The sequence below is a fragment of the Accipiter gentilis genome, chromosome 4 (assembly GCF_929443795.1).
Source record: "Accipiter gentilis chromosome 4, bAccGen1.1, whole genome shotgun sequence".
Lineage (NCBI taxonomy): Eukaryota > Metazoa > Chordata > Aves > Accipitriformes > Accipitridae > Astur > Astur gentilis.
Genome location: NC_064883.1, coordinates 4,083,902 through 4,155,990, shown reverse-complemented (window position 1 = coordinate 4,155,990; position 72,089 = coordinate 4,083,902). Strand labels below are relative to the sequence as shown.

Here is a 72,089-nt window from a genome sequence, read left to right as displayed (position 1 = left end):
GAGGTTGTTGCAAGAGTGAAGTGTACCGATGCCATCTCTGAAGGTTTGTTTCATGACCCCATTTCTATGACTGATTATTTCTAACAGTCACTCTCTGCAAAGATTCTCACTCAGAGAACCTATTATGAATGAGAGGGGTTTGGGGGGTTCAAACTGAAATTTATCTCTTTATTCTTACAGCTAGCAAAAAATAAGGTTTAATGCCTGAACTGCTACTGAATTGTTACATTTTACATAGATCAAGCAAGATAAAACCCATTTGATATGCTCCCTTTTTTCAGGTTATTACCATATTTTACTTCAGCTCTATGTGTTTTTTTACTATATCTGAAAATATGCCCAATGTTTTACCAAACTAGTACAGGCTTAGCATTAGCCCATAAATTCTGACACTTCTGAGAGGATGAGTATTGGGGCCTCTTCCCTGTCAATTATTATTTCTATAATAGATGTATGAAAAAAGAAAAATGACATGATAATTAGGGCAGCCCTGAAAAAAACAAATCCTCACAGTCATGTACAGTTAAAATAGAACATTGAATTTTAATTCTGAGCTTTGAGTGTATGTTATGAAATGTATGAAATATATTTCAGTATATATTATAAAATATATTGTTTAAACAATTAATTGTCTTTAACCTGCTTCTTTTAAAATTAAATGTTTTATGCAATAATTTACTGAACATATAGAATGAAGCTGGCAGCCACCAATGTTAGGGATGAATATACCTCTCTTCCATACAGCTTAGCCTAGAATACTATCAGGCAACTTGCCTTATATCAGCATTAAAAAATTCACAATAATGTCACCACTGGAAAGTAGTGATCTCGAAAGCTCAATACTGGAAGCCCTGCAATTTCTTCCCTCACCCCCCTTTTTTTTTTTGTGCTAGAAATGCAAGGTCAGTGAATTTAAATGGTGTAAATGTGCAAACTGTAACATGTTTATGCTTTTGTATGCAGCTATTATAACAGTATGCACAGAGAGGCATCCATCCTCAGCTGCCTTCTCAGCAGCATTTCCAAGGAAGGCTTGCGCTATAGTACGCCACGATTAGTCTTTGGAAGAGAGATCCAAATATTCAGTGACAAGAAATTTTCAAAACCTTCTTCCTTCTCTGCTATAAACCTAAAATAGTTGTTCAGGACTACTCCTTATGTATTTGGCATCCCAGTATCTGTTCTACTTACTGTACTATTTATAAGTAGCAATCATGTCTTTCAGAACCCCACCCGCAACAAGTTATTGTGGAGAAAAGAGTGAGGGAAGGTGCAAAGGTGATCCCAGGCCACCTGCATCTGCCTAATTAAGTCAGAACATGCCTTTGCCTGTGAAAAGACATATCAAATAGGACAGTGACCCAGCTGAAAATGGAGAGTTGTCCCTCGGTCACGAGTACATGGTATAATGTTGACTAAGGTTGTTTGTTGCTAGACCGCAAGCTTCTGCCTGTTCCTTCCACCCCTGGGCCGAGGCCAGTTCGTGGATGCCGTTGGTAGCAAGAGAGATCAATTGCCTACGTGCCAGTGCAGCTCTCCATAGCATCGGTCTCCTGCCAGATGATTCAGTTTGGACCACTGTGGATAGAGACAAGGAGTCTACTAAACAGCAGCTGTTTGGGTTTTTTTCTTCTGCAGTCCTCATTCCAATCATGCATGATTATTATTTGGATCCACAGTTTCAAAATACAACTCTACATGTCCAGTTCCAAAAATAGGTCAAAGCACCTCTCCCAACATCAGTAATAAAAATTCACAGGGTAAGCATAGAAGAAAGCCGGGCATAAATGCATATCCTGCAGCCCACCCTGCCTTAACTGTGAGGAGGAAAGTGAGAGCAGAGCAGGGTGCCTCAAAAATTAACAAAGCTCATGGCTGAGAACAAGATCCAAACCTACTACAGAGATTTCAGCCAGCACCTCCCTTTACAAAGAGGGTACACTGAATGTCTGCTGGTCTCCCCAGGGGCACTAGGACATCGAAGTGAAGGACATTTCTCAAATTCCAAACCGTTTAGGGTATACTACGTTAAAGCTGACCCCTTTAACCCCATCAGGAAGCTTATTGGAAACCAACACTGGTTTTGGAGCATTGGTGTAATGCATTCTCAATCGCTGTTCTATGCAAGAAAGAGGCTAAGCATTGCTTCAGCTACACTGGCAACCTTTGTCCCTGGTGGTGATGGGTGGCACTGATGACTGATAATAAATGGCTATTCTAATTGCTATAAGATTAAGAATCTTTTTGAATAACAATTCTATACCCCAGTCTGCTTCTTAATACCTAATCTTTTGATTGGAAGATGATTAGCTAGTACTCCCAGGCATTATATTTAACATTCATTTACTCCCAGACTGGTATAACATAATCATAATGAAAATAGATTTATTGGTTTGTTTCTCCTTCTAGCCCAATTAGGTAAAGCTCAGAATTTTATAGGATATTGAGGACACTGAAGCAGACGCTGAATAATAACAGCTAATCTCTGTCCATTGTGAAATATCCCAGAACAGCTGCAAACGATGGCCAAGCTCTGTTATTATCCTGGATAGCATGAAAATTAAGGATTTCTTCCAAGCACCTCCTCTGCATTACAGACCCATTTTCATTTCCTAGTTAGTCCTCTTCTCTCATATCAAAATCCCATTAATTTCCACAGATGCAGAACAGCTATTCTTCATCCTGTGCTCACTTAGAAGGGAAGACTGTCTGCACTATCCCAACTTACATTTTAACAAAAAAAGACTGAATTTGCCACAGGTTATTCTAAGTGTTCCTTCACTTGTGCTAATTATACTGATATACAGGTTTTGAAATATGGTATACACAAAAACAATATTAATGATCAGCCTACAAGCACTTTGGGGGGTATCTATGAAACCATGTTTATAATTATCAAGAAGTCCACAGAGAGCACAACACATTGTGTGTTAAATATGGGGAGTCTCCACCCCTATAGGAGAAATAGTCAAAATGCAATAATCGTTGTTAAACTGTTGTGCAGTATCACACTCTTTCAGCAGCTTTTGGGGGCTTCATGTTGTGTAAGACATTACAGCACAAGGTATTGCTTCCCAGGTCATACATTTGTCCCAGGCAAGTGTATCACAGAGGTAACATTTCTCAAACATTCCATCTTCTGCCCAACAGTGTGTTTTTCTTGTCCCACCGTTTCCTGGTTTCCCATTCCCAAGAAACTGAAATAAATATAGATTGAGAGAGTAAATTTCGCTAGAATCAGTGCCTGGAAAAGTCTCAAGGATGACACCACACATCTTACAAGCAGTAAAGTAGTAAGACATGGTAACTCAAGTGCTGTTTTTTAAAGAAAGTGTCACATGGTAGCCCTGGTTTTTTGCATTCCTTGCTGTTTTTTGAAGTGTGTTAGACAACTCTAAAAATAGGTATGAGTGTAATTGCTAGGCATTTGTAAAGGAGCCTGTTTGTGAATGCCAAAGAGATTTGAAGGTAGATACATTTTGAAAAAGTTGGGATAGAGTAGTTCCTTTTCCTTCACCCCACATGTTTTTGGGGGGAATGCGAGAGCAGCCCACGTGTCCACACATGGTGCAGTACAGCGCTGCCAGCAGCCTGCAGCAAAAGGGCCTGTACGGTATGCAGCCAGCAGAAATGGTGCTGTTTCATAAAACATATGCCACCTTTTTCAATACAGAACTTTCCTCTAAAACACAAATGCGGTGGTTTTGTTCATGTGTTTCAATTCTTATGAAAGCTACCAGTTGCAGATACTGGTATAGACTCTCATAGCTTTCCTGAAGTCAGTGAAACTAAGATAGTTTTATAGTTCTCTATTTGTTCCAAAGAAGAGGAAGAAAACGTGCAGCCTTGCTACCCTCTTTTGCTCCAACGTGATCCTGATCTTGACAAGTCACCATCATGTTTCAGAAAGACGACCAAAATGCTTCCCTTGTCTCTCTGTGCCTGCTGTCCCTATGGATGTACAGCCCCTGATGACTTAGGGGCAGCAAACAGGACACGCCGGATCCTGGGCATTAGTGAGAGCATAGGGTTGTTCACAACGGCTTTATCTCATGTAGACAGAGACACTTCAGCTTTAAAATAGCTAGCTTGGGCGCTGCTGATGGCATGGGAGCCAGGAGAGCTGTAGTGCAAAGTCTGCCCAGGAATGCTCAGGTAGTTAGCACATGCGTACTTTGTAGTAGTGACAAATTATGTAGTTTGAAGGGTTGCATAATTGAGCAATGGGTAAGCACTGGCTTATGAGAGGGTTACCTGTTGTTCTTCACTACTCCGCTTTTGTTGAGACTGGGAAAATGATTGTGTAAATAGCCCCAAGCTGTGACCACTCATTTGCAATGTGGAGAAGTGGCCCCTTAGAGCCCAGGCTCATGATTCTCCCGCAAGGCCTGCTTGGTCACCTGGGACCCAGACCCACTCTGAACAAGCGGTTCACCACAATTGCGGTTGAGGAGTACATAGCCTCTTACCAGTTTCCCAAGTCATCCAATCATTTGATTCAAAGCCTCTAAATTAAAACTTTCAGTTGCAAGGCTTTTAGCATCACAGCTCCCGATATACTTCATTCTCAGTTCTGAAAATGTAGGGAATAACTGCCACAGAAAAAAAAAAAAGGAAGAGAAAATGCATTTCCAGTCAAGCGTATGCAGTATATGATGTTTCTTACATATATATTGCAACAGTTTTCAAACTCCTCTTTCTTGAAATAATTTTAGGCTTAATCAGTACTTTAGAAGATTTGTTCTTTGAAGATCTGTAATGACCAAAAAATGTTTAGTTTGTTACTGAATTATATCTTACTTAATCAATAACAATTACACTTACTTAGGTGTGAAGCATGCGTTCTCTGACACATATCAAAATACCTTACAAAGGAGCACAGCATGCAATTCATCATTATACCCTGCTATGTCAGATGACTCACATTATTCAATCATCAACAGATTTTTAAAACCAAATTCCATGGAATTTCAATTGTTTAGTGTGCTATCTCTGAACATTATTTTTACCCATTAGTATGTCAGCCAATATTGTAATATGTTTTTCGCCTAATTTGGCAAGGCATTTAGGAACTCCCATCTTTTTGTGCGGTTGTTAAAGACACAGATGCCTTGTACAATCTGAATATGGTTTGTAAAATCTGAAAACCTCCACATGTATTTTTCCTTGTCTTTCAGCCTGGCAACAGCTGAGATATTGAATTTTATTAAACTGTCCAAATAAACCATTACTCTTGTACTGGTGGTGTTGTGTGCCAAATAGTAGCCTGAAGCAGAGCTGCTTGGCTCTGTTAAAACCCTGAACTAATAAGTTCATAATGAAAGCAACAACTCAAACTAAACTGTAAGAAGCATGGAACGGCCTATGCATCTCTAATAAAAACTAATATGTTGTTTCATTACTGTTCTGTGCTAACAGGGGCCACATTTTGACTCACCGTCGAAAGCACACACAGTATTTGCATACACAAGCTCTCCACGAGGAAGTGCTGCCCAACCCCTTCTTGCATGTGAATATAAAGTACAGGAAAAAAGGAATAGGATGAAAATCACTCCTTGATTTTAAGGTGAAGAAAAGATCAAAATCTCACTTCAGTTCTGTCTTGAAGGCTTAAATGGAAGAAAATTGCACAGGTCTGTGCCAGCCCTCTGCATCAGGGTGGATGTTATTCCAAAATGCAGCACAGTTTTGCATGCCCAACAGGGAACAGTGGTACACTGCTTAAAAAATCTGCTTCTTTGTAGGTCAGATACAGATACAGATACATGTCTTGCCTCAGTGAGGACTAATAAGAACTTCAAGTTCAGTTGTTTGGGTTTTTTCAGTATACAATTCCAGATGAATTAAAGGATTTCTTTTCACCCTGTTTTTTACTGAATCATATTATTTCTAAAATCATGATCTTCTTACTCATATATACACAGAGATCTTACCATCCAAATGTTTTCAACCACTCATGTCCCTCAAGTTCATTTTTACACTTATTTTCGTAATGTTTCTGTACGATCTAGAGAATATTTGCCCTAAAATGGAAAACTGAAGTAGAGCTGACACTTCCCTTACCTGCTCTCCCTGACTTTTGAAATTGAACTCTCTTCAGTTTTAGGCAAATAATGCTATTTCAGAAATGTCTCATTGGTATAAACAATGATGTAATTGACACTGACACTGTAGCATCCATATATAAGATCCATTGTTACGGTGCTCATGCTGTGTTTCTGTAAGCACAAACAATGCATCATCACTGGACAATAATTTTGCCAGATCAAGGCTGCGGCTTTGCCCTCTGAGGGTTGTCTGTAAGGAGAGAATACTGTTGAACTAGACAGAAAGATTTACAGTGAACCTCTTTTTAATTATCATGCATAACTCTAGGGAGCTTTTCAAAATGGTCCCTCTTTGAGTAATTTTTAATGTGTTTCTAAAAGATTTAAAGTGATATAGGTCCAAAGGCAGAATAGTATGTATGGCTATTTTTAAACGCTACTGTAAAACCCCAGCTGCACAGCTTTGTCTGTATTCATATTTTATTAATCAGTCCATTTTAATGTCCTCACTTCTCTCTCTCTCTCATTCTTTTCCTCTAAGTCCCTGCCTAGCTGCTTCCCAGAGACCATTTTAAAATTAATTCTAATGATTTGAGGCACTTTTAATATGACTATCATCACAAGACTTCTCTTAGTGAACCAAGTCGTTAGCTGGCAGCACTATTATTTGGGGACCTTGTCTCATTGTTTCCCCCAAGCTGACAAGAGTCAGGCCAAATTCTTGCTCTAATCCTGTTTACTTATTTACAATTTAAATGAATTTAAATGAATATGCCACAGTATAATTGGATCCCTTAAAATATAATAGTAAAATAAAGAGGGTCTAAGCTCTAGCTGTTTTTCAGAGAGGGAGACAACTTAGACAAACCCCGTGACCAGGCTCATTCCCTGCAACCAGAAAAACCCTGCATCCATGAATTTCCTCTGGCCTGTTAGGTATCTGGGGCAATTACTCCCTTCCAATTAATGATCAGTATTGACTAGCAGTTTCAGATATTCCACTGAGCCTGAAAGAGTTCTTGGCAGACCACTGATTTTAACTGGGGACTAATGCTTATTCAAGTTAAACACTGTCTGGATGACAGCCTTTAGCGCTTTTTAGCACAATAGCTGTGCTTATGAGAGGGTTCCCTAGTCAGAATTTGTGCACTTAACTAGTTAACTAGTTAAACAAGAGCAAAAAAGTCTGATTTTATTGACAGCCAGAAGAAAGAAGGTAATTATGCTTCAAACATTTCTGCTTACTTGATCATCTTCTTTACTTTTGTTTTACAGTTGTTCTTGTAAATCACTATGCATCTATCAAGAGTCAATAACTTCAGCTTTGGCAATTTGCCTAAGATCAGTTCCTCATAACAAAATATCCCTTAGTGGGCTTCTTTGCAGAAAGTCATACTTGTCCCACTTCCTAAAAAACAGAGAGACAGAGTTCATGCTTCTCATTTTCCCAGGACCTCTGGTTCTTTCATGGTACTTCTCCATCCAGGTTGCACTGGCAGAGCTTAATTCAATGGGGGGTTCCCATTGGACTGTCTTCTGTGGAATATTCCTGAAAAGGAGACTGTTGAAGAGTAACTATGAGAATCACAAACTATGTTAAATCTCCTTCAGCTTCTCTTCAGAGTTTAATTTATGAGGAGGGAGGGAATGCACATCATCTTAGGGTTTCATTCTTGGTCCTCCCTGATGTCCGGCACCAAAGAACAGTAATAACAAGGGATGTCTGATATCTGATATACGTGAAGAGAAGGAAATCTTCACATGTAGGAGTTACATATATATATATGTATATGTTACTACAGATCATGTCATTTCCCCTGTAATACCTGTTACTACACCATAACGTATTTGTCTGTAACATAACATACCTGTTATTACACCATCACATAATTGTCTTGCAAGACAATTTCATGGAAGATGAAAGTACTTTTTTTCAACAAACTGGCTGCAGGAAAAAAAAAATAGCGATCTCATAGTAATAACAGCTTTTATACAGCACTTCCTATCTCGTGAGCAAGATTTACTTTGAAAGTAAATTGCATATACCTTCCCATTTTATCTAGGCGGAAACTAAGTGCCTAAGCATGAGGGTTCATGTAACCTATATATTTCGTTCTCCCAGTGTGTCTGTAGGTGTTGTTAAAAGCGTCTCTCAGCAAAAGACTTATGCACACAGTTATCTTTAAATCCTTTAAAAGGCTCAGTTAAAGTCAATGGCAGTACTCTTGGTGCATAATATTAAGCAGATGTATAAATACCTGCAGGATCAGGATCTTAGGTTGGCAGCTTCTTTGGACCACATCATACTTCTCTTTCTATTAATGTAAAATATCATGTAAATGTATGGCAAAATATGCGCGTTCAGTAAACATGCATAAATCCCAGTGAATAAGGCTAACAGTTTTCTACATAACAATAATAGACATAATAAAAAAATTAAACCTAAAACCTAATCAATCAAGTTGATTACTTTGAATGACTCAAGACAACGGAACCTGGGGTACCATGAGAGTTCTTCCAGAGCAATCAAGTTTTTTTAAGTCCTCACAATATTGTACATAAAGTGAGAAATATCTTCAATATCCTCTGAACAGTGTCTCAGATGGTTGAAATGAATACCTGTCATGTTATTGTTAGCTGTTGCTGGATTCCTGTTTTAAAATCTCTTTTTCTTCTGTTTCAGGAAGATAATAAATCTACCAAAGTTTCTTATTTTCTGCCCAGACACCCTGCAAACTGCTTCTGGGATAGTGCTGGTTGCTTCTTATACGTCCCATCATAAACAATGATTCTTTATGCAAACTTTTTTTTTCCATCTAGCTATTAAAAATTAGAACAAGAATTATGCAACAGAGGATTTGTTTGTAAAACCTCATTTGCAGTCTGTACTCAATGAGACAAGCCCATTTCTTAAATAAAACTGTATTTTAAGAGAAACCTGTGATAAATCTAAACCGAGAAAAATATCTTGATGAGCTGAGGCTACAATGTGTCCTTTCCTCCTACCCTGCAGCAACAAAAAGTATCTACAGTTCTGTGATGATAAGCATTACATGAAGCTATACCTACTGTGCTCTTGTAGGCTGCCAGGTGCAAACATTGGGGGAATCTATAATACCGTGGTTTATTCATTTTTTAATGAATAATTTGCAGCATCGCACTATTCATTACACTTACTAGTGATTAATACAACACTCATCAGTATATTATTTAGAGGCAGTAAGTTATGGAGATGTGCATCTGTACTGGTATGATACATGTACAAATGTTTTCTGTCTTGATTCTGAGTTGGTTTTCTTTCGTTCCTTTCTGTGACTTTCTGGGTAAGAGGTTAAAAACAAGTTATTACTCGTTATGTTAGTCTACATAGAGGAACAACTAATTTATGCTTATTCAGTAATGGTTTTCCACGTGGAGCCACTTGCACCTTGCAACCACACCAAACACCATGGTGCCTTTGTAAGTAGTTTGGCAGAGAGTGTGTTAAATATCTGAGTTCTCACACAGGGATGCTGAGCACCCTCACATATCACAAAGATGAAACATCTCATAGCTTAGGGCTGGAAGTCTTCCAAAACCTGCTTTGAACAGGGTTTCTCCATGACCAAGCTGTCTGGCTGTCCTGCAGTCCTGTCCCATTGGTGTAGGCAGGAAGGGACTACAGATGGCAGAAACTGTGAGGCCAGGTCTCTCCTACTAAAAGCAAGTACCTCTGAGAAGTTCTTCCCACACATGCAAGGCAAAGCCCTGCAAGCAAATGGCAATATTTTGTGTTGGTGTCTTTTTTAATTTTGGTGGGAGTTGCTTTGGTTTTGAACTCTCCATGGGTTTGTCTCTCCCTGACCAGTGGTACTGGAGACTGCCAGGTGCTTTTGACTCATGGTGTAACTACCTGTATTCCTGGGAGCCCTGGAAAAGTAGGGGCTGTTATTATGTTATGTACAAGCTTTACATTTCTTCACAATTTAAGGCAAGAGAAATCATCATCAGATTGTCTAACCTGATGTCCTGTGTATCAGAGGCTATTAAATGTTGTACATGTATCTCAAGGTTGAGACAATTACTTTCATTAGCCCATAGTATTTTAGTCCTTGAGAAACCAATCTGTTATGTGTCTAAAGCAGTACCTGAGACCCCTGCAATACTTGAGAACTGATTAGGCGTGACATGCTCAGACAACCACAGAAACAATCCACGCAAAAAATCCACCATCCTTGCCAATCTGGACTAGAAAAATCTCTACTGCTCCTGGACTTGGCTTAATTGAGACCCAAGCATGAGACATCTAGGATAATTTTCTGCACTGGTTTACTCTCTTCCTGGCTACAGCAAAATAAATAATACATGCTTCAAGGGAAAGCAAAAACTTCTACTGCAGAATATATGAGGCCAAATATCCTCTGGGAGGAGTGGAGAAGGGATTCTTCCTCACCACTGTAGGCAGCCAACTGGAGCTCTCAAGTATGGGATTTGATTATACTCATTACCTTAATGCCAACCTGCAAATGTCTGAGTGGGCAGGGTGTAATTCAAGACATCTTGTTTCAGCCATAATGAGAGAAGTCGCACAGATGTGTCATTCTAACGGATGTAGGGCTAGAGGGATCACCAGGGAATCTAGCCTGGCATCCCTGTTTGAGGCTGCTCTGTCTATTAGAAGTTCTCCCAGAAGCTGAACTAAAGCCCATATTTAAGAAAGGCAGGGAGTTTTTAGGACAAGATCAAGCAATGGTGAGTGCACCACCTCCCTTTGTAAGCTCTTACAGAGTCTAATTACCTTTACTGCTAGGAAATTGCATCTGATTTCAAGGTTGATTACATCTAACCTTAAACTTCCAGTCACTGGATTTAGTTGTGCTTTTGTCAGCAAAAGTGAAAAAGCTCACCACTATCTGTTATCTTTTCCCTGTATCTTCTCAACCTTTTCTTGAGTAAGTGGAATATGTCCAGCTCTTTAAGCCTCTCATCTCAAGACTTGTGCTTGACTCACAAAATAGTTGGATTTTCTCCAATATTTTCTCTTCTTCTTTAAAGTGCAGACACCAGAACTGTGCTTGATATTTTGGAAACATGCAAGGACTCTGCTGAGTCCTTTCCACAGCACTGCACTGAGATCTCAGGGGTGATTATCTAGGGTGATCTCTTCTTATCATTCCCTGAGACTCTGCTCTCTGAGACAATGTCCATTCCTACAAGCTTTTGGTTCCCAGAGGTATTAATTTGCATTTGACTGTAATAAAATGAATTTAGTGTGCTGCTTGTTGGACAGCGATCATTTAGCCAAATCAAATCATTGCAGAAGTAATATATCTTGTTTGTTTACTGTGCTAAAATACATAGTGTCATATGCAAGCCTTTAAAGCAAAGATTTTATCTCATGGCCTGGACTGCTGAAAATGATAAAATATAGTATCAGGTGAAGACTGTTTCTGATTCTGCTGGGAAAGCTACCCGCATTGAATGAAACCTCCCCATTAAAAGACTATATTTTGAAATTTGTCAGCGAGACAATTCTTAATCCTCGTAATGGGTGACCTGTTAATTCCATGTAATGCAAGACTTGAAATCAAAACGTCACGTGGTATTAAGTCAACTGCCTTGCAGAAATCCAAGTATGTCCTAGCAATACACCTGCTTTTCTCATGCAGACCTGTAATCTTTTATATAAATCTTCTAAATAACCAAAAATTCCACAACAAGTGTGTCTGACAAGACGTAACTTCCACTAACCTGTTTTGACTAGCATTAAATATATTTATTCTCCGGTTCTTTTTCTATTATTTAAGTATCCCAGAAATGCATGCTATTTTATGAGCCGCCCAAAACACCAATTTCAAGTAATGGATGGCACGTAGCAGAAAAATATTCTTCCCTACTTATATTTTTCTCTGAATTGGAGCTAGGTGGAGTATGAGCTGAACTAGTTGAGCTTATTTACAACTGCTGTTTCTCTTTCAGAGTTAATGAATTATTGACAGTCTAAGGATTTTCTGTTATTTAAAACAGAAACTCTCTTTTATAATACAGTGCAACAGAAGCTACTGCTACTTCTTGAAAAAAGTGTTTAAGGCCCAGTCCTCAAACCCCTGTGAGAGTAGCAGTGCTTAGAAATCAAGATGGTTTGCACATTGCTAGCACAGAGCTTAAGCGGCACAAAGGATTTGCACTGGCCCTCTTCAAAGGTGGCTGTTCTCCATTATTAATCTTCTCGGGGCAAAACTTCATCACCTATACATGCAGCAGCAGTATCTATGGGCTGAGAGGAGCATGAAGACTGTTGGCACCATCATGCCTAGAGAGATAGCAGAAGCAGGTATCCAATTTAGGAATACAGCTATAGTGTGAACACTATAGTTTATGTTGCTTTCAGTATTCCCAGGACGCAAAATTTCATGCTTTTTGCTGCTCTTGTGTCTCAGCGCAGACTACTGCTCTGGGCCCTGCGTGTGTCCTCCCTTTGAGCATGGAGTAATCCCAAGGAGAATGTGCTGCTGACACATCTTGGCACTGTCCTCTACAAAAAAATCACACTCTGGCCTGTAAACAGAAGAAATATTCACTCTAAACTCCTAAGCCCACACCGCTAGAGGCAAGACCATTGAAAGATTTAGCTGTTCAATGTACCTACATCTAGAATATGAATTTTATACCATTGTTGGCTATGAAAAGACTTGATCCTCTAGAAAAAGGAGTATTGGTTAATGGATGTTGTGGTTTAACCCCAGCCAGCAGCTAAGTACCACGCAGCCACTCACTCACTGTCTCTTCCCCCCCCAGTGGGATGGGGGAGAGAATTGGAAGGAAAAAGGTAGAACTCGTGGGTTGAGATAAGAACAGTTTAATAGAATAGAAAGGAAGAAACTAATAATGATAATAATAACAGTAAGAAAATGACAATAATAATAAAAGGATTGGAATATACAAAAGTCATGCACAATGTAATTGCTCACCACTCACTGACTGATGCCCAGTTAGTTCCTGAGCAGTGATTCCCCCACAGGCCAGCTCCCCCCCCAGTATATATACTGGGCATGACAGCACATGGTATGGAATACCCCTTCGGTCCGTCTGGGTCAGCTGCCCTGGCTGTGTCCCCTCCCAACTTCTTGTGCCCCTCCGGCCTTCTTGCTGGCTGGGCGTGAGAAGCTGAAAAATCCTTGACTTAGTCTAAACACTACTTAGCAACAACTGAAAACATCAGTGTGTTATCCACATTCTTCTCTGCTGAACCCAAAACATAGCACTGTACCAGCTGCTAGAAAGAAAATTAACTCTATCCCAGCTGAAACCAGGACAATGGATAAGGAGGTCACTCAATTTATCTCAGCACTGGAAAAAGTGGTATTCTTTGCTGATTTTTGTACAAAGTTATTAATATCCAGGAAGCTTAAAGGAATAGATGGTACCAGATGATTCTTTAATTTAGCCATTGAGATATTTTATTAATATTTATAAATTTTTAAGGATCCAATTCCGTAAAGTCTTATTTGTATGAGTAACCCTTACTCACAGTCTTGCTGAATTATGTAGGGGTTTTTTTGCATTAGAAAAAATATTTTGTGTAAATGTTGGTAGTACTGGGCCCTTAAATATTTATAAACACTTATCAAATTATTTTATGATGTAAACTTAAGAACCGTCTGGTATCACCTATTATTTTATGCTCCCTAATTTTCATAACTCTGTGTAGAAGTCAGCAAGTATTAGCAGTTCCTTTCTTATCTGAGGGCAGCCAAATGACCTTCTTATCCTTTAAACTTATACCCTTTTATAACAGAGGACTAATCCTTCCACTTCTACCTATCACATAAAACGGACATGCAATGCCAATAAGCTAATGAGCAAATCCGCTAGTGGGTTTGTTCATGGAGCTAAGAAGTTTCTTCCACCTAGTATAAGAATATATTCTTTCTGCTGCACACAGAGCCAGCTGGGGGGGGGGGGGGGGGGGGGGCATGACATCAGCCATATTTCAGTTCTTAAAAATCTGCAAGATTTTTAACAGCAAGTAGCTGCGCATCCCTTCACAGTAATTTTCCCCAGAAAAAAATACTTTCTTCTCCTTTTCAAAGATATACTAAACACCCATTAATTTCAACTGAAGTTATAGATGCTTAGCTGCTCTCAGGAGTGAGTCTTTGAATACAAACCTGCAAACCAGCTACTCATGTGCAGCTGGTCAAAAAACTTTATATAAGCTGCAATTTATTCAACAGCAAAAATAAGTATTTCTACCTTTTGCGAGGTTCTTTTTTCCTTAACACAAGCAACTACACTTAAATCAATAGGATGAATAACATCATGGCTAATGCGGTAAGTTAAGTTACTCAAGCTAAGACCAGTCTTCCCTTATATTGTAATGATATTTAACTATGCAAATGGTTCATTCCACAAAGTACAACTAGAGGTACAATTTTAAAGGGAAATTACCACATGGAAGACATCCATTTTTATCTAATTGAACAAACTTTTTTTTTTTTTTTTACTGTTGTGCCAAACGAAAAGCAGATCTGCTAATCTTCTTTTTCATTAAAAAAATATTTAACAGCAGCAAGTCACTCCAAGGAAGTTTGCAATGTTTGCCGTATAAATAATAGTATTGTGGGTATGAGCAACCAAGTGCATCCATCCTGGGTGCTATACCCAGTTGTCAGATGCCTATATACTGAACAGTGAAAATATAAACACAAGCTGAATTTGAAGAAATGGCTCCTGCACATTAGATTTTGGGTTCTCAATGATTAATATTTTCCTACTGCCTTAAAATGAATCTGAGTCGGTTTCATTTAAAGGAATAAAACTCACAAAGCCTGAAAATAATTTCCCATTGCAAACAATACAGGGCTGGCAGTCCAGTCATGGCTTCTTCTGGTCACTGACTTTGTGACATGATCCAACACATTGTAAACAGGAATGCAAGCTCATGTACTAAGTTTTTATTTTTTAACTGATTATGCCTTCAAAGCTGGGTTGAGTCAGTCAGCATGAGGAATGCATATGGAGCTGACGACACTGATTTTTATCAAGTTTCTTCATATTTGCTATTTCCTCTTATACTAATAAGAATGTAAAATGATAGGCATACATAAAAGTATTCATGATCCCATTTGCAAATATTCTTAAGAGCAAAAACCAGGTTTTGATATAATGCAAAGGTCTGGTCCCGCATTATCTTGCTAATATGATTCAGACAGATTACTCAGGGAGGTAAGTATTTACTTGGGTAGAGAGTCCCGGGAATCAGGTTTAATGAAGAATGGCATTTAGCAGTCTATTAGTTGCATGTTTTTCCTTTCCCCTCCTCCCCGCTCCCCCCCCCCCCCCAAGACCACCTATCTGTGGCCATAGCAGTGGTCCTTCTGACCCAGCAGTTTCTTTTTAACAACGGCCTATATGGAGATAAAACAGTTTTGTATAGTTAGAGGTAAAAAAAGCGTCGAGGAAATCCCACCCAATTCATTTTCTGTTCCACGTAGCATCTTAGGCAGCTTTCGCCTTAAAGCAAACCAGCTACCAAGCAAAGATGAACCTTTCTAAAACTCTTCTACCCAGGTGCTCTCAGCTGGAGACAGGCAACAGAATCCTCTGCTGCACGAGGTAAATAGAAAGTTTACTTTGCAGAGCCAGAGTAAAAATGTGCACAACAGGGAACGCGCATGTTTGAGCGCGAGAGGCAACCAACTGGTGGTGTTCCTTCAAGCCTGTATCTTGACAGTCCGTGCAACTGCTGCAACACAGCGCATTTCACGGAAGCACCTCTCAGAGAAGAAGGCCACCCCGGCCAGAATCATGGTAAACCCACAGCAGGGTCTGAGTAACCGGTTCTAGGCGAGACCAGTTCAAAGGGTCGGTTAGGTTGGGCGCAGAGTACGTTCACCTACTCCAGCAAAAACTGCGCAGTAGCAAGTTTGCCAAACCAAGTGTTATCGGCGGGCAGTAACAGCTTTTCGTTCAGACTGGCAAAACAAGTAACCTTAGTCCTGTTTTGCCGGGGAACCCGGAAGGCACTGGGGAGAGCAGAAGCGTCCCCCGAACGCACCCCGCGCCCGCCGCGGGCCGGCGGTGCTGCCGGCGGACAGGGCTCGCCCTCGGCCCCCGGCGCGGGCGGCCGCGCACCCCGCGGCAGCGAGAGAGCCTCCCCCGCGCCCCAGCCTCGGCCGGGGCGGCCCCGACCCTGCCCCGAGACCTAGGGGGTGACAGCCAGAATCAGCCCCGGAGCGGGACGGACAGCATCACCCGTCCCGGGGCGGGGGGGGGAGGGGGGGGCAGCTCCCCGCCGTGCCGAGGGAGCGAGAGGGGAGTCTCCTCCCTCCCTCCCCGCCCCGCTCTCTCCTCCCTCCCTCCCTCCCTCCCTCGCTGCCTGCCAGCCTGCAGCCGCAGCGCAGGGGCAGGAGGGAGCGGCGGCGCGGCAGGCACAGCCGCCCGGCCCGTGCCCGGCGGAGGCAGCAGGGCGGGCGGGCAGGCGGGCGGGGGTGGCTGCGCCCGGGCCCCGCCGCCCCGGCCCCGCCGCCGGCAGGCTCCGCCCGTCGCTCCCATGGCGCGGCGGCCCCGCGCCAGGTGAGGCTGCGCCGCCTGTTGCGCCGCTGGGGCGCGGGCCGAGCCGAGCCGAACCGAGCCGAGCAGCGCCGCGCCGCCGGGGGCGACACGCCGCGAAGTTTTGCGGGCAGCCGCCGCTCCGCGATGTGAGTTGCGGGGCCCCGCGGCCGCGCTTTTTTTTTTTTTTTTTTTTTTTTTGGGGGGGGGGGGGCGGTAGCGCCGGCGGGGGGAAAACTCGACGGGGAAGGGAGGGAGGGAGGCGAGCAGCGCTGCTGCTGCCGCCGCCGTGCCGTGCCACCTTGCCCAGCGCTGATCGGCGAGGGCCAGCGGAGATACGCTCTCCGCCGGTCTGTGCTGGCGAGCCCCCGGCGCCCCGTGAGTGCTGGGGGGCGACGGGGTCGGGGCTCCGCCGAGGCAGCGGGGGGTGGGGTGGGGAGGGACTGAAGGGGCGGAGGCTGCGGGGAGGGGGCTGCCACCCCCTCGGGAGCAAGCGAGGGATTTGAGACCCGCGCCCCCCGATCCCGTACCGGAGCAGCATCAGTAAAGGGGGAGGGGAAAAAAAAAAAAAAAAAAGCGCACCCCCGTTTGTCTCCGTTCCCGAGGCGCCCGGCCGCCGCGCTCTCCGGCCGTGTGCGGGGCGGGCTGCCGGAGGTCGCGCTGATCAGCATGCAGGAGGCGGCCGGGGCGCGGAGCGGGGCGCGGGGGAGGCGGAGGCGGAGAGCGGTGGGAAGACGCCGTGTGCGTTGCCGTGGGATTTTTCCACTTTGAGAGCTCGCGGGACCGGTTGGGGACGGAGCAGGCGGCGGTGGGCAGGAGAGGGCAGCTCCCTCTGAACGCGAGCAACAAATGGCAGCGGGCGGCAGCCGGGCTGCAGGGGCAAGCGGCGGAGCCTGCTGCGCCCAGGTGAGCTGCGCCGCCCCGGGCCGCCCCCGCTGCCCGGTAAGGCACCGGGCGGGACCGCGGCGGCTGCCGCCGGGGGCTCCCCGGGAGGCAGGTGCAGCCCCCCGAGGCGGGCGGGGCGGGCGCAGCCTCGGCGGGCGCTTGGCGGGGTGCGCCGTGCCCCCCCGGCCCGGCGGCGGCGGGCGGGGGGGGGCCGTCCCGCGGCGGGAGGCTCCGCGGAGGCCCGGCGCCCCGAGCGGCGCACGGCCGCGACCTTCGCGGCCGCACGGAAACGTCGCGGCCGCTTGCAGCGGGCGGGGGTACCGGGCACTCCGTGTGCGTGTGGTACGCCTGGGCTCCGGAAACTGCAGGCTCTTCTCTCGCCTCTGTGGCGATCCACGCGTCCAGAATTTCCCCTCGCCCGAAATTTGGAAAATGCCTGGGATGTGCCAGCGGGGATTTTTCTGTCCGTCTTGGCTTCTGCCTTCAAAAATTAGGAGGTTCTGGAGCATCTGTTAGGAAATCGCGAAGTGATTCAGGCTGCCGCTTATCACCCAGTCTTTCTGAACGCCCCTAGACAGCAGAAATGGTGTGATGACAGAACAAAAGCAGCCAAATAACTTGAAAAGCGTGAGTAAACCAACTACTTAAAGAGTCAGAATGAAAAACAGGCAAACAACGCTGAGTGCTCCTTTCAAAGAAGTGCGTCCTGAGGTATTTACCTATATATGAGAAATGACAAAATAAGCTAATGCATTTGAGGTGATTGCAATTATTTTAAAAAATAATAACCACGAGAGAACGTTACAGGTTTGGCAAGGAAAGGAAAACGAGTGCTTTTAGAGCCGAAAACGCTGACTAGGATAGCCTTTTCTGAATGCTGAAAACGAACTGGCAACAACTCCTTCTTGTGGTAATCTGTCTAATAACTCGTACATTTGAATCGCAAGGTGTGCATCACGCCCTACTGAAAGCGATAGCTTGAAGGCTTTGATATAGAGCACCACAGTGTTCGTATGCCTTACCCATTGATATGATTCTTAGTAATTCAATTAAAAAGGATAGGCACATGATAGGCTTCTAGTTTGATTTAGAGGGAAAGAACATGTTTAAGCTGTAGAATGAACCAATTTGCAAAACCTTTGCTATGTTCGGAGTCTAATTTTCTAGTTTAGTTTCTAAATAGTAAAATCGCTTGGAATTGATTATAACTGTGATTGCTTTGTTGATTCTGCAGCCCTTACTTGTGGCGACTTGTGTTGCCATGGATTTCTATGGGATTACTCCCACAGGTTAATATTCTGATGACTCAAGATGGCAGGATTGGGCCCGTTGTAAGGTAGTTCAGGCATATGTGGGGATGCGCCCATTGGCACTAATGAGAGGTCTTTGACTTTGGCAGGAGAAGAGCTTGGGGTTGAGTCCAGATCGCCTACATTTATTCAGCTACTGCTGCTTGGTCACTGAGCCCTCATCTCACCTTCCCTGAGGTCTGCTGTAAAATATGTGCGGACTTCAACTAAAATGAGCTCCTGTGGGTGACTGTGGTTTTCCATTGCCTTAGGGTGAGTTGAAGCTGCTCTCTATCTTGGACATCAGGGCCTGAGTGAATGAGAAGGCGGGTTATATTTGCAGCTATCAAGAATCAATGAGTTTTGCCTCAAATGAGAGATTAATCAAAAAGGAAGCATCATGTAATAGGCATGTAAGTTCATGCTCTGGATCCAGTCCTGTGCTAATCAAGTCCATGAGAGCTTTGCCACAGATAAACAGAATAGCAAGACTTAATTTAAGGATACATTATGATTTGTCTCTTCCATGTACTTTACGGGGTCCGTATTTCAGGTCTTTTGGGTGGTAGGAAACTCGTCCTGCTCATACAGAAGCTGCATTAGAGTAACTTCAGAGCAAACGCAAGATATGTCAGCTCAAGAAATAACCTCCAAGCAGTAGAACTGCAATTTATAAAATTCAGCCTTACTCAGAAGTGCTAACTTGGGTGTCTAAATCCAGAGAAAATGTATTGCTTCGTTACAAAATCACCTTTAGATGTTCAGTTAATAATAAGGTACTTCTGAATCTTGCTTTGAAGGGTACTTCCTGTCACTTCACCAGGAGTATTTATGAGAGTAACACAAGGGTTACATAGCTCACTAGCAGGAAGATTTTAAACTTTTTAATTTAACTTTTAAATTATTCATTAATTTAAACAAGCAGGAATGTGTGTAGAAATACTTGCTGTTACCACTTCAGTTAATCAGAAGATGGACTAAGGAAGGTAGTTTTTCTCAGAGTAGAATATTGCATTTGTGATGACTTACAGGATTTACGTGTAACTGCTGTCCTTGTTGTCATCTGCATGCATGGTCTTTGGATCAGCCCTCACTTGAGAATGCAGATTAAATTAGTGTTCTGTGGCTAGCAAAATAATCTTTATAATTTTGCTTCATCCAGTTAATTTTTTTCCATAAATTTAGAGAAAACTCTCATGGAGCTATGAAATTTAGAAACTTACAGTAATGCTAAACAGAACCTTACTTTAAAATGATGGTATTTTGAGCCAAGAATAAATTATTTGCATTCATGGAATAGGCAGCATTTACCTTGGCTTGTTTGGCCAAGCCTTTTTTATATATTATTTTATTTACTGCAAGTAACCTCCAGAAAGTGCCGTTTTGGTAGAGCACTTCGGTGCTTGTATGAATCAAATGTCAGTATGTCTACAGAAACTACAAGCAATAAGGATATAGGAATTCCTCAGCACATTCAGTAAGTATTTTTAAATGGATTACAGTCTGTAAATACATGCATGAACAAGGTATGCCTTCTACTCTTGAATCCAATGTGCTGTGGGTGAAGTAGGATTAAATTTAGAGTTGTTCTCTTCTGATGAATTTAAATCTCTGCTTCTAGTTTTAATCCAGCTCTTTTCATAAAGTAGTTTGTGTGCTTCTGTCGTTCTGGTGCCGTTTGTTAGACTGGATGTTCAATGGACATGTGGGTACATCCCAGAGAAAAAGCAGTATGATGTAGTATCAGTTTTACTCGTTGCTTCATCTGAGCTCACGGTTTAGATAAACAATTGCCAAACCCACGGTGGAGGAGGATCTCATTATTTCACAATGATTAAAGATGTATGCTCCCGCTTCATGAAGATTTCTGTGGGTAATTGGTGTCTATGTCCATACTTGCCATTGATGCCTTGCATTGCTTACCCCTATAGACTAAGCAGCATTTGTAGCTGGCACTGGCTTGTTTTACATGGAGACTTAGTTTGAACAATAAACACAGTGTTTTCTGCTACTGAACAAGAAAGTAACTTTTATTCCTCTCTCCTTGGATATTTAAATGCTCTATAAGTACCTTCAGCAAGCAGATTTTTTTTAAAAACTAGCTTGTTTCTGCACTGGCTTCAACGCTGGACATGGGAAAAGCCTTTTACTGTAAGGATCGGCACAGCTCCTGAGTGATGCTTTCCATCAGCGAGGAAAAGGCAATGGTAGCCGGATTAAAAAGGGATATCTCTCTCTGGAAGGTACGAGCTTTTATGGGGATGAAAAAAAGAGAGAAATGGGAACAGATGAAGAGGGCCAGATGCTCTCAAAATAGGGGAAAAGTAAAAAAACACTAAGGGGAAAGGTAGTGGCTGAACTGGGTAGCTGGACTTCCTGAAGGATGAAGGGGTCGGTGGAGTTGCACCATAGCCCTCTGGCTCAGCTCCCTGCTGTGCCACAGGCTTGCCCTGGGACTTAAGAAAAGATATTTTGGTTAATTTCAGTGGGACTAGAAGCCTTGCTGAGGGATTGAACTTGGCTTTTTGTGTCTCAACTCCACAGATAGAAAGGAGATAAAAATGCCTCTCGAGTAAACGGGGCTGTTGAAAGGCCTTTTCAGAGATACATTGAACTGTATAATTGGAATTTTTACTTAAAACAGAGACGAAAATTAGCACTACAGATCTTGATGTGCTTGATTAAGGTTTACCTCCACTTTTCAGGGTCAGTTCAACTAGCTAGTCTGCGTTTTAAATGAATTTTTCCCTACATTAATAACAGTTTCATAAAGCTGCTAACTTACCCTTTGAGAAGAAGAAAAAAGTTGATCTCTGCCTGCCAAATAGTACTAGAAAGATATGATAACAAGAGAAAGTGAAAGGTGATAGAAATGAGCAATAGCGCATAAGTGGGATGCTACTCTGGTTTGGAAGTAGCAAAGCAAATGGAGACTATTTAATTATTTAAGGAACAATAAATGAAAAGCTGGTTATAAGGTGACAGTAAAAGGAGAGACAAACAGAATAGAAAACAAGTTGGGAAAGGGAAACAATGCATAAAGAAAGTAGAAAGTGGACAGGAAGGGATCAAAGGGGCAGGAGATGAATTTAAAATTTCCATGGAGTTTTCAATTGGAAAATATTATCTGTATAAATCCATATATTGCAGTGCTTACATAACAACCTGTATTTTACTCAAATTGTGGAAGTCTGACACAGAGTGTTCTCCTGGGGGTCACTTCATGTTCCTGCTTCATCCTTTGGAGACACAACCTCAGTTAATAGGGCATGTGTTTTTAAAGGTAGCGATGCCTTAGTGACAGGCTGTCTTAAGAGGTATACTTTGCAGATGATGTTAGTTTTAATGGCGTTACCATTTTCTCTTCAGTCAAAGTTGCGGTGAAAGTTACCTCCTCCTCCAACAAATAATAGCATTAATTTTAAAGGGAGTATTTTTTTGCAGTTTACCAAAACTGGGTTGCATACATTTGCAACTGTACTAACTACAGATACTTTGTATGTAAAAGATCATGAGTATTCAGCCTTTCATTAGAGTCCTTGACTGAGCGTTTAATGTGCTTGTACTGGGAGTTAGTGGGACATGTGAAAAGCATGTGAGGGTTGTTTCCCTCATCTAGATTACAAATGTGTATCACTTTGGCAGAATTTGCTTCATGCAAAGTATTTTTGTAATACTTACAAAGTATATGTTTTTATGTGCACATGAATAATTTGCAGCAAAAGGGTGAAGCCTTTGGACATTCAAATGAATCTATGCTGTTTGCTATTGTGAAGGCATTATAATTACAAAGAAACAAAAGCACTGGGTGTACAGTGTTCAGTTCATGCAAGTACTTCTCCTTTAAGAACAGAGGCAAGTACTTCTTCCTCTTAGAAGAGGAACTACAACAACAGTTTTTTATGAAGTTTCTTGCTAGGTCATATGTAGTTAAGCAAGCAATGGTGCTTATGTATCTTATTGGTGAAACTTAAGCTTATGAACATTAAACCCAAAATCTATTTAAGCTATTGATGTTTTGATTCTTGACTTTTTTACGCATTTTTATTTTGTGTTGGGTAATGAAAATTGTCAGAAACTATTTAGACTTACATTTAAATTATTTTTATTTGGAATTCTTCATGTAGGAGGTTTTGTGTATTGTTTTCAGTACACTCAACTTAAAAAAAAAAAAGAAAACCAAACAAAAACCAAACAACCCAAACAAAAAACCTTTTCATACACTTCTAAAAACAGATTCTGTAATGCTTTTTTTAGTCTGAAGTTTTATTTTGAAATGGTGATGTTCTGTTATACTTTCCTCCATCTAGGCAAAAATGGTATTTGCCAAGAACAAAAATCTTGAATCAATATGTGCAAATGTAGGAGTTCCAGAAAAGGGAAGATACTTAAAGGCAAGGAGACTGTTCGCAAGACTGGGAATCAGTAAATCTGGGGGGTCAGTCTTTACAGCAAGTCTGCCTAGGGTTTGGTTTTGTTGTTGTTTTTTTTTTTCTACATGTGCTGCAAATGCTCTTTAAAATTTATCTTGATTCCTCTGTATCATCAAACATAATTTATTGTATATTAGTGTCAAAAGAGAGAATGACCTTTAGTTCTTTTCTCCTGAAATTAAGTTAACAGAGTACAACCACCATTGCAACCTTCAAATAGTCTGATCGTGTTTCTTAACGTCCTTTTTGCCCTTGTTTTCAGCTTTGTTGACACCAAGTCATTGAGATGAGAATTGGTGACTTTTGAACAGTCTGTTTTTAACAAAGTTTGTAATAGAGGATTACTGTTTATGAATATGTGTCGGTCCCAATCTGAACAAGCACTAAAAGTGAAGGCATGTATCAGAGGAGAAATGCATTTAAGTACTCATTTTTGGGTTTTGCTGTTCTCTGGGTGTGCCTGGTCCTGTTCTGTACGTAAGAGTATCAATCTTCTCTCCACTGCTGCTGCAAGGATGACTCCTCTTTTTGAAAGATGAGAGATTCCAAACTGTTTCAAAGAAAATGGTCTACATTACGTTATAAAATGGGGTATGAATGGGAAATTGTTGCTTTCTAGCATCTTCAAACTTAGAGTGAAACAACTCCCAAAACATCAGATCACGGTATTTCTCAGACCTTCAGCTGTCATTTCTCTCACACTGCAAATAGCTGAAGCACACCAATTCAAATAGAATAAGAACATCTCAGCTTTGACTTAAAAGCAGCACATGGATGACAGCATGCAGTAAATGGGCAATCCTTTCCCTGTAAGTACGTATCGAGGCTGCAAAGCTGAGATGTTGTGTCCCTACAGACCAGATTTCTGATCACATTCTTGGTTTTAAGCAGAGTGTTGTCACTGAAGGGTTAATAATTTCTGTGAAGAAAATGTATTGGTCATTCTCTGGTTCCAAAATATTTCACAGTTTTTGCCCTTTGACAGAAGACATCGTATAAGTATTCTGTTCATCATTTTCATCAATTACATGGTATGCTTATTGGCAGCTCTCTGCATAAATACTTATTCTGCTAGAGTGGGAGATGACAGGATTTAGACGTGTAAGAAACCTAAATCTTTGGCTCAGAAAAAATTCCTGATGGATACAAATAGTATTTCAATAACTTTTGATCCAAAAACTTTTCTTGCAAAGCGACATGACTGTTCTTCTTGCCAGTCACGGCAGGTGCTCCATCTGTACAAATACCGCCTAATTTGAACCAGTCAAGCTTAACGTTTTTTTTTCCCACTATCTGCCACATTTTCAACAAATTTTCTCAGTTCTTTAAACAAGTGTGAGGCAGCAGTGTGGAACAAAATGGACAGAGGCCAAGCAGTTCCTTAATTATAGCAGGTTTTTTTTAACACATTGAACAACAACAGTCAACTGTGCAGTGTCAGTAGCATTGCAACTTCCCTTGGTTGTGAGTAAAAAAATGAATCTGTTAAAAACTGAATGCATGCTGTTGTATTGTCTAATATCATCTCAGCCCTTCTCATTGTCATGCTGCATGAACGTATCAGCTGCGTGCTGTTCTTTTGATCTGGTTTGTGCAGCAGTAATTGATGTATCCTCTCGCATTCAGTCTTTGTTGTCTAAGAACGGCTCTTTCTTGCAAGCTCGCCATAGGGGTATTTGCTCTTACACCTTTGCCACTGATTTTGGCTCACAAATGTGGATTTATTTTTTTACATACAAAAAGTTGTCATGCTGGGGATCTTTCTTGATATGAAATCAGACTGCAGGTCAGATCCATTAAAATATATTTTTGCATGAATTTCAGGATGTTTGTATAAAAACATCATTCCAATTTGGACTTTCTCTGTGGCTGTATCACCACACCACAAACATACTTCTAGAGACTCTGTCCCTTCTCCAAAGAAGAACCCAGCCTTCCCTGAAAGAAACCCTCTCCATGCAGTGTCAGCTCCATGCACTGTCATCTCAGTATTTTTTTCAGTGTGGCATGCATGGCTTGGTCAGCAATGCTTTGATGATAAGTAAATTGCTTTAAAAAGTTTATGGAAGTTGAGTTAGCTGGGAAATCATTAGAAAAACATAAGGTGAATGAGGACACTGCAGGCTGCACAGGTCCTTTATTTTCTTCTTGCTGTGGAGTTGCAGAGCAGGTAAGCTCTGGCTTTCTGTGGGCTCGCCAAAAGGAGTCTTGTTGACTGGAGTTACTGTGTCTTGGTCGTTGTTTTAATGAAGTAATTTTAACTACGTGGGCTAAAACTGCTAGTTTTAAATTCTGGTTCTAGAAGCTGTGGAGTTCAGCTTTGAATCCCAAGTATTCACTTGGGCTTCTGCAAAGGGAGGCTATCAGGCTTGCAGTGCTTCATTAATGCAAAGCAGCGGGGTGCTGAGGGCTGATTCTGTGACCATGTGTGTTCTTCCATTCACTTGGCTACTCCAAGTAGTCTTCTGAATTTCCTATGCATCCATAGTTTCCTCAATTTATTTTTTTTTAAAGAATATTATTATTACCATTCTTCTAAAAATATTTAAGGTAAGGGGTTAAAAAGAGTGTTGAATTTAATAAATACCTATATTGTAGTAGAAATGACATTTTTGTGACTGCAGATGTGATATGTGTATGCAGGAGCTAATGGAGCTCTAAAAGCATTCAGTCTCAGCCCTTCCGATGTTGTTTCTTCGTTTTGGACCAGTCAGTTGCACGTAAAGGGCACTGACAGGATAACTTTTTAGTGACTTAAATACCACAGCTGACAGAGAAAGATTTAATTTCTAAGCATCAGCTATCAGGGAAGTGCACTTCACTACTGCCATCTAGAAAAAAAGGCATGTTTGTTTTTAATTACCGATACGGAGTTTGTGGTCAGTTGATAGAGGTAGGCTGACTGTAGAGGTGGAAAGTTTGCGGTAGTGAAAATTGGAGATTGGTGAGAGGTGGAGTTCTTGCTAACATTGATGCTGTACTCGGGTTCACTATTTTCACTCATATACCCGACTATTCTTGGTGTCACCTAGCGGCATCTCGGATAGAAGGATTGCTCCTGGAAACAGTTCCCTTTCAGTCTGAGAAATTACCTATGAACTTTGTCCCTTCTCCAGTATAGCTTAGACTAGGTGATTTTATTTGACAACTTAATAGTTGTACCTAAGCTGCCTCTGAAAATATTTTGCACTTGAATTTTATTAGTCTTGAATATATTACTTCTTCAAAAGAATTTTTACGGTTCTTACTAGATAAAGTATGAACCTGGAAAAAGGAAATTAAAAGTGAATGCTCTGTGTCTTCACTTCCAAACCAAATTCAATATATATAAAAAAGTGTAATTATATTATCTTTTCATCATTTTCACACCAGAATGAGGGGAAAAAAAGCCCATCTGTGAAAACCTTTTGAAACATGCTTCCTGCGCCATGGCCTGTACTTCTTTAGATTAGAGAGGAGCACTGTATTCCTCCGATGCGATAAGGAGAATATTACTGTTCCATGACTGTGATAACAAGCAAAGAAAACACTGGGCTGACAGTCAGGTGTCCTGCTGCCCTACAGCAGCGGCGGTGCTGCCGTCTCTATGTCAGTGCTGTAGAGGGAAGTGGGCGTTTTGCAGGCTCCCTGCAACCCTTGTCGCTGCAAGGGCAGGGTGCGCCTACGACCATGTCGGACCACGGCTTTGTGGCATACCTCTTTAGTTCAGGGGCTCTGTGGGACGTTGTAAAGTTCACCTTGCATCCTTACGCCGTGTTGTAGTTCCCCTTGCTGGTGAAAGCCTTTGATTTTTCATTAGGGGTTTGACCCTGGGTTCATTTGAAGGGGGAACTTTATTTCCTTGCCCATCCAGAAAAAAACCCACCACCAAAACCCCAAACAAACCAAAGCGCCAGCCTCTGTCAGTGATAATTTATCAGATGTGATGGGGTCGATGTTCCTCAGTTTGGGCTTGCATTTGTCAGGCTTGGGGGCGGTGTGAGAGGGAAGTGCTGTCTATAAAGAGCTGGCAGGGATGTACCAGATAAAATACCTGTGTAAGAAGGCTCCTCTGAAGAGATGAAGAGCAGAAAGATCAGGACATGCTGAAACGTTTCCTGTAAGATTTGTACCTCTGGTGAGAGGTAAAAGATAAAACATCCTGCTAATGCTAAAGCATATCCTTGCTAAGCCTACGATTACTTTCTTGGCAGCCCTGAGGGAGGCATTTTCCTGGGCCCAGAGAAAACAGGGATTTTGGGTGTGCACAGGACATGGGGATTCGTCAGGGCTGAGACATGGACACTGGTACAAAGGGCAAGTCACGGAGCTCCTAATCCATCCAGGGAAGCATCTCAGACAGGAGCTCTGCCTCTGGGCTTCTGTGTGAAGGGCTCAGAGCTATCAGCAGTAATGGGCTTCCCTCGGAAGTCATCATCTTAAAAATCTGTTCAAGAGCTCAGCTTTTCTGCAAAAGAGGAGTTTCTTCATAGGATGGGTGGCTGGTCCAGGGTGTAAGAGGAATGATGACAAGTTTTCAGTACCTGCTGCTGCCAAACTTAGTTATGCTTACTGCCCTCGAAAATACTGCCATTTGAGTTTTTAACATAAATATTGTCAGTGTGAGTCAAGGATGTTTTTAATTGCCATGGTTTGCATAAGGCCTTCCAGGTTATGATTCAAAATTTCAGGAGGTCTCCTCCAAACCATTATTGAGAAAAAAGTGCTGAATTCTTTTCCCTTAGTGGCATGGTTTAGGGGAGGGTAGGTAGGTGAGATTTCAATGTTCTCAGCAATGGGGGAGTCCTATGTGGCATTTTGCAGTGTGGGTTTAAAATCTCTAACTTGCCATCCGTTTCCTTTTCTTTTTTTTTCCTTCCCCAGAACTTTAAAAACCTTGTTCTCATTTTTCTCTGAACCAAAGTGATGTTTAAAGAACAAAGTCCATTAGAGATGTTGGCACCACAAAGAAAAAGAGTTTCAGAAGATGCGAGTCGGTTTAGGAGGTCTGAAATGGGAGGTGGATAGGTCTTTCCTTTCTCAGGGGAAAATGGTCATTCTGAATAAGAAGGTAAGTTGTTCTCAAGTGGTAGATAAGAAGAGTCTTCAAAAGGCTTAACCAGGTACAGCACCTCTGCATTTCCCAATCAAGGATGGAGAAATGTTTTCTTATAGCATAGGAGTATAGTGAGTTAATTAAAACATAAACCTTGTGTAGTTTTCTGTGTAGTTTCCTTTCCAAATATTTGGATACTAATGAGAACGTTTACAGTCCCTAAACTTTTTACTCCTTTCATCTTACTGTCTGTCTTCCCTTTTCATTGCTGCTGCTTTTTGAAAATTATGTTTTCCCCTCTCTTAGAGGCGTCAGCTACAGTGGACTTTTCCCATGCATCAACTTAACACCTTCTTGTGGGCTAAGGGTTACATGGAGCAGGGCAGCAAAAGACTTTCAGTGCAGGTGCCTGGAGCTGGTTCTCACACACTCCTGCCGGGGCTGGCAGATGGGTCTCCTGGGGATGGAGATGGATTCTTAGAAGGAGAAGGAGCCATGGGAACGTGCATAGGTTCAGGTCTGAGACCAGGGTTGTACAGAGGTGTTCCCATTAGTGATTAGGTTGCTGTTTGTTTTGGAAACATTGGTGTTGTGTTGTGTTGCGTTTTGTTTTCTTGACAATCGCTCATATTTAAAGACTTGAGGTAAACCTAAATAAATCTGAGCTCACTGAAGTTGCTTTGATTAAGGTGGGTGTAAGCCATAGTAGATTTATGTCCATAATGTGCGTGCTTTCTCAGTATGCGATAGACTTATGCGAAATCATAATGAAAACACTTTAAGAATGGATGTTATTCATACTGATTTGAACACAGCATATGCCCAAATGGGAAGTGAGGTATTGTTCCTACTTTGTGATATAAAAATACTTGAAATAACTATTTCTGGGACTTTCAGTATTATCTATTGAATTTGTATCTGCCCGTGTCATCTGACAGGCTACTGAAACAAGATTCTGCTCAAAATGATAGAAGTGACAGTCATACAATACATTTCATTCCTGGTGAGCCCCGTTATGTAGTTAGTTTGGGGAGATTGGGATCTTGCTTCAGTTGTTCAAGGACAGTCCTTTGGAAAAGATTTTCAGAATTTTTAATTGTGCCCATAAATCCCCTGCTCCCCCCTGCAGGAGTGGTAAAATTTCTCTTGCAACCCTACTGTTCTGTGTTGGGGAAACAACATTTCTATCTTATTTTTTTGCTCGTTCCCTCTTTTTCAAACCCCAGTGGTTGCGTTGTGCTTGCAGTGAATTCTCTCTGCCACTGCCACAGACCATGCTTTCCTTCCTCTGCAGTGTTGTTATGTAGAATTGCTTCTGTGCTCCGTCAGCATTTGACACCTTGCAGCTGGCAGTGAGTAGAAGAAATCATATACACAGAGACCCAGACTTTGCCCCCAGCTACACTTGTGAAAACCTGTGGCATTATACAATTGTCTTGGAAAGACTTAAGAAATCCCGTGAGATCTGCTGCGCTGAATGTCGCTCTGTAAATGTTAGACAAGGCTGTTGTTTCCGCACTAGTACATTTTATTTTAAAGCTGTACCTGAACTGCAGTCGATGATACTGTTGCATAACATGGAAACAGAGGGACCGATTTGGAGTGCGAGATGTGCTGTGCTGTCAGTGTGGTTCGCTACTAAAACTGTCTTAGCTAGATGCCGTGGCAGCGTCTGTGCTGCGAGACAGGCGTGCTTTGTGGGCTTCTGGTTCCTGGCAGCATTCAAACCACAGGTCACAGTGCGACCATCCTTCTCCATGTCCTGGTCTCTTGTGGGAGGGAACCAGGCCCATCTGCTGACAGGGCTGGGCAGCAGAGGTGCCCAGCATCCCAGGCCCATCTTGGTGGACACTGGCCCTGCAGCACAGCGAGTCCCAGGCAGCAGAGGACGTTGTCCTTCCCGGGCCCAAGAAAACTGGGTTTAGGTCTGACTCATTCCTGGCACCGTCCGGTACAAAGCAAGCACAAAGCTGAGGAATGTAAAGGGAAGGTGCTTGTACCCCCGTGGTCTCCAGGCAGTGGGGTGAAGCTCTGGGGTCTGGCCCGTGGTGGTATAGCTGACTGCCCTGCCATCTGTGACTGTGAAACATAGCATATGTGGAGATGTATGTTGCTGTATGGAAAGGCCCATATGACCCTTTCGTTTCATGTTTAATGCAGAACCACAGGAAATAATGTTCAGCCTGTAGGCAGATACTGTACTGACCACAGCATCTTTGACTCATACCGATCTCTGCGAGTGTGGAGGTTATTTCGTACAGCTGGCCCACAAATAACTGAAGAGCTTGAATAGCTGTATAATTCTACTATTAAAAAGTGTTGCAGTGATAGACCTGAGCAGATTAAAGTTACAGTCAAAAAGTCCTGCCCTGAGCCATTTACTTTTCTTCTTGGTTTCTGTGTGTTGTGATCCTACTGAGACAAGAAAGTGAACTATGAGAAGTGAGGAAGTGAAGCAGAAGATATGATGAGATGTATTACATACACTTCCAGTACTGTTGTTTGACATTTTTACCTACTTGATTTTTTGGAAAATTTTCAAAAAGAAGAGTTTTGTGGGGTTATTTTCCAGACTGAATGGAAATTTTGCCATTGCTTAATGTAGAAAAGGAGTTGGAAGTATCAAAATTACATGTGAATTATTTATGTGTCCAATTTGCTGTTGTGAATGGAGGAGCAAGGATCTTAAAAGCTGTTAATTACTATGAATTTTATTGTACTGACTGTGGTTGTAGCTGCAGGCCACATAGGCTCTGGAGGGTAACCTGATGCTGTGCAGTCTAAGGGCACTTCTGGGAGGAAGGAATGTGCCAAAATGCTCACTGCTGAACAGTGAGGCTACATCTATATGTTTTGTCACGTTACTGGAGAGGAGTGGTGGTTTTCCTTCAAGGCCTGAAGATGAACAGCTTTATTTATGTTTCTTCTGGTATGTCCGGAACAGAAAAAAGAATAGAACAAAAGTTATGATGTTGTAGTACAGCATCTTCACATTTTTTATTCTGTGCTTCCTATATTCAGGGGATTTCCTAGCGAGAATAGAAACATCTGCAATAACAACTCCTATTATGTTAATCTTTTGCAATCAGCATGCAGTCTGAAATAATTACAATGAATGCACCCTCTGCTCCAAACACTCACAACTTGCATTTATTTCAGGCTGCTTTGCCTCAGAAGTCTGAGAACATAATCCCTCATTCTGCTCTGCTTAATCTCCTCTGCATGAGTTTATCCAACAGTACCTTTTGTGAGCTTCATTAACAATGGTCATGCCATAATAAATTACATAAATCGAGAAGTTTTTAATTAAATAAGTTAACAAAAAAAAAAAGTCAAAGCATAATAAATTTAATTAGGTAACATTTTCCTGTAATAAATTTGCACATGAGGTGTGTAATGCAGTAGGCCAGGGTAAAATCTATAATCTGAAGTTTTTTAGCCTTCATAGCTTTACTAATTTAATCTGCAAAAAGATTTTTCTTCTTTTTAAAATACTTTTTAAAAATCATGTGTCAAACATACCTTGTTGTGCAAAGATTATGCAAACTTAGCAAGAAAACAGTAGTTACTGACAAAGACATGACGAAGAGTATGTTTGACCCTATGAAGACACATCTTCCAGTCTTTCCTCCTCTGTTTCTTTTAGAGCTGCTCGCCCAAGCCAGAGTCACTTTCTCCAGCTTGGCATTGGCCCTTCAGCTCCATTCATGTTTTTGGTGCTGGGCAGAACTGGGGGGTATTTTTGGTTGAATTGGCCAATGTATATGGTATAACGAGCACATTCAGAGCCAAGTCTCCATGCTGGTGCTCTCTGCATTTAGCTGGGCTGCTTGCCCAGGCATGTGGGAAAGAAAAGTAAGATCAGCCTTGGCCCACATGTGCAATGCCATGGAGTGACTCCTCAGGTGTCCTCTGCAACTGCCAGCACCTGCCTTTGCTTTCCCTTTCCTGAACTTCCATCCAGAAATATTAAGGTTGCTATGCGATCCCCTGCCTCCTAACCTCTTACACAGCTCAGCCAGGCTGCTTTCACTTGGGCAATGTTCCCACCTAAGGGATTTGGTCCAAAAAGAAGAGCTTTGCTTTTCCTTTATGTTCAGCGTATGCAGCTTTATGACAGTGAATGGTGCTCTGCTTTTCAATGGTGAGACTGTGAAGGGATCAAACAAAAAACAGTGGGAGAGGACACAGAAAGGGAATTTAAAAAATTATGAATATTGGTTTATGTTTTTCCCAGACATCTCTGCAGAGTCACAGAAAGCAGTGCAAAGGGAGTATGCTGGTATATTACCTTCACTGTTTTGCTTTGGTGATGCATAGTGTCAGAATAATGTTTTGTAATTGTCTTTCACAAGTGGAAATGGCTGTGTATTGAAGGCTGTGAAAAATAATTACTAGTATTTATTATCTCTGCGAAGCATCCTCTTGTTTTGATATTTTAATTCAGGGCTTATTTAGAGTGGCAAGATTGATGTCAGCAACATCAGTTTATGGTTTGGCATGGGTTTCTGGTTTTTGGGGTCCGCTCCCATTATTCTATGTACCATCAAACTCTGAAATCAGGGAATAAGACTTTTGGACATTCTGTGAAAACACATAGCACCAGGTCATTTGATTTGTCTGTACATACAGCTGGGGTTGCAGGGTGAGACAAAGGTGTATGATGAGGGAGATAAGGGAAGGACAGAGATGCTGGGTCAGATTGTGACAATACTGCCTGTGGTGGCATTGACAGTGCTGTGTCTCTGTCCCCTCCTAGTCAGCTGTCCCCTCATCTTAGGTCACTGCAGGGGTAGCTCAGTATTATGGGAAACAGAAAAAAAGGGTCTGTTGCATTTTGATATTGGCTATGCCAATAATTCTTCTTCTTTCTGCAAGATATATGTAATATTTAACCAGGTGAGGTCTGTTATGAAGATGAAATGGCAACTTATCTCAGATGGAGCGTAACTCCTAAAATTCACCAGAAAGGTCACAAACCTGTGAGCATGTGGATCTCTGACAGGTCTCTGACTCACAGACTACGGTTAATTGTCCACTAGAAGACATTATAAGCATTTCGGTATAGCCAGATATCCTATCTCTCTCTCTGTCCTTGCCTTTTTACATCAAAAGAGAAGCAGCTGTAATTCTAAAGGAGGTAGGAGGGCATAAAGTTTATATAGCAGAAGCCCATCTATTTTACAGAAAATGCCCCACTTAAGTTTTAGGGTTCTACCTGAACAATAGCCAGACAGCACTCCTAGACTTGTAGAGTATTGCACAGAAATCAGTGCTGTAGTCCTTTGCAAAATTGGAGGTAACTTGTAGCATGCAGGGTAGTCTGGTGGTAAAGAAGAAGAGGGGGACACAGGTCCAGAGAACAAAAACAAGGTGAAAAGAAAGAGTTAATGGGAACACAAAAGTAGGGGGGGAAACTAATGCACAGAAAAAGAGGGGGGAGATTAGTCAAGAAAAGATAGGAATACAAATTAAAATACAAAGTGTAGGCTGAGAAAAGCAGCTCACTAGAAAGTCCCTTGCTGGGATGAGAACACAGTACGTTCAAGAAGAGACTCAAGCAGACCTTCCCCTGGAGGTTTGGGAATCTCCCATGTGAAGGACCTTGGCGTGAGTGGGTAGAAGTGCTCCCTCTTAAAGGGATACAATTTAGATGGCTGAGGCAGAGAAATTTCTTAATTTTATCTGGAAAAGAAGACATTAGAAATTAAGGTCTTGATGACAAGAGTGTGTCAAATTAATGTGTTACGTATTTTGGGAATTATACAATGTGTCATAAGCCAATTTCATTCTAGGGGAAATGTGACATCTTCTGTGAGTGAGGTTTCCAAAGGGCTGAAAAGCAAGGAAAATGTAAAGCAAAAAGAGAAGTCAAATGGAGAAGAAAGGCATCAACTGTGCTATTTAAACTGTATAAATCAGTGGTGGTGTATCCTACCTCTCAACTCCTTCTGATAGCTCTGCGTGTTTAGGCTGCTAGATCCATTTTCCATTTTTGGTCCATTTCAGGGCAATAGATTTTACCTTGACCTGTAAAGCCAGTCATATCCTTTTACATAGCAGTGACTTCCCAGAGAGCAGAAACATAAATCTACACTGTTGCCAGGAGGTACATGCTGTGCCTCACAGCAGATCTGGTTTTTAACTCACAAGAATATGTGCAAGAGGATTTTGCTCGGCTGCTGAAAATATTTGAGCTGCAGTTTTACATATTGAATTCTTGTTTCTTCTGCTTCCAGAATCTGAATAGTTTAGAAAGGAAATGCAGAGTTAACATCTGCAATCTGAAATGGTCTTTCTTTTCGGAAAAATACTGTTTCTGGCGTTCCTTTTTGGGAAGAGGAGCTATCCTTCCCAAGACATTCAGTATAGGTATGAAAATGTTCAAAGAGGTGACAGTTAATAATAATTATTCACTGCTGCTGCTTTGCTTCTAGTACAGTGAACGTATTTTTGGAGTAGAATTAAATCCAAGTCTCTCCAGGGGCTATTGGTATTGTGCTAATGCTAAATTAAAGTGTGACATGTGCTGTGCACTAGGGGTGGTCAGTAGTGGCTTGACAGAATTTAATTGTGTGTGTGGCAGGGGTGCTCTGGGTCACTGCATGGTAGGTGTGATACAGCAGCAATCTGGTGGGAAATCAATCTTTCACAGCCCCTTGTGTTTTCATGAACAGGAAGGAGACATCCCCAAGCTGCTTTCCATCCTGCCCACAGATGAGGTGGTCCAGCTCCTGGGTATCCTACACAGCCAGTTTTTGTTCCTCTGCTCATCACCTATCCCTTTGCTTTTTCTACTCCCAAGCTGTAAATACTTTGTGCTGGTTTTGGCCGTGGTAGAGTTAGTTTTCTTCACAGTGGCTAGTATGGGGCTATGTTTTGGATTTGTGCTGAAAACAGTGTTGATAACACAGGGATGTTTTCGTTGCTGCTGAGCAGGGCTCACACAGAGCCAAGGCCTTTTCTGCTCCTCACCCCACCCCACCAGCGAGGGGGCTGGGGGGGGCACAAGGCGTTGGGAGGGGACACAGCCGGGACAGCTGACCCCAACTGACCACAGGGGTATTGCGGACCATACGGCGTCATGCTCAGCATAGAAAGCTGGGGGAAGAAGAAGGAAGGGGGGGGATGTTCAGAGTGATGGCCTTTGTCTTCCCAAGTCACCGTTAGGCGTGATGGAGCCCTGCTTTCCTGGAGATGGCTGAAGACCTGCCTGCCCGTGGGCAGTGCTGAATGAATTCCTCGTTCTGCTTCGCTTGTGTACACGGCTTTTGCTTTACCTATTAAACTCTCTTTAGCTCAGCCCATGAATGTTCTCACTTTTACCCTTCTGATTCTCTCCCCCATCCCACTGTAAGCGGAGTGAGCGAGCAGCTGTGTGGTGCTTAGTTGCCGGCTGGGGTTAAACCATGACATACTTAAATGAGAAATAAGTTAATTAGAAGCCATGAAACAGAGATGGAAGCTGAGCTACCTTGAAAAATGAGTAAGTGAAGAAGCAGGTTCTGACTGGAGAAGAGAGGAAGTAGTCTTTATAGCCTTCAAAATTATCTTCCTATTAAGCTGTTGAAGCATAGGTTTGGAGGTACCAATACAAAAACTTAGTAGTATTCCCTCTTTGGGACGTGCTGGTGTACGTTGGAAGTCTTTAAATGGCATATTGTCCTGTACTACCCCATTTTGAGCACTTGTCCTCTTAATGTATCTTTGATATTATTTTTCTTGATGAGGTCCTCACCTTTCTCAGCCATACACTTTGAGCATGTTCACCCTACCCAGACTGGTGCAGTCAGTGCACAGTATGTTGCTGCATGTCTGGGCTAAAATAAAGTGTTCATAGGAAGAGAACCACCGAAATTAAACCTGTGAATCTTGCATCTGAGCCAGCAGAGTCACCAGGTTGGGAAATTTCCTGAAGAGCTGAGCTGAAGGCCCTATTCCCAGGCTCTCCTTCTTCCCGCTCTCTTTTCCATCTCTCACTGAGGGCTAAGATAGCTCAGGCAACCATGCACTGGCTGTGGATAGGGTTTCCAGGAGAGTGGTAATAGTGTTCTCTGTAGCATGCAGTAACTAAAGGGGTAATTCATGGCATGCAACACTCAGTGAGGTACAGGTGCAGGTAAAGGTTTGGGGGAAAGGTACCCCTGATGTGTAGTGCACCCACAGCGGTCCTCACTGAAGGGTATGCTGCCTTGGGGCAGGGAAGGAGCAGGAGCTGTGGTTGCAACTCGGTGCAGGTGCTGCGGCTGGTTAGGTGGTGGCAAGGCAGAAGAGTTCAGGATGAGAGGGAAACATCTGAAAAGACATTAAGCTAGCATGATGTTTGGGAGTCACTATGTGGAACGGTGGCATTTTGTTAATCTATTTAGTAATTTGTGATGGCAGTAGTTGAATATTGAACAGCTTAAATCTAAGCATCTGGCATTTCATGCTTTGGTGAAGAGGGAGTGGGTGAGTGAAATAGTAGGGGTAAATTGTGAATAGGAGTGAAACCAATATGTGCAGCTTTCTCTGAACCGGCCCACCTCTTTCTTTGTGTAATACTGAGCAGCTGGGGCTGTGCTATCTCAGCTTATCATCACTAATCAGGCTGTAGATCTCTGGGGACATGTTTTGCTTTCAGTTGCTTTGGTAGAAATCTAAACTTATTACCTAGATTATTTGCATTTAGACCAGCAAAACTGCAAACAGAATTTGAGCCTTTTTTGTCAGTGTGGTTGGTGGGAAGTACTCTCATTTTATGAGAGACTGCTGTCTTTGTTTAGTCGCAGAAGAAACCACTTGAATACAAAATGAGAGAGCATTTGCACTATTGCCTTTCTTTTTCCTTCTGTGAGGAAAGTTGTACTAATCTTAGTAGGAGTAAAACTAATAGAGTTCACTATAAATTAATTGAAATAACTTAGTTTATTTTAAAATGGCATTTTCCTAATCCATAATATTTATGCTAACCTGTAAGAACATAGGACACAAGACTTGTCCATGTTAGTTACAGAAGTGTATGCAGCTGTAATTGAATTCCTTCAGCTGTTTCAAATGTTTTTCAGGGAGGTTCCCGTTCCCCCCCCCCCCCCCGCCTCCCTTGAAGTTTTTTTCTAAGTGGCCTGCTGGATTCCCTATATGCTTTTTAATGCTAGGCTAGGTAGGTATGTTTATGAGTTGCCGTCCTGGACTGCTTTCTCCAGAGGTGTAATTTAGAAACTGTTTTTTCATTCATTACTGTGCTTACCTTGGTCTGAATCTATGATTCTGTCTGTTGTTCAGCTTGCAGACTGATGACTCATTCCTTTGCTTCAACAGATAGCTGCATGTGATCTTATCCCATTCTTAGATGAGCTTTGGGAATGAGCTAACAAGAAATGTTTACAGCATTTGGGTAAATTGCAATTCCATAGAGAAATCTATTTTAGGAAAAAAAAAGGGAAAAAAGGGTTGTTGAAACTAAAAAAAAAAAAATTGGTTTAATCATTTATCTGTTTTATTATGCCTCTGTTGGGCTTCACAGTATATGCAAAGGATGTAAGAAGATGCTCTCTGCCCCTTTATAGCATGCATGAGAAAAGTCAGGGTGTGCAGAGGCAGTGGTGCTTCCATTCAGGAACAGGGTGTAGCAAAACCACCAGAGACATCCATCTCGCATGCTGTAGAAATCCATATGACGAAAGAAATCCTAGTGGGATGACCACTGTATTTGCAGGAGTTTTCTGTAGAGGAGCAGCTTCCTGCATGCCATGTCCCCACATGACTTAGCAGCATCCCGTAGGTGTGAATGCCTGTCTCTGCAGAGCAGGATATGCAGAAGATGAAGAGATGGGTGGTGGAGGGAGACATGGTGACTAACTCTTTATTCCTGGAAGTGTACCTTCAGCATGGAGGACAGCATTAAGTATGTCCCAAATAGGCTCCTCGCACTGCGTCATTACTGGCGATTAAGCCATTTTCCCCATGGATACTGTACTTGGCAGAAAGCTTTGCAGGAAGGGGTAGTGTTCCTCCAGATTTAAATATATGCAGAAATCAGCACTTACATAGTAGGTTAATTCTTCATTATCCACCAGTTTCTTCTGTTCTGTGACATGGGTTTTAGATACTGCACATGTTGATTTTTCTCTATGTGCCATGTGGTCCTAACACATGGTGAAGGAAGAACATTCAGACTTGAATTATTTCATTTCCCAGCAATCTGTCAGTTTTCCAAAGTCACTTTTTATCCTTCCTGGTATTTTTATTTAATTTTTAAAAAATAGGGCATTGACGTTAGATTGTTACCTTAAAACTGGTTGTTCCTGTTCACTACTAAAAGATGCATTAGTGAACTGCAACTGAAATAATTAGTAGGGTATAATTTTGCCTTTTTCTTTTAGGGGGGTGGGGAACTTGCTTATATTAATCTTTCTGCTTTGCTAGGTCTGTGGAAACCACAAGGTTTAATTTCTGTAGGTAATTCTAACTTGTCCATTTTTCAAGTTTTTATCTGCTGGCTTTGAATGGTAAGGGGGAATTTGCAGTAAAGACTTGTCATTGAACTTGAAGAGTACCTTTATGCTCAGGGTAAATAAATAACCTCTTTCCTTATTTAGGTAAAGGTCTCAGCCAGCGCTCTTGCTGATGGTGTCCTTTTGAACTAATCTGGTATTGTATTGTGCAGAGTGCAACAACCAAGTGATACCAGGCAGTATTTTTGTTATTACCCACTTAAAAGTGATATCCTTATGGTAGTTAAGGCAGCATAGAGTTTACGCTGTGCTTGCTCAACCTGGGACCTGTCTTCACCTAGTAAACACTTCTTGTGGCCGCTTGGAGGGTGCGCATGACCATAGTCCACCAAACCTTTCTTCAGCCTGGCTGCCAAGCCGTATTTGCACAAGTTAGAAGCTGGGTGGTGAGGGTCAGAACTGGGATTTCTCCAAGGTTGGTTTATTAGGTACCTTCAGAGCACAGGAAAAACAGCCTTCCATCCAACTGTATGGTTGAGTATTGCTTATAAACACTTCCCTTCTATGTTTTATTTAATAGTTTGGCTGCTGTTGAGCTTTTGCAACTGTGAGGTCAGCTGGATTCTTGTGTACCAGATTCCGCAGAAAAATTTTTGGCCAGTGGTGACTGATATGAAAGAGGAGCGTGGACTAATTCTGTTTAACAGCTTGTGCAAAATATATGTAGGAGTCTAAGGAAGAAACTGTCACTACTGAATCTCAGAAGAAGTAAATGTAAGAAAAATGTTTAGAATATAGAGAGGAAGGAGAAAATGGTGTGCATGGATTGAACGTGAAACATCAAGTCCCTGTTGAAAAAGGGAAGCTATCCAAATGCTGTTTGGGAAATTTGGGTAGTTTTCAGAGAGCATATTCTGTTGTATCTTGGTACTGATTAACAAGTCTGTAAGTTTTTGGTGCGTATCATAGTTTTACCACATGCCATTACAGCTTGCTGACTAAGGCTAGTGAAATTTGTTTCTACTATGGATGAGTATCCTCAGAGGACATGCAGAAAGGGATTGGCTGATTATATTCTTCACGTTTTGAGAGAGCTAAAATGTTCATTACAAACAACTTGTAAAAAAGCAAAGAGCATTTCATTGATAGTGTTATGTGAACACAAACTTCCTGTGTGATTTTATATGAAGGAGACCAAAACCAGCACAGTAGTTTACAAGCAACAACTAAAGCAAGGCTTTGAAAAGAACATGGATTTGGCTTCTATCAATATAGCAAAATATTTACTTAAAAGAGTGTGACTTCCATTTGGTGTTATAAGAGAAAATATTTTTACACTTCATTTCTTCTCTTCACCATAGTGTTGAATCTTGCTTACTTTATGTAGTCATGCATGAATACACCGTATTAAGTAGTATTTTTATGAGTTATCTGGACATATGAATTTCTTATGCATGGACCTATGAAATAAAGAATGCTACTTGAAAAAATGGTTTCAGATGAGACTAAAAGAACAAAGTAACTCATTATTGGCTCCTTTACATAGGTACTTGAATTGTATTTTTTTCCTTAAAGTATGTATATATATTCCATCTGTTTTTGTAGCTTTCTGATACTATTTCCTCTGGGATTCTTTTTGGCATTAATTTTTGTGTATACCATTTTTTTCATATATCAGATTAAAAGAAATGAAGATACCACAAGTGAAATAAACAGAGAAATAGGTTAACATGTAGAAACATAGAAAACTTGTTTAGGAAATAGCTTTTTAAATTAGTTTAATCCAAATGGTCAAATTACTAAGGCTAACCAGAAAAGAATGGACATTTTTGTGGAGAAGGGTGAAAGATGTATTAAGGGAAGGTTGTGAAACCGCAGGGGGAAATACACAAACAGCAACTTTTAAAACAGTCTAGCCTTATGACCAGAAATAACTAAAAAAAATAAATTAAAAGAATGAATTGCTTCCTTGCCATCAGACCTTTCCCACCATGAGAAGTGCCGTAAGCAGCAGTGAGTAAGCAATGGTTGCCAGTGCTCAGAGGTAACGGCTGCAGTCAAGTGTGTGGTGGGCTGCCTTTTTTTGGGGCTTGCTGCCTAAGGGAGCTTCTCTTCAGTGTAAAACAGAAGTAGAAATTAAACTTGTTGCCTTGTAATGCAAAACCAAATTGTTTAACGCATTTAAAAAGGAATTTGTCTGCTGTCAGTGCTATCAGCCCTTGAATTTTAAAGGTATTTTTGTTGCTGTGAACTTGAAAATTGAGATGGTGCTTTTTTTCAAGGCATGAACTGCATGATCCCATGATGTAGCATCTTTGCTTACATACGTAGATTATCTCCGTGGCTGAGTCCCTCCATGGCTTTGGAAAAAAGCTGGTCAGCAGTAGTGCTCCTCTGCTCACCTGCAGATTATCTGGACCTGTAGATGTATGGAGCAGAGGTGGTATGCCTTGCTTCTCCAATGACTTGCAGCCCTTGAACTTTTCCTTCAGAGTCTGGCCTCCAGGGAGCCCCTAGAATTGCTAAGTTAAGCAAATGGCCTGATAGAAACTTTGATACCAGCAGATGAAAACAGTTGTGCTGGCTCTGCTGGAAGATAGCAAGAGAAAGCCATAGAGAATCCCTGAGTGAATGCAATCACAAGATATTGACCTGGGGGCTCTGGGTTTGCCAAGCTGGGGACCAGCAGGATAAAAGGCTTTTTCCCTTTTAAGGCTTTAAAAAGGAAAAGGAGCCTCCCAACAGGAGGCTTCAGGGAAAACCTTGGAGGCTTGTTCCTGCAGAGTTCTTCTTTTCCCTTGGCATACATGGGACCCCTGTTGAGGGATGTGAATTGGCCTCAGATTTTCTAAGGCAGGATTGTAAATGAAGGATGGGAAAATGTATTTCGTATTACAATCTGTTTGACTGACTTCTTAAAATTAATAACAAAACGTGGAATTTTAGAAAGCTTGTTCTACCATGGCTCAGTTCAGCTCCTCCTGAAATCAATGGGACAGTTTACAAGACATGTAAGTGGCAACAAAGTTCAGTGGGTTTGTTTTGTTTTGTTTTTAAGCCTTCTAGCTACACTTTACAGGATTTTGTTCTGTAATTTGAGTGCAGAAAACAGAATGAAAATTTGCCCTTGTTTCCTGACCAGCTTGAGCGTCATTTTGGTGCCCAAAAGCATTTAAAAAAGACTTAAACTTTTTTTTTTCTCTCTTTTTTTAAAGGCAGTGTTTTAAAACAGCTTGTATGAAAGTAGGCATCCAAGTTAGCGTTTGATGTACCGAAATCAGCTAGTCACTTAAGTGCTTCATTAGGTACTTGTGAATTCATTTACCAAAAGTTTGGCCATGTGTGACTTGCTGTCATTTAAAAATCTTCTCCTTTCAAGATTTTCCAAAGAAGTTATGCATATTTATTGGGGAAATTCTCATGCTGTCAATTCAGTAATTCAATTTGTTGACTTCAGTTTAGTAACGTAAATGAATAAATATTTGCAGTTTTGGTCCTTTGCCTTTAGATGTTGGTATGAGTTAAAAAAGAACACTATTTTGATTTAGAGTATAAAGTCACAGAGCAATACAATAATTGTGTATCTTCAATGTTTGTTTGCTAATATAGTCATTTGTCACAAAGCACTGTTGTTGTGGAAACCAGCATAATTTTAATTAATGTTTTACACTATGTGCCTTACAATTAAAATTTTAAAAATAGAACCTTTGTAATTGGACTTGTTTACCCATTCTAGTCATAGTGGAAACTGTACTCAATGGTAAGACGTTGCATAAACCCTATCTGAGTCATAGAAAACATCTACAGCCCAATTCTGGTTTGGGGGTATGTGTTTATAATTTCCTGTTGCAAGTGAAGCATCCCATCAAGTGCATCTCTTCTTTACAGACAACACAGATTGTACAACCATGTGTAACATAAACAGGAAATAAAAATGTGCTTCGGTAGAACTTAAATGTTGTGCTGCAAGGCCTAGAATTACCTCTGTCTTAAGTTATACTGCTTTCAGGTATTTTTTCATGAGTTGCAGTTCTTTCAGGTGTTTTGTTTAACCTGCTTGGAAGTAATCACAGAATGGCTGAGGCTGGAAGGCACCTCTGGAGGTCGCTTAGTCCAACCCCTTGCTCAAAGCAGGGTCACTCAGGTTGGCAGGTTGCCCAGGACCATGTCCAGCATGCTTTTGAGCATTTTCAAGGATGGAGATGCCACAACTTCTCTGGGTAACCTGTTCCAGGTTTGACCACCCTCACAGTAGCGGGGGGAAATATTATTTTCTCACTTTCAAATGGAATTCCCTGTGTTTCAATTTGTGCCCATTGCCTCTTGTCCTTTTGCTGGGCACCACTGAGAACGGTCTGGCTCTGTCTTCATTATTCCCTCCTGTCAGTTATCTATACACATAGATGAGACCCCCCTGAGCCATCTCCAGGCTGAACAGTCCCATCTCACAGCCTCTCCTCATTCATCAGATCCTCCAGTTCCTTAATCACCTGTGTGGCTCTTTGCTGGACTTGTTTCAGTCCGTGTTTCTCATGTACTGGGAAGCCCAGAACTGGACCCAGCTCTGCAGATGCATCTCACCAGAGCCGAGTAGAGGGGGAGGATCACCTCCCTTAACCTGCTGGCGATGCTCTTTCTAATGCAGCCCATGACGCTGTTACCTTCCCTTGCTGCAAGGGCACATTTCTGGCTTATCTTCAACTTGGTGTCTGCCGGGACCCTTAGGTCCTTCTCTGCAAGGCTGCTTTCCAGTTGGTCAGTCCCCAGCACGTACTGGTGCGTGGAGTTACCCATCCCCGCGTGCAGGACCTCAAATTCCCCTTTGTTGATCTTTGTGAGGTTCCTGTAAGCCCATTTCGCCAGCCGGTCCAGGTCCTTCTGGAGGGCAGCACACCCACCTAATATATGAACTGCTCCTCTCAGTTCTGTATCATCAGCCAACTTGCTGAGGCCTCTAGCCCATTGTCGAGGTCACTCGTGAAAATGTTTAATGATACTAGCCCCGGTACCGACTGCTGGGGTACTCCAGTAGTGACAGGCCTCCAGCTGGACTTTGTGCGGCTGTCCACAGCCTTTTCAGCCGAGCAGTTCAGCCAGTTTTCTATCCATGTCACCATTTAGTAATTTAGTCTGTACTTTATCTGTCTGTCAATGAGGATGTTATGGGAGGCGGCCTCAAAAGCTTTGCTGAAGTCAAGATAAATAACATCCGCTTCTCTCTCATCTCAATGAGATGAGCCAGGCATCTCATTGCAGAAAGCCATCAGGTTGGTCAGATGTGATTTCTCCCTTCATAAATCCATGCTGACTACTCCCCATCACCTTATTTTACTCTGTATCTGAAGGAAATTGTTCCCGGATTTATTTGCTCATCACCTCCCCAGGATTGGAGGTGAGGCTGACCTGCCCGTAGTTTACTGGATCCTCCTTGAAAATAGGACTTTTGCTTTCTCGCAGTCCTCAAGAACATCCTCTGAACCCCATAACCTTTCAGAGATAGTTGAGAGTGGCCTCCTGTTAACATCAGCTAGCTCCCTCAGCACCCTGTGGATGCAACCCCTCAGGACCCATGGGCTTGTGTATGTCCAGTTTGTTTAAATGTCCCTTAACCGGATCCTCCTCTGCTGACAGCAAGTCTTCATTGCTCCAGACTTTCTCACTGGTTGCAGGGGCCTGGGATTTCTGAGAATGGAATATTGAAGGAAGAAATATCTTTTAAATTGACTGCCTTTTTTCTGGTAGTAGCCTGTCCCTCTAGCTATCAGAGGTACACTTAATATGCTTTAAATGCAAACCAGGTCTTTGCAGAATGTCTGTATTAAATAAATTTTAAATCTGTTGATAGACCTATATTTAAAGCTAAACTATTAATGTCTTTCCATGATTACACTGAAAAAGAAAAATTCTAGTGAACAAAGGAGTATGAATCTACCAAAAATGTGGGAGTTTTTTCTGTGTGCTTCTCTGCTGTGTTGGCCTGACTGAGTGCTGGCTGTGCAGAGATGTGTAACAGGAGTGAGTACAGGCAATGCCAGGATTTCAGAGATGGCTTTCATGTGTCAGAACAAGGTGGATTAGTCTGCAGTCACATTCACATTGCCATCAAGAGCTGTCATCTGTGCCTGAGCAAGGTTGTTTCAAGCTTGCATGGGTGTAACGGTCCCAATCTACAAGCATTTCTGTGCCGTCATCAAATGGGGAAAACGAAGGAAGAAAAGAAAGTGAAGATGCTGTTTCCTGCTCAGCAGGAACCTGGTAGCTCCTGAGCTCAACAGGACCAGGGCACTGGGAGCTGCTGTCTCACAGGGTGCAGGTGCGATCATTGGCAGGAGGCAGGATTCTGGCTCCTGGCTTCTTCTGAGCTCCAAGCCCAGCAGCAGCTTGGGAATCCCACTGCTTACAGGGCTGCAAAGCACAGATCGTCCCTTTCCTGCTGAGCATGTGCCACCAGTGGGGAGCATAGGTTAGTCAGCCCTGTCCTCTGAAGAGAAATCAGACATCCCCACTGAGTGGAGGCAGAGCTGAGGAGCCACCCATCTTTGGCAGTGTTCATCTACTCTTCCAGCATGGCTACACCAGCTTTAAGTTAATAATAACTTCAAAAAAAGCCTTCCAGTTTCTTAGGGTTCCTTAAACAACCAGTGGTTCTCGGGGTTGCACAGCAGTGAGGACTCAGCCCAGCATCATGTGAAAGTCTGCCAGGGTTGCTCCTCATCCTGCACGCAAGTGAGCATGGCTCTGGGTGGGAACCGTGGCACTGCCTCAAAACTAGTGGGAAACTGCAGATGTCACAGTAATTATTCCCAAGAGTAGCTGTGCCATCTTTTGGGCTGCTTTCTGCTGGCACTGTTACACAAAAATGTCATTTATTTTCCTCGGTGTATCTTCTGTTGTTAACGCGTATTGTTAAGTCAGGGTTGCCATGTCTGTGTCTTGTTCATGGTAGACTGTTCATAACATACCCCATATTAGGTGTCTCGTCTTACAAACACATTGTATGATCTCACCACAACCTTTTGAGCTTCCGCTTCAGATCATTACTAAGATCCTGAGTGTTAAGCTCAGCCAAGCAGCATTGAATAGGGCCACTTTGCTCACTTGTTCGTAAGGGGCTGTAACCATTAGTGCACTGAAGAAGCACCTTCTCTTTGTTTTGAAGAGAGTTCCGGGTGGAATAACTGCTGGAGAAAAAATACCATCTTTTTAGTAAGACAGAAAAATGCCAGTGTTATTTAGATTTTGTATTTTGATTGAAAATTTTCTTATTGTATAATGTTTTATACATATTGTTTTCTCTCAGGAGTTTTAAAAGGCTTTTAAGTTTTTTAAAAGTCGTATTTTATTAAAATGACTTTCATAAAATTCAATAAGAAAGCACGTATGTTCCAATAACATTTAAAAAATCCATTAAAGTGTCAGTAACACCTTTGATACAGACGCTATGAAAAATGCAGCAGAAATAAGAAATTACTTAACTGAAGGAATGCCATGTAAACAGAAAGATGTGGAATTATTTTTTTCTCTTTTTTTCTTAACCCACCATCAAGTTTTGAGCCATGTGCATATTTTAATGAATAAAAGTAGAATGTAGAATTTTGTCTTTAAATAAAATCATTAGCAGGTTATAAGTCGTCTTATTTTTTTCCTCATCTTACTACTAACATTGATTCTAAGAGGCAGCTGTTAAAATCACTGATGAGAACTAATCAGTCATTCTTGATGTAAAAGTAACTTCATGATATGAAATGATGGCCCAGTGGGTTAATATTGTAGCTGAAGTTGTAAGACACCCCAGGGCTGATGGTTGCCTTTCCCACTTCTCCCTGTTTGCAGAGGTGTTTGCATCTGCCAAGTACATTTCAGTGTTGCAACTTCGAAGAATTTTAGGATGGTTGTTTGCAGGATGACAGGGGTTTTTTGGTGGAAAGAGAAAGGAGAAGTTGTATATGCCAATGAAGAGGAAAGCAGGTGAAGGGACCCATCATAATAGCTTTTTAGGACTTTTTGAGACTCGTGCCCTGAGTTACTATGTACTTGCCAGCACGCAGTCTCCTGGCTTGCCGTAGCACAGTTGTGCTGTGGCCACTAGCACATGGTCTCCGCATCCTCTGTGGTGGCTGCAAAAGTCAGGAGACTACCTCGATTTATCTCTTCACACTGAGCGCAGGCACAAGGTTGAGGTCCATGGCAGCCCTGTTGATGAGGGCACATGTCCACAATGGTGACAATATGGGGCAACTATCAATGCGGCTATGAGTGTCTCCTTTCTGTGCTCAGGGGAGACACTTTTGAACACAGAGCACTGCGAGAGCCCTGGTGATGCAGTAACACGTGGCTACTGCCATGTGAACACTGGCTGCTTTCAAATTCAGCTCATCTATCATGGATCGGTTGACAGCAGCGTGTTGGCTGAGGTTTAATACTGGGCTGTTCCTCAGGCTGGCAAAGGTTGCAAGGTTTGAAATGCAGATTTGCAAGGATGGGCTTCTCTTTGCAGCTGGAGGTGGAAAATCTGATACTTTTGGGAAGCATCCTTTGGGGATGCAGGCAAACTTTCCCTGGACCAGAACACAAGTGGCACTGAAAGCATGTATGGCACCACTGCGCTGTGACAGTTTAGTCCACTGTATTGTGTGTGAGCTGGTCTGTTAACTTCACTGTCTAGTAAGGGAGGGCAGCGTGGAACTGGAGGGTACCTTTGGCTGACTGAAAGCAAGAAGGAAAGGAGTCAGGAGTGCAGGCGGTGCTCAGATGTAAACCAGCCTATGGAGGTGGGACTAGCATTGCTGCAGCACTGTGGCACTGCATCTGTGGCAACTAAGGGAAGGAGAATGAGCAATGTAATGTTTCCTGTGATGGGGAGCATGAAGAAAAAGAGATTTGAAAATGCTGCTCTCAAGTGATATGGTCTGCTTTACTATTTGTTTTGCCATTCTTCATAGTATGTAGACTGGGGCTTGATAATGGTGCTGAATAGCCTATTTGGACTTCTTTGGGTGTCCTGGACTGTTGACTTGTATTCAGATGTGGGATTTGAATGCATAAAAGAGGTAAAGGTGCCTTTGAAACTAATTGATTCTTAAAAAGAGGGAGAGGAGGGGGGCAATTAGCAGGATGCTTTTCATTTCTCTCTATCTCTCAGTGAAAATGTGCAGTAGATACAGGGTAAAACTATACCACTGGATGGGTCGTTTACCATATCAGTGCGTCTCTTTCTGCCATCTTAGTCAATGGGAAGCTGATGCTGCTGGTGGTGGGCTGATTCATGGCCTGTTACGTAGCTCCTGGAAAGACTATAATTTATAGAACTTGCTAATGCTTGATAATTTCACTAGGCTCCAGGTTGTAAGGGGTTCACCCATCAGCATGTGAGCCACTGTCATCTCTCACATGAAACTCCCATGTCTGGCTTCCTCCCTTCACAGTGAGAGCACAGGTGTGACAGCAGTTTCTGGTTCCCCTTCTTCTTTCCTCTTCCTGCAATCCCACAGGCTTCTCTGACAGCCTTGAAAGTTCCTGTAGGTATCACCACTCTTCTACCCTCTGTCTTTTTGTCCTTGAATTAGTAGTCCTGCCAGTGAGACAAAGACTTTCCCCCTTTGTAGCTGGGCCATCTTTATAAAAAGCCCCTAAATCCTAATGTTTGTTTCTGACAGATTAAAATGGAGGTGACTGGCTTTGAATTCATATGCTTTTATTTGGGGGAAAAAAAGAAAAAAGGGTCAAGCAAGTGAAAAAAAAAAGCCAGCGGGTAAAAGTAAGTCTTAATTTCAAAAGAATTCCTTTTTTTATTTTCTCTGCCTTTATATTTCATTGCTTCTCCATTTCTTTTTTTGGAAGGAATTGTGTCAGGAGAGGAAATAGTAGTCTCGTTTTACCTACTACCACCCAGACCATTTTGAGGCAGTGTATGGACACAAGTGACATGTGCTGGCAGACAAAGCCACCATCATAGTTATGCCCAACACACCTCACCGAGAGTAGCTGCTCTTTCAGGAATCAGAGGAGAAGGAGGGCATACATGTGCCACGCACTGGGGACAAGTTCCCTTTGCTCTGACGTGACTTTTATACATCTTGTTAGAAATGAGTGGGTTAGTGACCGGCCAGGGATTGCAGGTGACACGGCGGGGCTTGGCGTACCAAAGAAAACCCAGGGCCACATGGGCTCTTGTACTGAGTGAGAAAATTCAGCTTTATGGCTCTCCTGGAATCAGACTGAAATGAGACTGGTAGTAAACAACTTCTGTGCTAATAGCAGGGTGCCTTAGCATGCAGGTGGTTTGGAACAGAAGCAAGTGCCTTTAAGCATTGTTATATGGTGGTGTGCATTTCAGACTGAAAAATGGCCACAAGCTTTATTACTTTAATATTAACGCTTTTTCATTACTCTCTCTCTTCCCTCCTCCTGCAAACTGCTGCATTCATCCATTATAGAGTGGCTCTTTCTTTTTTCCCCTCACCTGCCATTTTTCACAGTGTGAGGAGGGAGAGGCAGATGGGTGGCGGGAGGGACAGTTGAGGACATAATGGCGCTGCATCTGTTGCCAAATGAAGCCAAAGCCCGAGCTGCCGCCAGGTAACCTGTTGAGGTAACTTGCAAAGCCCTCAACGATAAAAGCTTCCCTCCTGCCATGGCTGCCGCTTTCTAGTCTCCTGTGATCAGACTGCACCTCTTACAAGAGCTTCTCCCACTAGGGTTTTCCATCCTCCTTCCTGCTCCTTGATGGTGGGGCCTTTGAGGCGCAGGTGTTGGTATCCATCCCTTCCCAACACTTGTGGTCAGGTATTTGCACTGCATTTGCCACCAAGGGGTGTGTGTCATGATGTTTTAAAATTGGGAAACAAGTAGTAGTGATTCACAGGACCCAATTTGCCCTGCTCCCCCCCCCCCCGCAATTTGGAAAAATGGCATAATTTTTTCTTCCAAAATCCTATTCTTATTCCTATTCCTATTCAAAATATGTCAAGTTAAGTTTATCTCGGTGCCAGTACCAACTGTAACCAGAGTTAAATTAGCCCTCCTCTTAGCTCTGCTTGGTTTTCACTTTTCAACAAGCCTTAGTAAAATAAATCATGTCCCCCTCGTCTTTAAATTTCATTATCATGACCTAACTTAACTTGCTATAAATTATTTCTACCTGAGCTTCTTCAGCTGTGAACTTGCAGCCTCCAGTGTCTTGCTCATTGGATCATTGCCCAGCTAATCAAGATTTTTTTGTTTCTTCACAACTCCTTTTTGTATCAGCTAGCTCTGCCAAAGTCAACTTGGCTGTGTAACCTCCATGGGGACACACACAGAGCTGATGTATTCTTGTCTTTAAAATAAGGGTTTTATTGAACTGAGTTTCACTCTCTTCCCGTTGGGCTCTAGTGCTGCTGATAAAGACTTCTTTTCCCTTAGAATAAATGTGACCACAGCAGTTTGTTCTCTTCTTGGAGGCAGCCATTGCAACACTTCCTTTTGGCTCTTCCTTTCTTTTCTTTTCTCCTTGGGAAGAATGACTGACTGACTGGAAAATCTCTGCTCACTCAGTATCGAGCAGCTGTGCCCTGTTTTTGTTTTTTTAGCACAGCTAGATTTCATGTCTGATAAAGACTGGTGTTTATTTCCACTGAGAAATGATGATCCATTATTTTTTTTTCTTTAGAGCTGTTCCTATTATTTAGCAATTGTTGATAAAACAACTTCTATTTCAGCCCCCTGAACATTGAAGGCTCGCCTCTCGCCAAGCTGCTGAGTTGCAACCAGGCTAAATATTTTTGCTGAGTAAGGGTCAGAGAACCCTTGAAGGATTTCAGCCTCCTACATCAAGTTGTAATAACAACTTGCTATGATCATATGTCCTCAGAAGAGAAACTTACACAGTAAGCTTTTTATGACTTCAGAAAAACTGGTTTAAAAAAAAAAAACAAAGGATTTTACCTGACTTTCTGGGAAGCCTTGGGGATGCTCCAGAGCAGTCATTTCAAAATGAAAACATGCTGATTGTTGCTTAGGTGGAACACATGTAATTTGCAAAGTCCTTTAATGGCAGCTGAGGGCCTGATGTAACTCACCAGCACATTAAAAATTAGCCAGTTTTTCTAACTCATTTGGAGACAAGTGGTAACATGCAACTTTTTATGGTGAGCAGTCTAACGTTCTCTTTCAATATAGTCTTTCTTTTGAAAACAGACGTCTAGATCCTGGCGGAGCAGATACATCTGCTCGAGTAGTTTAACTGTTATGGTGGATGTTGACAGAATTGAGTTTTCTGGGTGCATTCAGACTCCACTGAAGGCATCCTGTTTCCTCCCAGTATGGGATGGTGCAGGAACAGTGGGTACAAAAGGTACTGCTTTGGGCACACAGCAGTCTCCTCAGTTCTGACATGCTTCAGTCTGACCTAAATTACTGGGCTCAATATGAGGTTTACTGGTAAAATGACATGTCATGGGATGGGCAGGGGGTCAGATCAGATGATCTAATGGCTCCATCTGGCCTTAAACTCTTAATTAGGGAAATGCAGCCAGCACAAGATAGCATTGAAGCTTTCTGCTGCTAGAGTTTGCTCGCTTGGGAGATGCTCAGCTGAAGCAGAGCTGCAGAGGTTGTACTAGGGCTAGTCTTTCCCCCAGCCTCTTGATTCCAGTAGCTGCCAACAGAGCTAAAAGCAAGTCCTGATGGGAACCTACTAATCGTGCTTTCATGGAAGTACAAAAGCCCTGTGTCTAACTATTCCAGACTGTCACACGTTCAGCTTTTAGAGCTATGATGATACCTAAATATAGAAATAACATCTATTATTAGCCTGGTACTATGGCATTCATAGAAAGAAAAAAGATAAGTTTCTCTGGCAAGCTGATAAAAAAGGAATTACAGTTATTTGAAGCTGCTCATGGATTAAAATATTAAAAGTGGGGATGTGGTTTTAGTGGTGGGTGGTTTGATATGGTAGAGGTTTATGATACCTTTGCTTGACACTTTTGGTGCAGAAATGGGAAGTATGGATGTGCGTGGTGTAGTAGATGTGCTCGTTGCTCTCAGCTATGCAAGTGGCAGTGTGGAAGTTTAATAACCATTGACACAGCAAAGCCAGCATCACTGATTAACCAGTTTCTTCAGCAAGCCCAGATGGCTTGTAGTTAACTCAACATTTCACTTGATTCCAGAAGGTCACTTGAATGTCTTCTTAACGTTGCTTAATTGCTTATTGATCTCATAATTATTCCATACTTGCTGTCTCTTTTGCTATTTTCTGGAGTGTGTTGATATGTCACAATTCTAATTTTTTTAGTAGAAGATAGTGGTTTTGTGGTGTTGAGCGTTTACTTTTAAGTTTAGAGGTTTTAATTGGGAATTTCAAACTTTATTGGTTTCCTTTATATACAAATGTTACACATTTTAATTTTCTGGCATTCTTCTAAATCACATACTCTTACTTCTGCATGCCTCTTAAAGGTCCTGTTATTATACAACTAGCATATTTCAAAGCAGAAGGAGCTGAATTAATAACTGCTGAGGTACTCTATTCTAAAATGCTGTCCCCTATTGCTAGTTTAGCTTGTGAGTTTTCCCCTCCTTTCAGATTTTTTCATACAGAGTTAATTGCTCTAGAAGTACGTTCTTTTTGTTTGTGGTCTCATCGTGTGGATATTAATCAGATTGCTTCATTTTAGTAGTAGCTTCTACTACCCTGGCTTCTTTCCTTGCAAATTCCTTGTGCCATAGATTATTGCTTTGTGTTTATGTCACTGGGCAGTTATGCATGGAGAGAAACAGCCTTGGTTTCCTGTGGTTTAGCACAACAGGGTAATCTAGATCCCAGTTAAAAGCAAGAGTATGTGAAATTGGATGCTAAACTGCCACTGTGGCACTGCCTCTGCTCATATCTGTATTTCCTTTTGAGGCGTCTAACCCAAGAGATGGTCTCATCTGTGGTGACCCATCGCTGTACCTGGGAACCTGCTCTGTGGCAGAGGATCAGCTGGAAGAAGTAACTTTCAGTCATGCTCTGCTTCTTTCTCCTCCTCTCTTCCCTGTCTTACTTTGGAGTCTGCAACACATCTTATTTCTTCTAGGACTCCCTAGTGCCCAGGTATCTGCTGCCAGCAGCTGTCTTGCTGGCTGCTTTGTGCAACTGTTGTCAACTGTACAAAGTAGCTAGCATGTTCCTTGCTGAATGGTCCCTTCAGGTTTGCATGCTTATTTCTGCCTTGCTGACTTTATTATCAGTGCAGCTTCCCTGGCCTAATTACAACTTCTCTCTTCCCACTGCCTACTAAGTTGCAGAAACATTTGGATGAACCTCAAATGAGCCTGAAGATAGCAGTATGCAGACCCAAATAAACGCCCTTAAAAGTGGAAGAAAGGTCTCTGGATGCTCTGAATCTTGCTTATCATTGCAAGGTGGTGCCTTAAAGGCCTATTAGTTTCTGATAACACAGTTTTTGGTAGGGGGTTAGATTTACACATTGCAAAATAAGAATGAGATTTTCAGTTGGACAAAGACACCATCTGCAGTCACCAGATGCAGTTATCAAGATTAAATTGCAAGACTTGTCACTGATTATGCTGGTAATCATTGAGGTGATCAGTGTAATTATCTTGAGATCAAGAAGACATTTTCTCTGCTATGGTACTGCAGAATTAAGTTGATGGAGCATCCATTATTAGCTGCTGGGTAGAATCAGGGTATGACTCCAACCAAGCACTTGTCTTTTTCACTTTGATCATGTTATTTTATAATATGGGAGAAAAATAGATCAGTGAATATTCTGAAATCGACCTTTCATGTTGAAAACATTTTCCATTGAAATCTATCAGATTTATTGAAAACTTACTGCATTGCCTAATCGTGAAAGGCTCCTAGGCATTCAGTTCATAACCAGACTTTAGAACAGACTTTAGTCTGGGTCTCTTTACCCAAGGAAGACAAAGTATTTCCACTTCAGGTTATTTTAAGCTTTCAGAGTGTATTTTTTTTCTAGTATAGGTCATATGGAAGATTGACTCAGCTGCTGCTGGGAAGAGTTTTCTTGCCAAACAGAATGGTTGTTGATGTTGTCTCAGAAAATGTGACTGAGATTCGGTAGAATATAATCCCAAACTCTAAAAATGTCTTTGACTCTAATGTACACTAATAATTAATCTAGAAACAAATGATATGGCTTTGGAGAACTCTTTACAGACAGTCCTTTGTCTGTATTGAAGCATTTCCCTTTAGCATCTGTAATGTGGTTCTTCATGTTCTCATATAGTGGTAAAAGATCCATTTTGCAGATATGTTTGCTGAGCAGTAAGTGGCATATCTTGAGCCTTTGTTCATTCTTCTACAGATTGTCAAGCCAATTTCTTGCAAATATAGTGATAAATGATGTTCAAGAGATGATGGTATTTATCTTGTATCTTATGCCTTTCATTTTTAACTTACTTTGTGGTGCCACTACATATGCACTGTAAGTGTATGTAATGTTTTGTTTCCTTTTTAAAATGGCATAGATACACATACAAAATGTTGTTTATGTTTCCCAGCAGGGTATATTGCTCAGGGAAGGGACGGGAGCCTTTTGTAGACTTAAATCTTATGAAGAGGATGCCAGAGATAACTGGGAAAGAGAGGCAGCACTGAACATCTTCTAAAAAGCAAGTGATTCAGTCTTTGTTATGGCTTGAAAGAAAGAGGTCTAAGAGCATCCCCGAAAGCTGTTTCTTTAATTTCCATCAAGCATATTGAATTTCATTCCAAGAAATGTGTTGCTGCAGAAGACTTCCAAGAGCAAAGCATCATAGGAAAGATAGGAGATAGTTGGTAATATTTTTCTGTCATTGATCTATTATTATATCTGCTAAGCTTCACACTATTATTTATCATCTGAGTTACAAAATAATTCCTGACTTGACATGAAAAGGGAGAAAAGTCAAATATGTTTTTTAACATGAACCCAACCCATCAGTCGTAAAGTGCTGATTCATTTGCCCACACAGTATCATTAAGTAAGCTGTTAATCTGTAATAACGAGTGATACATTCAGTGATCTTAGAAAGTAGTTACAGCTTAAAATGTTCATTTGGCTCTCCTCAACCATTTTATTACTCTGTGACTGTTAAGAGAGGGTATTCGTAGCTTAGGATCTGTAAAATTTTACCTGCACAGCTTGCTTCTGCAACTGGAAGTGGTTTGCCATGAGCAGTTGTTAGAAAGATGCCTATACTGGAAGGTTTTTGGGAGCAAAATGTCAACTGGTATTCTGAGTCCTGTCTTAGGGGAGAATATTATAGTTTGAGTACATTTGGTGTTTCATTAGATAATGAATCCATTATGTAATTGGAGTTCAGGCTCACACTGATTAATCATGACATTTCAATTATTCATTGAATCAGTGATCTTTTGCACCCCTCTTTTCCCACCTCATTTGCTGTTGGCTTCTATTAATTTCTCACTGCTTTAGGTTTTCATCTTGCTGTGTTCTGAGATCCTGAAAATCTTCCACTGCCAGAGACTTTCATCTGGGAATTTAAATCACATGGCACCTTGCAAGCAGCTCTTGGCATCTCTCTGGTTTGTTTGGTGCTTCATAGCATTTTAACTGCCTACCTTCAAGGTAGTCATGCTGTGAAGCAGCCAGGCAGCCGCACCGCGTTTGAGGAGGGCCAGGGAGAGATGTGTGAAAGACAGAGGTTGTCCTGAGACTCGAGACCTGATTCTTGTTTCATCTGCTAAATTGAATTTTCTGACGGTGTCCCAGAGCCACAGAGATGGATGAGTTGCCCATCTTGGAGTCTGCTTGTGCAGCTAGTGAGATTGCCCTTAGCTGTGGCGTGCCATGGTGCCTTCCCCGCTGACAGTACACAGGCAGCGTTGTTTTAAAGGATTGTATCATTAGCCTGGAGGAATTCACTTGGTACCCATGAAATTTGTTGTTCTGTAGTGCACAGACAGCACGGAGAACAGAAGCAGCTGCTGCGTTCTCCTTCGGGTCCTGCTGCTCCCACTCAGCTCCAGCTCACAGGTATCCTCACTTTCTAGCTCAGTACCCACTCAGTCAGTCACATTGCTGTGGTGTAGTTTTATCGTATTTCCATAGGGAAGTGAACACAAAGACCTTTTTTTTTTTTTTTTTTTTTTTTTTTTAAAATAATTACTGTTATTTTGATATTGTCACTTTTAAGTCATCATCTAAATCCCAGAACAGATTTAGAGTAAGATATAGCAGATGGTGGCTCAGCATTTTTACTCAATCTTTTTGTGTTTTTAAACAGTTATGGTCAGAATGAGCCCACAGGTGTTGGAGGAGTGTCCTGGTTTCGGCTGGGATAGAGTTAATTTTCTTTCTAGTAGCTGGTATAGTGCTATGTTTTGGATTTAGTATGAGAAGAATGTTTGTAACACACTGATGTTTTCAATTATTGATGAGTAGTGTTTATACCAAGTGAAGGATTTTTCAGCTTCTCATGCCTAGCCAGCAAGAAAGCTGGAGGGGCACAAGAAGCTGGGAGGGGACACAGCCAGGGCAGCTGACCCAAACTGGCCAAAGGGGTATTCCATACTGTGTGACGTCATGTCTAGTATAGAAACTGGGGGGACTTGGCCTGGGGGGCACAGATCGCTGCACGGGAACTAACTGGGCATTGGTCAGCGAGTGGTGAGCAAGTGCATTGTGCATCACTTGCTTTGTATATTCCAATTCTTTCATTATTATTGTAATTTTATTATAGTTATTATTATCATTATTAGCTTCCTCCTTTCTGTTCTATTAAACTGTTCTTATCTCAACCCACAAGTTTTACTTTTTTTGTTTTTCCCCAATTCTTTCCCCCATCCAACTGGGGTTGGCTGGGGTTAAACAACGACAAGGAGCCAGGAAGGATTTCATGGAGGTTTTCCCCCCAATGTGCACAGAGTCTGTTAGCCTCCAGAGGCTCAGATGCTCTCAAACACAGCATGCAGATGCACAGGACAACCCAACATGTAGCTTACTGGGAGGTCTGTACTAAGCATTAGTATAGGACTGATTAAAGATAAGATGTATAGAAATAGTTCTTTCCATGGATATCTTCTCTGTTTTGATTCTTCATAAATATGCCATCTGCAGTTGTTTGGGAGTAGTGGTGGCAAATCTCTTTCTTTGGTTCAGGTAAAATTGTCCTGTCCTCAGTCCTTTAGCAAACTGGACTTTTCAGGTGGGCTAATCACCTCTGAATTTTGTGATGTGGAGAGCAAGGCAGGTCTGTGTGTGTGTGCTGTAACAAACAGACTGGCATTACAGGAAGAAGAGTTCAAGGAAAACAATCCATTAAAAAGAGGAGTATTTTCTATTTCAGTGGGTAATTTGCTAAACCTGATTTAAACCAAAAGTATGCAATATGGCAAAGTTAAGACCTATTTTAAGAGAGAAGAGGAGAGTAGATTTATCAATGAGGATCTTTTCTATATACCAACATAGTCAATGTCTTAAAAAGGGGAAAAAAAGTTATAATAATGTCAGGTCTTTCAAAACTATAAAACATCTCAGTAATTTTTTGGAAGTCAGATAAAACAATGATCTTTTTACAGTATTCCCTTTTAATGGATTTTTAGTTATAAAATTTTAATATTTATTCAAAGTGCAAGTTTGCTCTAAAGGATGTCTAAAAAAAGAGCCCTGTAGGAGTCTTTATTTCCTGGGCTTTTCTAATTCTGTATCAAACTTCTGATGTTGGCACACAAGAAGGTTGCTACTCTGAAGGGCAGGAGTTTACGTAGACCGGGCTTGAAAAGTTGAGCTGTTTCTTTAGGGATCTCTTGAAGGCATACTGGGAGCTGAGAGTTTCACTTGAAGGTGGTAGAGCTGCACACACAAATAGGAGCAGTTTATAGATTGATATGTGAGTTGTGTGGGCTGTGCGTGTGGAGGACAGGAGGCACCTCAACACATGCAGTGCATCTCTGATGTGGATGGCCAACAGTTGCTCACAGGGATGCCTTTGGTATTAACTGAAAAAACAGTGACATTTGTGATGGACTCTGTGGTCGTAAGGAGCGTGGAACTCTGTGGTGCCATTTGGGACGTGTTTTCGAATGAGGGCTTCTCCAGGTACTGTGCCTAAAGTTAGTAGCAAGGTCATTTAAGTTTTCCAGCTGTACATCATCAGAAGTGTGGTATGGCTGGGCAGGTGAATTGTACACCAGACCCCACGATCCACATTCTTGGGAAGCTGCACTGTACATATTTTTTTCCAGTTTTTCTGGTGGTCAAAAAGTGACAGACCAGACAGATTGAGTGCAATCATAATGCAGCCAACAGGCCAACCCCTATGGCTGATCTGTTGGCTTCTTTCTTTTGCCTCTTCCCATTCTTGCTTGCTCGTTCGAGCTCATAAGCTACAGTAACAACAAATTCCCCTCTAATCATGGCACTTTCAGTAACGACAAATACAAAATGTGCGTGCAGATGCCAAGCATCTCTAGTTAGCTGTGACTCTTTTGACATTGCTGGAGTAATGGATGCAATCTTTTTCATCAGGAAATCCAGCTCTGAAGACAAGAAGAGACGTTATTCTAGTACCTCACATTATTGATGGGGAAAATGGAGTTGCTGTCACTGAATTTCCCTCACAGTGAGATGTGTGCCATGCAGCCATCTTTGCACACAAGAGGATGGTGTAGTTGCTCAAATGCCAGTGAAGATATAGTTTAGCTTATGGAATCTGCACAGATGATCATGCATGAGATGGCAATATCACTAGGCATAAGAGATCAGCAGTGAAAACCCTTTGTAGCGAGACTTTCTGACTGCAGAAGCCACAAAAAAATCTGTAGGTGACTGACAGCTATGCTCTCACTTTCATACTGTGCCCCTAGACTTGACTCCACAAGTTTGCTTTGCTCCTGTGCCCTCACTGCTCTCCCTAGGATCCCAGTGCTACTGCAGTTGCCCTTAGCATCACTCATGCTTTTGGGACACTGCTGCAGTCCCTATTCTTCTGCTGGGCACCTTGCATATTTCTGCTTTTTGTTTTTTTGCAACTTATTTTGTTCCATGGCTTTGTAGTCCCATGCAATCTCTGAACCTAACCAGGGGGATAAAACCTTGTACAGCTGGGACTCTACTCTGCTCATTGACAGTGCTGCACTCTCCAGTTCTTGGGATTGGACTCCAAGAGGGCAGATGCAGCTGTGTGGCCTGATCAGTTATCTATCAGATATCTGTGATCAGCCCATCAGCCTGTGGAGTGGGAAGAGAGGAAAGAAAGGGAACACTGCATAGTGGGTAGGGACAGGGACATGATGGGAAGAAGCATGCCTCCTGTGCTCAAAAGGAGACCGTCCTTCAGCTGTTGATGCCATAGCACCTTCTGTTTTTTTTTCTCAGCATCCCATGACATCACATCCCAAACAAACAGCATCTTCCAAAGCACCACCAATATTTATCCAGTTGTTATTGCTAGAAGTGTGGATTCTGCACAGTGCCTGTACCGGTTGGTTTAGGGAACAGGAATGTTTTTTAGGATCATATCTTTCTCTGTTTTCACATTTCTGCTTGTTTGTGAATGATAACAACAACAAAAATTAAAAATCCTCCCCTGCCTTTTATCACTGAAGAGTCCTTATGATCTGTGATTCAGTGAAGGCCAGTGTAGTACTTACTGCAGAGAGCTGCTGCCGATTCTTCCCATCAGTGTTTGACTACAAGCAAGATGAGTGATGATGTGTGTGTGAGTCTGGGGGGGGGTCTTCACTGGTGTGGCTCTGTGTGATCCTGTTCTACAGACTTCATTTGTGGCCCTCATTGCTGTGATTTCAGACAGAAATCATCCCATCACGACATTTATATTAAAGACCTTGCCTGGTCTTTATAATGTGAGATCTTGCTTGATGAATAACCATCAGGAAAAGGGTGATGTTCTTGATCCCTCCTCAACAGAAATGTTTGGGAATTCACCTGAAAATGTCTGACATTTCAGGTGAAATTTCAAGTAAAAGTGTTGTGATATTGGTGTGACTTGAACAAAGAGATTTGGCTGTCATAGGTAGTTTTTGTAGTCCTAGAGAGTAATCTTTGAAGCACCCTACTGATACATAGATACACAACGTAGGGAGAAGGGATCTAATGAACAAGCAGGGAGTGAGTCTCTCTCTCTCTCATTTGGAAGACACAATTTTTCAGGAAGAGAGTCGCCAACAAGCGGCTCTGATGACTTCATCTTGGTGGAGATGCAAGATGATCCAGATGGTTGAGGGTGTCTGTGTTTGAAATACTATAGGCAGGATACCTCTTAAGGCTGATTTTGGCCTCTGCTTTTGAGTCCTCAGCAGTGGCTGGCCTTCAAGTGCAAGGGACTAGCAGCTTCTCCACTCTTACTTTTTATGGGGGCAGAGGCAATGTGGAGGGCCAGTGACGTAGTTCTGTGGCTCACACATGTGCACACTTGTGTAATGGCTGAAGAGCTGCCACATGGACTCTGAAAGTCTCTACGCTAGAGTAGAAACCACTTTTACTTCCCCTTGCCCTTCCCCTTGTCTTAAGTCAGACATCTTTAACTATATACATGTGTGATTGATTATTTTTTTAATGCATCTTTTGTTGTCTTAGTATTGTCCTAAACAACAAAAACTCTCACGCTTTTTCACAGGGTCACTTTTGTACTGTTCTGTTTGATGGTTCTAGGATTTCCTATATTCCTATATCTTGCTCTGAGGACACAACAGCATAAATTAATATTGAAAATAGTCTTGTCATGGGCTGTGTGACTTGGCTAAGTCTGCAGGCCCTTTTTTCCAGGTGGATATTTGGAGGCACTAATGTTTCTTTACCATGCTGAATTCTTGCGGGGAGGACTTATTAATCAAATACCTAGTTTAGTAGTATTGCATTCAGGTGCTAAGATACAGTCTCTGCACCTTGCTCACTGGAAAGGCAACTATCTGCAAGTTCCTGACACCTGAAGCTCAGTAGAAGTCTCACTGTGTATTAAAAGGAAATGTGCTTCCCTTGAGGATTTTGGGATGTGTACATTTTCCTGCACTGTTGGATGTTTGTATTGAGTGAATGGTCTTGGGGGAGCATGAGAAGAGGAAAGCTTGAAAACCAGTTTAAATTGCAAGACTGTAAAGAATTCTTTTGTGCAATCTTCCCTGTGTAGTTTTATTGCCCTGCAGTATTTGACTTGTACGTTAGGTTTTCTATGTAGAAATGTACACAGAAGGCCTTTTTATACCATGCTGTTACCTGTGCTTGTAGTATTGCTGTCATTTCCCTGTGCCTTCATTTACTCTTTAATTTATCTTTCTTTTCTTTATATTCAGATTTCTAATTAATTAATATATTTATTTTCATTTAATGTCTTCCATCCCTTTCTGTGTAGTCTTTACTCTTTCTGTCTGGTAGATATATCTGTCCTGGTTTCAGCTGGGTAGAGTTAACTGTCTTCCTAGTAGCTGGTACAGTGCTGTGTTTTGAGTTTAGTATGAGAAGAATGTTGGTAACACTGATGTTTTCAGTTGTTGCTCAGTATTGTTTAGGCTATAGTCAAGGATTTTTCAGCTTCTCATGCCCAGCCAGTGAGAAAGCTGGAGGGGCACAAGAAGTTGGGAGGGGACACAGCCAGGGCACCTGACCCAAACTGGCCAACAGTGTATTCCATACCATGGGACGTCCCATCTAGTTTAGGAACTGGGGAGTAGGGGCAGGGAATCGCCACTTGGGGACTAGCTGGGTGTCGGTCGGCGGGTGGTGAGCAATTGCCCCGTGCATCATTTGTACATTCCAATCCTTTCATTATTGCTGTTGTCATTTTATTAGTGTTATCATTATCATCATTAGTTTCTTCTTTTCTGTTCTATTAAACCGTTCTTATCTCAACCCACGAGTTTTACTTTTTTCCCGATTTTCTCCCCCATCCCACTGGATGGGGGGGACTGAGTGAGTGGCTGTGTGGTGCTTAGTTGCTGGCTGGGGTTAAACCACGACAATATCTTGGTTTTATTCCAACTTTGTTACCTTCTTCTTTATTTATTGTGTTCCAAGCAGACAAAATTAGGTAGATGCTCAAGAAGCCAAAAATCTTCCTGTTGGCATTACATATGAGCAGACCCTAGTTTTCTTTTTTTCTTGTTGCAGTCACTAGGATGCTATGAGTTTGTTGGTGAAACCCAAACCTCAGATATCCCTTGGATCAGTTATTTTGTTGATGGAAGTAAACAGTTTCCCCTGACTGATGCTCAGTCCCGTTGGATCACTTCCAGTTAATGTACTGAGACTTTGCTGAGCTTTATTCTTGCTCAGCTAAGTTTTGTTGACTGGGTTGTTAATTACAGGTTTAAACTTGTATTTGCTCTAACAACTTAAAACATTGGGAGTTTTTCTTCCTCTTTATGCATTTACTTAGTTATCTCTTTTGAAGAGGCATTGCTTCATTAAACACTTTCCTGCTTAGTCTGTAATGATACTACTTCCACTCTAAACACATTAATACATTAAAGGAAAAGAGCTTCATTTGTCTTCAGTGGGATGAAGATGTTCCACATGGTCTTTGGTGCTTGGAGCCTTTTTGACACATGATCTTTGGTGGCATAGCTGCACTTATGCAGGGCTCAGCAGAATCCATGGTGTAATTCCAGGTTGGCAGAGGGTTTTTTTGCCTGTAATGAAGCGAATACGATACGTAATCACCCCACTCCGGTGAGAACAGTGTGATTTTTATGCTTCTGCAAAATTAAGCATCTGAGACTACTTCAGCTCTTTGCTCTTTCACTGCAGTCCGTTCCTGCAGTAGGACCCCAGTATTGTTGGTGGGAAGCCACTGTATACAAGTGATGAGATGATGCTCATTCTGTGGTGATTAGCTGAACCACTCATCTACTCTTGGTGCAGCACGGGAGCGAGACTTGTAAACATGAAGGGAAAAGAAAATACGTGGCTGTTTTTCCAGGGGACGGGCCTTCTTGCCACAGCACCAGGGGCTGCGGGAGGGAGGAGCAGATTGCCAGCTTGGCGCTGCCAGCGGGAGCAGCTGCCAGCTCCAGCTTGGGCTCCGAATGGGCTGCACGCACATTTTAGCAAGTACTTAGCACTTTTGGGCAGGCTGGGAAAAAACAACTTCTGGAGCTTGTCTCCTTCTGTAGCAGATTTCTATCTGATCTGAAGACCAGGCACTGCAGTGACCAAAGAGCCGCAGGGAGAAATGGCAAGGATGCACCCAGTGCAGTGGGCTTCTTTACGTAAATCCTGTTTCTTCCACAGAAGGCCTGCAGGACTCCATTGATTGTGGAGGTGCTACCTCACCTCTCCATCCTCCAAGGGAGCTTTTTGTGCTCTGCTTACTTCCCTTCTTAATGTTTTCACATTTCCAGGGTTAACTTCACAATTTCTCATTGCTAACAATTTCCTTTCTTTTTAATTTTAGACTAGCAGTTTTACGGAGTCCAAGTGTTAACTTTCTGTTTAGGTTCTTGGGCAATCTTTCTCTTGATCAATGAATAAGTTGAAGAGTAGTGGTGATACGCTACTGTTTGCAGTAGTTGTATTGAGAGTGTGCTGAGCTTTTGCCATTCCCAAGCGATAGCAATGGAGTAATCACACATAATGTACATGCTATTAAGATGGATTTGGTTTTTGGTTTTTTTCTGCGGGGTTACTGACATACTAAGCCTCAGCAAAAGGGTTAAATAAAACTTGAGCTATGGGTTTGATATTCTGCATGACACATCTGATCCATATTACTGCGATGTACCAGAAACTGCAGTTAGTATGTGAGTTCTGCAGGCAAAAATGATTGCAATGTAATTTCTTCTTTTTTCCCGTAAAATCGCACATATTCTCCCTGCAGGGATTTTGTTGTTCAGTAGACTACAGTGTGGATTTGGAAAAAAAAAAATTCATTTCTGTCTAAATACAACCTGAAGGCTGCAAATATCCAAGCTGATACAAAGACAGAGGGCATGTACATGAAAACAAATGGACCTGTTGCGGTTAGAAATTCATAGCTTACCATAATAGGGGAAAAAATAAATGAGGTTGTCTTTGAAACCTTATAGGTCAGCATTTCAGACTTTTGTATTTGTGCTCCAATTAAAGGAGAAAATGGAAAAGCTTCTGGATATTTACTATTTTTAAGACAACTTGAGAGGGGAGAAGCAGAAACAATATTTTTCATATGTTCTATTAGCAAATTACATGCCATGAATAAGATTTTCTTTGTTTGGCTCATACACAGGTTTGTGTGAGTTTTATTTGGTTTGGAGGTGGTGTGTGAGTTTCTGGCAATTGTTACATTTCTTTGTTTTTTCTCTATGTTAAATGAAAAGAAAATGTTCAAGAAAACTGGAAGTAGAAATGATTTCTGTGGCTCTCACAAAATGCTGGGAGGTACAGGAAATCCACTGTTCAAAAGTAGAAGGGAAGGAGGCGGAGACAAAGAAGGAGATGGTAGGTGTTTGTGGTGTCTTGCAGCAATACTTGGTTTACTTAATTTTTGGTTCTTGATATAGTAAAAATATTGCCTTGGTGAAGTACTTTGATTTGGACTTAAAATAGCATAAATTATTTTGAGATAAGTTCACATGAACCACCACAGATTCCTCACTTACCTGGCACCGTTGCTGGAGATCCAACTCTTAGCTCCTATTAATGCATCTTCTACTTTAGCAAGGGAAAATATAATTTAGTTTTATAGCTGTTTTAGAAAAGTCCATGATAAAAACAAACAAGTGCCTCCTCTAATAAGCATTAAAGCCCAAACCTGTGCAATTTGCAATAAGTGTAGTCTATCCTCTTAAAAATGTCCTGGGGATTTGTGTACTAAACTCAGATTCATGCTAATAGGAATTACCTAAATAAACCCTCTGGTGCACTGATGGGATAATAGAACATTTATTTAGTGTTACATTTCACTTTGACTTAATTTTATTTCTGGGTTTTTTTAATGAAAACAAAATTGGGATTGGACTTTATGGTATAAGGAACTTTTTTTCCTTCCTCTCTGTAGGTGTGCGTCTAAGAAGACTATTGACCATGAGGAAGCCCACATGTTAGTCAGTTTTTACTAATCCCACCGACGAAAATGAAGCCGCGTTTCAGCTTTGCCGATCCTTTTCCCACCACTGTTGGCTGAATAAAAAATGGTCGTGTGATTATGCTGACACCCCAGCATGCATTTGGTAGACCTGTGGTTAACTCGTTCCCTCTCCATGTGTCTGCTCTTACAAAGTTTTGTCCTCATGATACTGTGCTTTCATTCTGCCAGTATGTGCCCGAAAGGCTGCCTCTGTTCTCACTCCGGAGGTCTGAACGTCAGCTGTAGCAATGCAAACCTCAAGGAAATACCCAGAGATCTTCCTCCAGAGACAGTCTTACTTTATTTGGACTCCAATCAGATAACATCCATCCCCAACGAAATTTTTAAGGACTTGCACCAACTGAGAGTCCTCAATTTATCAAAAAACGGGATTGAGTTTATAGATGAACATGCCTTTAAAGGGGTGGCAGAAACCTTGCAGACTCTGGATTTGTCCGACAACCGGATTCAGAGCGTGCACAAAAACGCTTTCAACAACTTAAAGGCCAGAGCCAGAATTGCAAACAATCCCTGGCACTGTGACTGCACGCTGCAGCAGGTGTTGAGGAGCATGGCCTCCAATCACGAGACGGCCAACAACGTCATCTGCAAGACTTCTGTGCTGGATGAACACGCGGGGAGACCGTTCCTCAATGCTGCCAACGATGCTGACCTCTGCAACCTCCCTAAAAAGACGACTGATTACGCCATGCTGGTCACCATGTTTGGCTGGTTCACCATGGTGATCTCGTATGTGGTTTATTACGTCCGGCAAAATCAAGAGGATGCACGGAGGCACCTTGAGTACTTGAAATCCCTGCCAAGCAGGCAAAAGAAACCAGACGAAGCCGATGACATTAGCACTGTGGTATAGTATTCTGAATACAATGACTGCCTTTGTGATGGAAACTAGATTTGGATGACACTAAAACCAGAGGTTTACTTCTAACGTTCATTGTAAACATTAAGACTTTGGGGTTTTTTTTCCTGTTTAACTGAATTAGGCCACTGTTGAGCTTTCTAACAGAAAGTTTTGTCCGGGTGGTATACTTTAATTATGTCTCTGGTGGTATCCTAAAGCAAGTGAATTAATATGTAAACATTAGTTTAGACCCATTCCACTATTTAATAACGAAATTTATTTTTTTAATTTAAAAAACAAATAAAAGCTTAACTTTGAACCATGTAAAACAGAGTAATTTATTGATCAGAAACTTGGCCAGTGCCAGAGCACGCTTGGTTTGATCAGTGCTCGCGAGGTAGAAGAGAGGAGTGATGACAACGTGGGCTGTGAGAGGTCTGGGAGCGGAGGGTCCCCGAAGGGCACTTCTCTCCCTGGGGTGCAAGGTGAAGAGCTGCTGAATGGTACCCCGTTTTTGGGGCTGCTCACCATGACAGGAGAGGGGCGCAGTGTGGGGAGAGAAGAGTGCCCTGACTCAGAGTGTAAGGGATCGATGACCCCAGAGGGCATTTCAGTAGTGCTGGGGAAGAGCCAACATGAAGGAGCTGCATTGCAGGACATCGAAGAGAGGTAAGTGGGCAAATGCGGCAGGTTTTCATCTTAAACCCACTTACTGCCTCCCATGAGCTTCAGGCAAGTGTCTCCAGGACTGGGGATGACAGTGAGAAGGCAGGAGCAAACTTACTATACTGTTCAAACTAGAGTGCCACTAGTCATGTTTAAAAAAAAAAAAAAAAGTTAAATAAAATTAGTCGTCTTAATCTGTATATTGGTTCATAACTAAAAGTGGCTTTATTTTTTAGGGTGCAGCCTTTTTTAGAAAGCTGAATGAAATAAATGAATATATAGGCTGGACACATTCTATTGTGTGTTAGAAAATATTTTTGTAGGATTTTATGGATAAATGCTTAGGAAAATATAAAGCCCATGCAGTTAAACTTAGCCTTGGATATGAAATGGATATTTTAAAGCTCTGCTCTCTTCAAAACCATGATGGTTTTCTCTTTTCATAGATAAAATTTTCAAAGGGAACAAATTCACAAGAATGTATTCCTCTTGTCCTTTATTACCATAATAAAATTATACTTGTCTCTGGATCCCTATAGATCTAGTCTAACTGACATTAGACTATGGATTGCAGAAGGGTGGATTAAAAAATGTATAAAATGTTGCTTTGCAAAAACAAGTGTTAAAAGGACCTCCTTAAAAAATTCAAAAGACTCCAGAATCGTATCTCCCACTAGATTATCCATTATTTCTGTTACTGTTGTACTCTTTTATATTTTAGAAGGCACAAGCTTGTTTATCTTACTTTTTTCAGAATATTGTTAAAAGAATATCTAAAATATTCTTCAAAGCAGATAAGAGAACAGGAAAAAAACCACTTTATTTATTTTTAAAATGTGCATAGAGTCAATTTTTATGTCATCTTTGTGGGCTGAGTCCTGCCTGAGTAGCTGTTCTTGTGACCGACTTAGCTATTTGCATTGTTTTATCTTGATGAACAGTTTTTGGTATATTAAGAGAATGTCGATATTTGTAAATGGCATAGTCTGTCCAAAAAATATCTGCTCTCTGATATTTCTGCCTTCCCCCTTTCCCCCCCATCAAGTAAAAATTTTATTTTCTAAGGAGAGGAGGCTGTTGATTACACATACTGCTTAGTTGGCATTTTATACCTTCCTTTTTTCAAGCTCTATCTTGCTGAACTTTCCAGTATTGCCAAAGTGCCGCCCGCAGCACCCCGAGCTCTGCGTGGCCTCCTGCAGAAGCCAAAAGCAGTAGGGCTAAATACACATGTGAATCTGAAGAGAGCAGATAAAATGTTACATTGTACTGGCGATATAACAAACCCTACTGAGCGGGACATATGCCTCTGTGTAGTTCATTCCTGATGTAATTCTCTTAATTTCTCTAAAATCTCCTTTACAGGGTAGAATTTGTCTTATTTCTATCACTGTGCTCCCCAAGCAATATTTCGGATCCCAGCTAGTATGCTACTTTTGGAAAAAGCAGGGGGGACTAGCTAAAAGAAGGGACTGAGCTGGAGGTACTAACTTAAGAATTCAGTGCTGCTTATTCACAACTAAATGCAGGAATTGCTCCACAAAATTTGGACAAAATTATTTGAAGAACAACATTTACAAAAATCTGGACAGTCTTAAAACATTTAAAAATACTTGCAGGTTTTAAAAATTCTCTTTCAAGCAGTGTTTGGGGTTTTTTTTAAAAAAAAAAAACCTCCCAAAACTGACAAAGCTATAAATAATTTCTCTTTAGTTTTTTCCATTTTTCCACTTTATTACTTGATCTGTAAGACTGGTTCTGGAGGTGTTGCAGTTTTGTCCCATCTGAGCTTCTGACTCTACATTTTTAAATCCTGATCAAACCTAATTTAAACCAAGTTAAGCAGTAGAAAGGCTCTGGAGGGATGGTTTCAGATCAGTTCTCCAGGTCTACTGATTTTCTTTAATTGATTCCCTATCACACATCTCTCCTCACAACACTTTTCCTTTCTTCTTTTAAAGCCAATACTGAAATCTTTGTTTAAAATCTGAGAATCAGGGCAATGCTCTGACAACCAATAGATGCAAACTCGTCAAGCTGAATTTAGCTGATGAGGAAAATGAATTAAATCACTGTTCCTCAGCTATGTGGACTTGACAGTGCTAGTATTCCTGTCAACTCAAATATTTGAGCTCTATCTCTTTGTTTCATTGAAAAGAAACAGAAAAGAAAGATAAAAACCTTTAGCATAAGAAGATACTTGTTTTTATCATGTTTACTGCACACCTTTCTGTCCAAAACTACTGTCTGTAGAAAAACCTACATGGTGCCCTTTGAAGTCAATGGCACAAACTTTTAAACTTCAATTGCATAACACTTCAAGGAGTTATTTTATTTACAAAAACAGTTTTGCTCAAAAATTAGTAAATTGGTATATTTTTAGCTGTGATACCTTAGCATATAAATACAGATGAGAGGAAATGGATGTTCCATATTCACAGGAGATAGGATGTGACAGAAAATAAGGAGGGAAATGCATAATGTAGTGATTCTTAATTATTTTTTTTAATTAAGATGTTTCAGGAAAAATAGAGCTAGGGCTCAATAACTTAAATGTGATTAATTTCTCTATCCTGAGTTTTTAAAAAAACTCTTCCCTAGTTTTTGTTTCTAAAGGGTAAATGATAACTCCCTCAGCATTAATTTTTTCTTAAAACTAATGCTGATTTTTCTCTGCTAATTTTCTAGTCTTCTTATCCTCTGTGCGTAAGATCTGTGATGGTGCATTTGAGCTGTGTGTATTTAGGCTCATACTTCATACTTCTCAGTTTTGTACAGAATTAGATACAGATATCTTCACCATTAATGTACATTATGTTTTTTAAGTTTTCAATAGCGAGATTTTGCACCACAATTGCCATAACTTTCAGGGGCTGAGCACGAACAGAAAGTGTAGTGGTGCACGTTCTGCTCTTCCCCGGGAGGAAAGAGGAGAATTCTGGTTTACCAAAGAGATGACGTACAGAAAATCCACCACAGTGTTTTTCAGTTTGAATGGGGCAAATTGTAAGCGTGAGGAAGCAAGCAAAAAAGGGAAAAGTAAAGGAGCAGCTGGAGGCTAAAATGCTTGAAGATACCATGGAGTCTTGCAGCATGTTTAGTGCAGTGGGGTCTCAGAGTGAATCTAAATCGATTTTTAAAAGGGTGTCCCTCTACTCCCACACCTGGAAAAAAAGCTAGCGTTCCTAAACCACAGTAAATGAGATTCTCGGGAGTTAAAAACACAGTCTTTAAATTGTAGGAGTGAAATCTGAAGAAGGAAAATAGAAGGGGGTATAAATTCTGGTCAGGTTAGATGTAAAGATGGCCAAAACACATTGGAACATTTTTTTCTACACAAATCAGAAACGGGAATCGCACCTTAGCAAGGGCCAAGAGCTAATCGGGTACTAAGGGAGCGCTGTGTATAGATTGGGCAAATGTTCTGAAAGAAACTAGGCTAGCATGGGAGAAGGGGGAAAATGATCCTATGAATTAGTTACTGGTTAAAAGATAAGAAACAAAAGAAGAAATTGTCTGTTTTCTTGAAGGAGGATGGTTACTGAAATTTCAGAGAATGTGTCCCAGATATCTCAGAAAGGGACCAATGCTGTACAATGTATTTCTGGGTGATGTGGAAAGGGAGTTAATAATGAGCTGATAACATTTGTGGATGGTAAACAGTTATTGAGGGCAGTCCAACCTACAGCTAACTGTGAAGAAATACAGAAGATTCTCACATTTGTAAGTTAGAAGATGATGATAAAATGAAGGTTGAATTTGGTGTGAATAATTGCAAAGTACTGCAGATGGCACATCCCTAGCTATGAACACAAGGATATTCTCTAAATTGGCTATAATCAAATGGAAAAAACATCTTGGAGGCACAGTGGGAAGCTTTTCGATGACAAACACTGGAAATTATTAGGAGGGAAACAGACAGCCAAACAGCATGGTGGAACGGCATGCTAAACCACTGAATAAAATCTGTGATGAACCCACATCTGGAACATTGCATTCAGTTCAAGTTCTCCTCATCTCCAAAAAAAGATGATCTGCAGTCTCCGAACTACTGAAGATGTAGAGAAAGACAGTAAGATAATCAAGGATATGAAGTTGTTTCCATACGAGAAGACATCAAACATCCCCAAGCACGGGGATGAGGTGCCAGAAGACATGGTAATAACTGGAGTAGGACACAAAAGGTAACCTGAGAGGGACTGATCTCCATTTCTTGCAACAGAAAATAGAGCAGTTCTGATTAAACAATATCAGGCAGCAGGTGTTGGGGTTGGGTTTTTAATATTTTTTGTTAGAGAGCATGCATTTAAATGATAAAGGACAGGATACTGTAGAGAAGAAAACACAAATTCAAAGGTAGGACTTCACAACTTCATGGAAGTCAAGGTTGCCAGATGTTATTTAACACTGCTAACATTGGTGTAGATAAAATTCTCAAGAAGCAAAGCCCCTGCTCATCCCAGGAAGCAGGGATAGTTTCCCTGGGAAAGGCTCACGAGTCTGTGCTTCTCTTCCTTTCTGAGGTGCTGCTGCAGGTGTGTGTTGAATAAGTGAAGGTGGGCTTCATTTTATGGCACCAATGCTCTCATGCGTCTGGTGGGATGCAAACTGTGCTGCACTTCCCTCCCTGTGAGGCAGGAGGGGGCATTTGTTGTGCGGACAAGGAGGTTTCACATGCATGGAGTGGGAATGAAGCCCAGGAAAAGCAAAATCACATCTAACTCTTGGCGTCTCCTCGCTGTGAATTGCAGCGCTAACTGCTGGGCAGCGTTCGGGTGCTCTGTGCCAAGTTCTGCCAAGACTGTGTTAACTACAGGAGTGACAGCTTTTCACTGGGGACCTGTGGAAAAATTATTCAAAAACCTGCCCTGACACATTGAGGTGCTTTGATACTACTCTTGCAGCTCATCTGGTCCATCTAAAAATGATGGGGATTTCCCTATAGGTTCTTCATTAAAACAAGGCTAACACCTTGTTTTTCACAAAGAAATTGCTTTATCATTGTTTTGTCAAGTGAAAAATGGTGTGATAACTTAGTAAAAGTGTGAGTACTTCACAGTGCCACTTATGACAGGGGAATGCCCTGGTATCTTTAGGTTTGGTTTGCCCAGGTCAGTTAGTTTGAGGAGTGAACCCAAGTATTAAACATAGAGTATACATGCCACACCATGGCAATGTATGAAATAGGTGTTTTTTGTATACCAATACATACATAAGTATGTATGCATGCGGGTCATCCATACATCTCTCAAATTCACTCATATTTCCCTGTGATTAGTCAGGGAATGTGTCAGATATCTGTACACACACGTGCACGCAGATAAAACAGGAACTTCAGATGCTTTCATTTCCCCTATTTAATCATTAAACAGGTTGCTTTGTTGCTTTGAAGCCACGATTCACACTTCTTTCGAGCTGAGTATACCTCCATCCTCAGCCTTTCACAATGCCCCCGTCCCCCCATCCCCATCCCAACACCAGCTGCATGCGACATGAAAGAAAATGGGGTGACATTGGCACAGCTCATCCTCTTTCTGAGTTCCTTAGTCAAATCCGTCGGTTACCATATAAAGCTGTTACAGACCTTTGTGAGCAACCTTTTGTTTTCCTTCTGGCTCACAGAAAGCAATACAATTTTCTAGAAAGAAAAAGGGTTAGGTGAATGATGTAATGCCTTTTAGCTCATAAGAAACAGTCCTGTTTTTGTAAAAAACAGAGTACAAATGTGGCTAGTGTCCCTGGATCTGTTCTCTTCTGCACTTGTTAATGAGTAGGTTCTTGGCATTACAGTGTGTTTGGCTGTGTTTTTCTCCTAGGAGATAGTTTCGCCCCTTGGAGGAGATTTCTTGAGATGGTTGTGAGTCTGAATACAGCTGCTAAATCC

The 72,089-nt window shown here is 41.7% G+C and overlaps 1 protein-coding gene across 9 annotated transcripts; it reads left to right on the top strand.

Moving 5' to 3' along the window:
• The first annotated feature begins 15,391 nt into the window (after window positions 1-15,391).
• On the top strand, window positions 15,392-65,889 carry LRRC3B (leucine rich repeat containing 3B). Of its 9 annotated transcripts, none has more exons than XM_049798677.1 (2): window positions 15,392-15,839; window positions 64,609-65,889. In XM_049798677.1, the coding sequence occupies exon 2, from the start codon at window positions 64,772-64,774 to the stop codon at window positions 65,549-65,551; it is 780 nt and encodes a 259-aa protein (XP_049654634.1). In that variant the 5' UTR covers window positions 15,392-15,839; window positions 64,609-64,771; the 3' UTR covers window positions 65,552-65,889. The 9 variants fall into 9 exon arrangements, with proteins under 9 accessions (XP_049654634.1, XP_049654631.1, XP_049654630.1 ...); XM_049798674.1 differs by lacking the exon at window positions 15,392-15,839 and adding an exon at window positions 16,503-16,604; XM_049798673.1 differs by lacking the exon at window positions 15,392-15,839 and adding an exon at window positions 16,515-16,729.
• The last annotated feature ends 6,200 nt before the right edge of the window (window positions 65,890-72,089 follow it).

What these genes read in the sequence shown, in the direction of transcription:
- LRRC3B (XM_049798677.1), top strand. Translation starts at nt 64,772, where the DNA reads ATGCATTTGGTAGACCTGTGGTTAACTCGTTCCCTCTCCATGTGTCTG.